The following is a 67,500-nucleotide window of genomic DNA, read 5'->3' on the forward strand; positions in this document are numbered from 1 at the left end:
TTTTAAATTCTTATATTTAAAGACCTGACTCAAACCGTAAAAAAAAAAAAGAAAAAAAAGAAAAGAAAAGCAATATTGCATCTCTTGAATTTGAATAAATACAACTATAATTTGGCAATTGGTTGAAAGCTTCACCTTGATTTGCACCCTCAGGGCTGATGATGAGATGTAAATGTAGCTCATGAGTAATCAAAGACCTCACAATCAAGCCACCTGTCTGTCTGATGATTATGCATGACCTGTTTAAATGATTCGTATATTAATTTGTCACTGTCACAGAATGAGCGCTCCAAATCAGACCACTCAAACCTCTTTAATATTAAATGTGTTGTTTGTTTTTCAAGTGTAGGCCTGTGTAATATTTCACCTCACTTAACTTAAAAAAAAAAGACCCTCGCGTGCAAGTTAATCTGTAGTAGACAGGAAAATTCACTGCCTTGAAAAAGTGATTTTAACATTGTGTTTGAATATGCAGTTAGGGGAGAGCAGGGCCACATATTGGTAATGAGCTTCATGAATGACATGTAGATAGAGACACTTACATTTCAATCCTAAATGGCTAAGTCAGTGTGAAATATCATCTTTGAGAGTTTGGATATAGCAGGTGGCGCTTTTTAATTTCAGGAAAGGAGAACAAGGCTTTATCCCTTTTGAAATGCAACCTGCTGTTTAGCAATGGGGATGAATACGACATCAGCATCTCAGTTTTGTTTACATGTGAGAAATTGCTTCACAGTGTGCCACAAGCTGTTGCCTGGAGACAGCAGTTGGCTCTTCCGTCATCTTGCCGTCTAATCCGTCCGGCGGGGCGCAGGTTTAGAGGGGTCCGTATCAGGACATGAAACACCTCCTGTACTCCTCACATGAAAGCCTCAGGATGGTTTGGCTTTGTGAAGGAATAGCTAAGCCCAAACAACAGCATCTGCAGGTGCTTTGAGAATTTGAAGCAGTGAGAACAAGGCATCCTATAGCATTTTGCTGATCTATGATAATACAGCGTATTTAAATAATAATAATAATAAAAATGGAAAACGTTATACCGCCATCCAGTGGTCAAGTAATAAATCGCACGTCCTGCTGTCTCTGACACACACTAAATTTAAGATTTATGTATTTGGATATTAAAACTACATGCATTTGGATAACACAGTTTAAAAGAAGACAAACTGATAACCTTAATGTTTATGTGCATATTCGTTTTTTATACATGAATGAAAGATTTATGCAATGCTACAAATAAACGGAATGTTTGAAAAATGTATGTTGATTCTAAGCAATTTGAATGCAGTTTGAAAATGTGATAAAATATTTAAATAAAACTTGTTTTTAATTTTATTTTCAATACAGAAATCTTACCTGTTTCTTACCTTGTACCTGTTTCATTTATATGACTGACACATATGCATAACAGTAAGTTTATTAGTTTTTGTTAAAACTATGTAATTCAAATGGGCCAAAAATCAAACACATAATTCTTAAAATACACAACTAATAATTGTATATTTCTTAAAATACACAACTAATATTTGTATATTTATATTTTCAAAAATAAGTCTGTTTTGCTGGTTATCGATGGTGACAGACGCCGACAGATGTAACAGAGTTTTATCTTCATGGTGCCAACAGGAAGGTTTTAACTTTAAGGTCACGGTGACATTGCTGTGTGTCCTGTAACTGCCTCAGCATGTGAATGATTATAACCTAATAGAGTGAATATAGCAGGATATGTGTGTGAGAGATAGAGGGTTTACGGATTAGAGGGGTATTATGGATGGCCTCTAAATGTATGTTTGTATGTGACCTGGCAGCCTCACATATCTGGAGAAGCACAGAGCTGATAAATCTGTCTGCTCTTGAGGTTCATTATACAGATAGTCCAGCAGCTCAATTCAAATGCTGCTACAGTATTTTCTTTATAGACTTAATACAGGTTGAGCTCTAGAAAATAAGGCGCATGCATTCACAACAGAAGTCTACTGAGCAATTAGCCCAGACCAGACAGAAATCACATCCTGGCATTATCTCTTTAAAGTTTTTATCTAATATTTAAAAACTGGTAGGTCTGGTAACTTTATATGCACAAGGATATTAGAAAGCGACTGTTCAAACAGAGAAAAGTCCAAACATAATATGTAGTTACTGTACGTCATAACCGTTTGTGAAATAGAAGTGCACTTCTGCATTTTTCTAAAAATAGTATTGTTATAATATATAATAATAAACAGAGTGTAATGTTTTTGTACATATTTTCAATTAAATTAAAATTTATTATAAATAAAATTTATATTAAATGCAGTTAGTTAAACTTTAAAATGTGGTGCACAACCCACTTAAATAGGACTTAAATACATCTTTATTTGTGCTTTCATAATTACTTCTATTGACTTTGAAATATGGTTAAAGTAGACTGCTGAATGTACTGAGAAGCATTTATATTAAAGTGTTATGTGTTTAAAAATATATATACGTTTACACATTCATAATGCTGAAGTTGCAATTTAGTATTATATTAAGTAATACATATTTAATAATATACTTCAGTTCAAATGACCACGACCATTGCAGCGTCTGAAGAAATGTTACATGCTTAAAAACCCAATGTGGCTTAACTCGAACCAGGAACATTCATTAAAGTTTCAGATCCTTCACAAACTCCATTTGCTTTGCTTTTCGCACATAACAGATTTCAACAACATAGCTTCATTTATTGCACACCTTTATCATTTTGCAAACAGATCTTCACAGTAACAATGCCTAGAGGAAAAGAAAACTGAAGAATTATGACTATTTTTTGCTCCAAAAACATCCTCTTGGATCAACGTATCATATTTACAGATATGTACAGAAACACTGTGAGCATTGGGAACATGTTTGAGTCTGTTTGGCTAATTACTTACTGCCCAAAAAAAAAAAAACTTTGAGTGCAGGACATGGGCTACTAAAAGGTCAGTTTGTGAATAATCCCCAAACATTCAAGTTTCTTGAGCATTGCACAGGCACTGGGGTTAAACAAACACACATGTGGCTCCACACTTTACACAGAGCAGTCAGACTATCAAATCATCTTTACAACGTCTGTGAGGAACCGGGATCACAAATGCAAAACAAGACATAAACCCCCGAGATTGAAAAAACTCTCTTACAAAACAGCAATGTGAGCTTTTATCATACAGCACATGACTGTCTACGCCAAAAGGTCCATTTAGCATTCAACTAAAGCTTGTTTAAAGTGTGATGGCATGAATATGAGTGAATGAACGAGACTGCTAGATCGATAAAAGGCACTCTATTACCTTTTTGGCCACGGTTTACAAAATCCAAAAGAAGCTTAAAACATGTTTAATAGAGAGCAGTGAAATTAAGACTTCTGTTGAAAGGTTTGTACATGCGACTAATGCTGAGAAACTAAACAAAACAGGGAAAAGGAAATGATGTCATATTAGAAAACAATCAATCACCATTACACCATGTCCTAACCAGTTTCCACCGACAAGTAGTTTGCTAATCAGTGCTGGGTTCACAAATTATTCCTAAGACTAATATTTTTCTTAACTGTAACCTAAGCAAAAAGTAAAAACATATTATATTTAAAAACAGAAGGCTGTCGTTGTTTTCATCAGGATTTTACTACAGACAAAACTTGAAGACGATTTGATTTCCTGGGTTGTTTCAAATATTAAGCCTTCAAAATAACTAATAATATCCATAAGAGACAGCACTGATTGATAAACAATGTTCGGTCATGGTTATGTGTGCATGACTTTTTACTGAATTCAAAATACAGTAACAACACATTTTCTATTAGTGATTAATTTTTCTTATGATTTTTCCATGAATGCGGTCCCAGAACGCACACTCATTCTATTCAATTTGGCAAGTCAACATTTCTAAATTGGAAAAATGCAATGGGATGCCACCTCCATCTTAAAAGCATAGTTCACCCAATAAATAAAATCCTGTCATTGAATAATGTTGTTCCAAACCCGTAAACCTTCATTTATCTTTGGAACACAGATTAAAGTATTTGTGATGAAATCCGAAATGTCTTGTCTAGTGGTCAAATTCGGTTTCTGAAACAGTATTCGACTCCTCTGGTCTCGTTGGTTAGGACAAAAACAGTTTTTAACATGAAAGAACTTTGCTTGTTGTTTCCTCTCAGTTCCCCTACACATCCTATTGGTTTGTTTCATTCCCTTGAGGCTTCGGCCTACTCTATAATCAAGCACTGAGATCACTCCACCAGATGAGACCAGAGAAACGTGAAGTACCACCAACATCATTATGAACTCATGTTAGCATAGCATCGGCCCGTCCTTAAGGATCTCATTAAGAGAAGGCAGGTGTATTCAGCATGAGGCCTGAGATGGGAAACACTGACCGCGGACACAGGACGCCTGAAGAACCAATCAGCGTGATTCTCTCGTTTAAACACGTGCTTCACCACTGAATAACCTCAAATGAAGCGCTCTGAATTTCCCTAAGTGAAATAACAAATGTGCCGAATCAACACCAATTCTTGATGGCACGATGTGTAATTTAAACGATGACTTAGTTCAGATGGTAGGAGATGAGGGAAGGATGTGTTTAAGTGTCCTCACACAGTAGTACTGCACTGCAGAACTATCATTAAAGCTTGTTTACGTGGCCTTACGTCAAAGACCTTCATGAACATAGTTAATAACAGTTGTGTTTTTGAATATATAGATCTGAGTACCAAACCCACAAACATATCTGTTCCAACTTTTGGTTTCCAACTCTTCTGTACACTCGCCAACTCGAAATATGCAAATGTAATAAATTATATCAGCAGACTTGTCAAAACAAATCAGGTTGCAACAGAAAAGTATGCACTGCAGCTCCAGTATGAAGAAACATCTTCTTCGTCCCAGAGTTCCTCTGATAGCTGTGTCTCTGTACATCCGCATCTACACATATGATAGGGTGGCTCCTCAGAGGCATTGGTGGTGAGGAATTCACTGAATTCAGAGTGTGACTCGAGCACAAGCCTCAGTTCGGCTCATGGTGGGGAACTGACTGGAGGCCTCACTACCTCCCTCCGTGCGCCTGGTGGTGGTGCGAGGAGTGCTGTCCCTCCAGGTCGTTCTCCACCACTGATAAGAAGCCTTCTTTCTCTACGCAGTCAGCCAGCACCTTGAGCACCAGGCGCAGGCGGCGGTCCATGGCCTCCAAGTGGGGCCAGATGAGTATGGGTGCCAACTGGTCCTGCAGAAGCGATTCCTCCATTAGAGAGCTCAGCTTGAACTCCTCTTTAGCCAACAGCTGTAGCCGCAGGTACGTCGACCTCTTCACTCTGAGAGAGAGAGAACGGTAGGTGTAACTCAGCACCAGCTAATCTGTTTAGCAGACAGAGCTCTATTTAAATACAGATGGGATTGTAAAATCCATTTATAAAAATGGAATTAGAAGAATAACATGGAATGTCACGAAAAAACATGTCCAGAAAAGTGCGAAACACACAAGGCGCAAGTGCAACGGACAACTTGTCTAGCGTATGTTTACATAGAAAAACAGTGTGAAAGTAGTGAAGTGGAATGCAAAACGTGTTTTGTGTGAATGGCCCCCTAGAAGAGTAAAATGAACCACATTCAGAATGTTAGCAACAAAGTGTGTGTACTATGACCAGCTCGCAGAATTATGCAAAATGGGAGGAAGTCAGTGTTTTTTGCAACCATTCATATAGATTGTTCTAGCAAGAAAACATCAGCCACAGGAAATAGATGTAAATGTGCAATAAAGGACACGGCTAGAATAACGGAGCACAGCAGACCGCAGGAAGTGGTTGTGTTGGTGCTATACTGGATTACTGCACTGCACTCACTCTCTCAGTGTGGAGGCTATTTCCTCCATTCAAGAGATGTCTGAAAGTGGAGAAAAACAATCTTACCTGCAGCACTGAGTCAAAGGGACCAAGATGGACATTTCATCATGTGAGTGCTTTCCAAATCTGAGGGGTAAGAGAGAAAAAGAAGTCAAATATCTGATATTTTTAAATGGTTCTCTAGTGCAAATGTGTGCTTAATTGTATTGAATGTGCACTTTTTTAAACTGTACTTGCAAATAATATAGTATTGATAAAATAAAAGACCATTTAAGCCCACTTAAAGAGAGACACTTTCAGGTCTCCGAGCGCTCCTTACACAATGATAAAATATTGGGAAGTTACCCAAGGTGGTGACTTGTTCGGTGGCCAGATTAAAGCTGGATTGGCTACAGGAGCAGGAGACCCCCAAAAGGTCCAAACTAGATGACAGTTTCCGCATGTCTTTGAGACACTTCCCAAAGTCATTTCTGAGACCTCTTCAATGTTTGTGCGCACACCTTACACAAGGTGTGTCCATTTCATGTCTATTTATAACCTCACAGGTGCACGCATTCCAATGATGTCACCGACCAAGGTTATTTAAGTCAATTCTTGGCGTGTTCGACACACATGCTCCACAACCGGTATGACAAAGAATATTCTCATAAGTGTTAATGAAAGGCAGCATCTTGTTCGCACTTTTTCAGGGAACAGGGACAAAATAAGTAATTATGAAATTACATATAAAGATGTGCATGTACTTCAGTCCTACTAAGATAGCTCAAAGAGCACTAAGTTAAGCTAATTTCACTTAATATATATATATATATATATATAATACATTTTCAATTAATTGCAGTTAACATGCAAATAAGTGTCTAATGTTGCATTCAATTCACACTTCAGTATATTCTTTTAAATTATATTATTACCATAATAAGTGCTTTAAGAAAAAAAAAAAAGTATGCTAAAGTGTACTTTGTTTTTACTAGGGTAAAGACACTAAAACTCTCAATAACCATTACCACATACTAGTAGTGTGATATGAAATCTCTATAAACTTTACCAGACATAAAAGTTAGAACATGAAGAACTCGCCAAATTGTACATTCTGGTCTTTATTTAAGATGAAATAATACCCAGGTTTTTTCTTATTTTTATACATTAATCTTGCACTATTACGTTCATATTGGTATGTCAGTTGTTCAGCACATTACTGCTGTGGTTCAGTGGGTCTGAAATATGGTTTTGAAGGCCATATCTTGCAATTTACTGTTATGTTTTATTTATAAGTTATAATAAAATATATTATTTTGGTGACACTTTAGAATAGGGAACACATATTCACTATTGACTAAGCATTTTCCCTGAACAAACTCCTAATTTGCTGCTTGTTAATAGTTAGTAAGGTAGCTGGGGTGGATTATGGTCATGCAGAATAAAGCATTAATATGTGCTTTGTAAGTACTAATAAATGGCCAATACGCTAGTTTTATGCATGCTAACAAGCAACTTATTAATAGCGAGTCATCACAAAAGTCATGACAAAACAAAAACGTCACCAAGAGTACTGACAAATAAAGAGTAGTCCTTTATATAATTTCATGACAGCATCTTGCAACATGTTGGTAACAGTAAAACCCCACCAGAAATTCAGTTCAGTATAAATTTAACACAAACAGAAGAAAATAAATGTACATTTTAGTCTGGCCTTAGATTAATCTGGCATTGAGAGACCTATGATGTTACACAGTGGCCTACTTCAGTCGAACAGAATGTAGATTTAATCAAAATGCTTTATCTGTGTGAGCACCTGTGTGATTTTTACCCACTGTGAGTCCCTCATCAGCACACATATTACACCCCGACACAGGACGCCAGATGAATCTGACCTTACACTCAACATCTACATATTCACATCTCTTAAGATGGTTTCAGTAGCTGTACTGAGTTTTGAGGAGTGAGGTGCGAAGGACAGACTGTCCTTAAATTGGCTTACCCTCTGCCATTGTCCAAATGAATAATGAAAGTCTCATTTCCAAACTTCTCAAAAGTCTCGTAATGGTGGCGATCCATGTTGCCTGTTCGGTGTGAAAACGGAGAGAGGGAGAGTGAAATACAGGAGGATTGATGTTGGATGTTGAACTCTTTTATTCTTTAGTAAAGATAAAAGATAGTCTATGGCTCCTTTAAGTTCAGTTATATTCAACAGGTTCCACATCTGCAGCTGATAATGACTAATCAGTTAACACTTGAATCAGAATCTATATTTATCCACACACAACCAGGGCTGGAGGAGTTGGGCTTTCATGGTGTTCACACAGAAAAGCACCATGAACTGAACAGGGGGGATTCCCCTAGATCAGCCGGGGGTTAAGAGCCCCTCGCTCAAGAGCACACGGCTCACGAACGAATCAACACACTCTCAACCTCAGAGACCACCCACAGTCTCACAACTCAGACTTTATCTATAGCTATTGTGACTTCATTGAAATTGAGACTTTATATTTTAAATAATTGTGACTTTTTATCTCTGCATTTCTCTGTCACATTTATCCCACAATGTGACTTTGTAACTCCCTATTGAGACTTTACATCTCAAAATTGTAACTTTATTTCTCAAAATTGTGACTTATACTTTAAGTTAGTGCCTTTCTTTCTTGCTGTGACATCTTTATCTCACAATGTGACTTTATATACTTTTTTATTCCACAATGTGGCATATATAACTGTACATTTACATAACATTTATGCATATTTTATCCAAAGCGACTTACAGTGCATTCAGTCGACACCTTTTTTTATTTTTACCAGTATGTGTGTTCCCTGTTTATCTCGCAACAAACAGGGAACACTTTATCTCACGATGTCATTGTGTAACTCTTGTAATTCAGATTTTATATAAATAACTGTATTACTTGAAACACAGACTTTATCTCTCCCCGTTGTGACTACAGTACATCGCAGTGTGACTTTCTTACCTCACAATGTGACTTTATATCTCAGTTACTTTTTTCTAATCTTGCAGTATCTTTATTTCTTGCGATTTTACTGTGTATCTCCCAACAGAAACTTCTGTGCAATTTGACCTTTTTTTTTCACTATGTGACTTTTTAATCTAACATTGTGCATGTTTCTTGTAATAGGGATTTTGTATTTCCCATCTGACTTTTACTTTGTAATGTGACTTTATATATAGCACAGTTAATTTTTTATTTATTTCTTGTAATGTGACTGTATGTTTCCCAAATGACTTTCTCACAGTACAACTTTTGTTTCTTTATTTTTTCCTCAGTGTGACTTTATTTCTTCCTTTTGTGACTTATATCTCAAAATTGTAACTTTATTTCTCGAAATTAAAACTTTATATCTCCCAGTGTGATACATTTTGCAATGTGACTTTATATCTGCCAGATGTGTTTATCTTGCAATGTGACTTTATATCTCACAGTGAAAAAAAAAACCTTGCAATGCAACTTTATATGCTTGCAATGCGACCGTATATCTCCCAAATGTGACTTTTTTACATGCAAAACAACAACAACATTGCAATGCAACTTTATATCACTATGTGACTGTACATCTCCTACATTTGACAGTTTTTAATCTAAATTTATTTTTTAACTTCACATTGTGAATTTATATTTCATGATGTGTCTATTTCTTATTTTAACTTGTATATCACAATTAACTATACATTTTTTATACCAAGGCAAAAATGGGCTCATAGTTATTTGGCCATATTAAGCAATGTGACTGGCTGGCTAATGCACAGAATGCATAGGTTTTTATCAGTTGGAAAAATACTTATTGGAGTAAAAAATCATTTTCTCCCCAGTTTCCCCTACTTATAAACACGTTTTTAAACACGTTCAACACTTACCCATTAGAAAGTCAAAGATAGTCATGTCCATGATGTCCAGAAGCCGTGTGCCTCGGTCATATGGAGGAGTCTTTTTGACTTTATCACAATAATCCGGATCCACTTCCCACCTTACAACAGAGAAAACAACTCAGAAATGCTCTTCACCTTTAAATTTGAGCCGCATTTTGCCCCTTCTCAAATAACACCCTACTAGCATACAACAGCAATCTCAAACAAGATGGCCCATTGTCTTACTGCACAGATATGATTTCTCTGAAAGCAAGTGAGAAGCGCAGGAGTCTTTTTTTGCTGATAAAGTCAGACTGTAGTTTATTGAAGATATGGGGTGGTGCATGGAGACCTGAGATAAAGTGGAGAAAAAGAGCTTACTCAGCTTTCTTGCGTTTGTGGTAGGAGCGGCGCCAGGGGTTCCTCCAGGTCTTGCGCTTCGCTAGTGCCATGTCAGGAAGAAATGCAGCCAGGGAGCCCTCGATCTGGTCGGGCTTCCCACACAGGGCATGCTCTGTGGAGCAGTAGTAGGAGCACTCGCCGTAGAAACAGATGTTGTTAGCTGCAGGACAAGAAGAAAGGGTCTCAGGGAAGAGAAAACTGCTCTTGGGGGTTTTAAAATAGACCACCAGTGAGACAAAGAGAAAGGAAAAGTCCCTCCGGAGTAACATGGGGTTAAGTATCTTCAAGTACACAATGGTAATAGCTCATTGATTGGCTATTACAGGGTTTTAACCTACAACCTTTCAAGTTTTATTTAATGTGAAGCAGCTGTTTTCCACTGATGCATCAATTTGTAATGAATAAATAATCATATTTTTTTTGTATGCGTCCAAGTTTCAAATAAATAATAATAAATGCTTTCAGATAATTTAATACTAATTAAATAAAAGGGCACTTAAATGTACTTTTATTATTTATAATAACATACAGTTTTTAATATACTCCCAATACTTTTAAAAAGTACACTTTGTAAAATGTCAAATTGCAAGTTTTATTTAAAGTACATTTTAAATCATTATGTTTAATAATCTTTTGCCTTGCTACGCTTATTTTGATGTTGACTGACATACTAAAGCACATGTTAAGTACTTGGTTATAAATTATTTAAATGCATGCCATACAAGGTTTAACAGAAATAAAATTAAAGTATATTTTAGTTTATGATAAGTGCTTGTCAGTACATTCAGGAGTACACATTAACCATATTTCAATGCACGATTGGAGTGATTATGAAAATACAAACAAAGATGTACTTAAGTCCTACTTAAAAGCAGCTAATTGCATTTAACATAAATTTAATATGTAATATAATATATATTCAGTTAAGTGTAAATAGCATGCAATTAAATGTCCGAAAGCAGTCTTATTTTTCAGTAATAGCTGCACAAATGTATCTGTGAGGCAGGAAAAACAGTTGACACATATACGATTATACCGGCAAGCCCTGGCCGTCCACCACCATGATGCTAAACACATTTCAAAGCAACAACATGCTAACTATGACAATCTTTGTGCAGCAGTCTTGTTTATAGAGTTAATACCGATTGTAGAATATGTTTTTGAAATAGGTGACTTCTCCAGATGTGTCTTTATGTGATGAAGGATGTCAGTGATCTAAAATGCTCGGATTCACCAAGGGCTCATTAAACGCTGCTGTTTAGCCAATGATGAATCATTGTGTATAACGCCTTTTTCAAATGTTTCCTGACACTGCTCCCTGGGGGAAGCGGCGCCCTTTCACTCGTCTCCACAAAAACACATTTGTCACGAAAAGTGGAGGCAGAATGCTAATGATAGTCCTGCAGGGAAAGAACATGGCCAATCTGTGTGCCTCATCTGAACACTTACATCATTTAAACGTTGGTAAATTTAGTAGCCAAACTTGTGTGTTGTTGCATGCTTGTTACTCCCCAATTACAAGCTGTAATTAGCCTAGCATCTTGGCTGGGTGTCGTAAGCCGGTATATGGCACACTTTTTGTGCTAATATTTGTCGCAGCCAAAAATTGGTTAGTTTGACAGTATTTTATGGCATTTTTAAGCTGTTAGAAAAGGAATAAGCAGTCAAAAATGCATATAGCAAGATGCTAACATGCTGTATGTCAACTATGCAACAAATGCTAACACTTTTCACAGGTAAGTTTGTCATGAAACTGAATGACTGTCTTGATTCACAGAAATGTGGATTTCCCATTGTTCGAACTCTATATGTGTGAGAAGCCAACAGTCAGGAGGGGGGAAGCATGGCCTGATGGGATAGAAGAAAAGGCCACGTGGAAGCCGCTCATACCTGGGGATACGAAGAATGTCCGCCAGAGCTTTTTGTCACGGGTCACGTCTCGTATCTCCCGTGTCATGTTCACCAGCCGGCCGGCCACCGGGGGAACTCTCCGGAAATCCAGGATTCTGTGATACACAAACAAGCCACATTGTCAAATGATTTATTTGAAATGCATTATCAGATACAACACCTGTGGTGTTTCTTCATGCAGATGATGCACAGTTCACAGACTGCTTTATGAGAACCGTGACACCGGATACTCAGTCTCCTGCTGCATTCAATAATGAAGAAGCAAAGAAAAAGAGTACAGAAAATCCATAGAATAAAGCCATTTTTAAATTGGCCTGGTAATGATTTTTTCTTGAGGTGCTACTGCTAAGCAACTGAGCCCACTATGTACTCAGTTGCTTTATGACACCTCCGTGATTGCTCTTTATTAAACTTTTATTGGCATTCTAGCATCTAGCCACACACCACAGGATATAAACGGCCTTTCTTGTGTACTTGTGTCGGGCAAAATCTGAATTTGTCTCCTTTTCAATTATGATTGATTTCTATGAGCGATTTTTTTTTTTTATTAAACTGGCTACACACCTCACAAGAAGTTTTCAAGAATTGGAACTATATAAATTCAAAACATGAATGCCAGTAAAACCCACAAACTTGTGCCGCGTTTCCACCGAAATTACCCGGAACATTTGTACCAGGAACTTTTTTCCCCCCAGACCTGTTGCTTTCTGCGTTTCCACCACGGTGTAAAGTACCGGGAAGATTAGGCAAATAGTCTGTTGACGTAGGTCTGCGTGCATTTCTCAATACTATAGTATGCTGATTTTGGATGTGCATCCTCGGTATTTCAGACTTTGTGCATTCGACTCGGGAGTGTGATGTCTGCGACAACGCAAATCCGGTAAATCTGCAAACAGCAGCGTACTTGATAACATCACTCAGCTCGCCTTGGCTACTGGAATTTCCCTCTCTGTTAGATTTACCTGTTAGATTTACCCAAAACGAATTATATTTTATGTTTAACCACTAAAGAGACATCAAAGCCAGTGGCACATATCAGAAGGTCTAGCCGAGGTGAGGCTGCTCTCGGTGGATACATAAGCACTGAGCTCCCGCTGATCGCGTGGAGCTCACAGTCTCCGAGATCAGCGAAACACATTTTTAAATAAACCACAGATTTGAGTTTTAAACAACTACATTCTCGCCTGAAATAGTTTTAAAATTACATTTCATGACACAATAACAGTAATATTTTGTAATTGATCCGAATAAATGGTGGTTGAACCCAAACAATGCTGCGTGAACTCAACCAATCAGGATGTTTAGCGCCCAAGTCCCACCCCCGAAAGTTCCGGAACTTTGAAAAAGTACCATCTCGCCAGCAGGGACTTTCTGAGGGGCATTTTTTTACCCGGAACTTTATTTAGTTCCTTGTTGCTGCGGTGGAAACACAAAGAGTACCGGGCCAAAGTCCCTAGTTCCTCGGGAAAGTTCCTGCCTAAATTTGATACATGCAATGGCTATCCACTATGACGTAGGCATTTTTATATTCATGTAGCCTACACAATAATAATCTTTTACATTTTACATTACTTTTATTGTGTCATATTTAAAGATTTTGTGTGCGGCTGCGTGTCCCTCTGTAATAAGCAAAGTGAACATGGCATTGTGGACCGGCCCAGAGGTGCATTTTCTATTAATGTGCTCTTTAACAAAAAATAAAATATTGCGCCATTGACTTTAGACCAGGTTTGAGTTGGTCTATGGTGCAGGCTATTTTTGGTTGCAAGAAATAGCAATGCGCCAACAGTTCGCCTGAACACACCTCAGTTTAAGACCTGCAAGCCCATGAGCGCACAAATGGGCACAAATGCATTTGCTTTTTAAACAACTGGAACTGCGTCGGGCTGAAAGTAGCAAACACACTCACGGCAGGTGAATGATAAAGACCATGGTCTTTATACTGTATTTAATTAAATTAGATTTGAATAAAAAGATATACATTCTGTTTTTCCTTAACTGATTATAGAGATATATGTTTAACACACATCCACACAGAATTTGTCATACAGCACCACAAGTGAAATTTACTTGAAATATAAACATATAATATTTATTATTATCTTATCATGGTAAATTTACTAATATTAATTTAATTAGTACTAAACATAAATGTCTGCAGGCATGTCAACCAATGATTATTAATAAAGTACTCCATATGTTGTGTGTATAATAATATATTATTAGGTAACTGATACTGAAAAATGTAACATATTATTAAAAACTACACTAAGAACAGTTTGCATATTTCCCATATTTTCCATCATTCCACTTCAGTTGAACTTCCATAAATTTAATGTGGAATTAAAATGAAAATCTGCATCCTGTTTGTAATTTCAATTCAAACAGAGAAATTGAATTTAAACTTAAAAGGCTTTCTGAATTTAAATCAGATTGATGCACACAGCCATGTTGGAGGATTTGTAAATCTCTCAGTCTCTGTCTGTGTGTGCACTGGGCCGTCACGGAGAAGATCCCACATCGTGTGGTGCGAGCGCTTTCAACATTAAACCTCAATAGACTCATAGGTTCCTGGGCCCTGAGAGACAGAAACCCAAACCTTTGAGATGAAATCACTCGAGGGTCGCAAGTTGCCGAGTCACTCTGGATGCAGGTGACAAAGAGCCCAGTGTGGATACACCGCATTCCAGGAACATCCTGTCGGACGTTTGTGGAAATAAAGTACAATACAATCACGAGGAAGCTAGCATTGGAAGAGTTTTCCATAAAGAGGATCATACTGTAGCAACACAACGTTTCTTGTAAAATTCAGTATTTTTCACATGCTCTCACACTAATAGAATATCAATATACCATTTCACTAGCAAACATCCTCTCAGCGTTATCACTCAGCTGACAATAAATTGGCATATCATACCATGCTTTTTCCTCCCCTAAATAAAACACATCATAGATATGACAGGCGTCTCAAATGAGAGCAACAACATTCAGGAGGAAATTGAGTGGATCTCACAAGCTCAATTAGCTCTCTGACTCCACAAAGCCTTTCTCTGTGGGGCTTCTTGTTAAAGTCAGCAGGGAGCTTCTTCTGACTGCACTCACACGCACCTTGTTACTTTCTGAGTAACTGTAAGGTGTATCGACTCTGTCGCACTAAGTGCTTTTCAGGCCGTTGTCCAAAAGTCTTGAGTGACATGCGCAGAGCGGTGAGAATATAATAAGAGTTGGTTTGGCTTTCTGATATCACAATGGCGCGAACGCTCTCGTGCGTAAATGTGTAATGTGGAGATGTGTGTATGTGTGGTTATGGTTTCTTTTTCCCAGCCAACGTCCATTCCAGAGCAGTATCAGAGCACTACAGGTGTTTCAGTGAAAGAACTAGCAGGAATCCAAGCTGAAGGTCTCTGTAAGGGGAATTTCCTCTTGAAGACTACTGGGGTGGCTGAATGCGGTTTGGATGAGCTTCATGCAGGCTACCAGACTTGTTCAATTTACAGCAAAAAACTGTATTTTATAATAATGGACCTTTCTTAGAAACTTTTCTATCTGTTGTTGGTGCATTAAAATAAACTAAACTAAAATAAAATATTAATATAAAATAAAATAAAATATAAAACAGACTAGAAAATAGAAAATAAATAATATTAACAGTTTACAAACAAGGTTCCATTTTTCAGGTTTTGTTCCAGCATCACTTGCTTTGAAGTGTTACCATTATTATTATTATTATTATTATTATTATTATTATTATTATTATTATTATTATTATTATTATTATTATTATATTATAAAATGTAACAATATATCATTTACTTTTATTTTAACTAAAAAACATAATTAATTTAAATTAAATTGATGCATTTAGCGGATGCTTTTATTCAAAGCGACTTACAGTGCATCCAGGTTAACATTTCTTTACCTAAAGTGTTCCCTGGGAATCGAACCCACAACCTTGCACTGTTAACGCAATGCTCTACCACAGGAACATTTATTAGGTTATTTTCAATCCATAACCAGGAGCCTGTTTTTGCTGACAAATAACAACAATTCTAAGAGTAATGGGGAAATAAATAATAGAAAATACTATTTAAAGTTCATACAATAATGATGACATTCTCAAACACACTACCACTCTAATATTGTCTCTTCCAACCTTATCATTACTGTCAGACACCTTAAAACCAAATCCCATACCTGTCAAATCGAAACACCTCCAAACATGTCAAATGAAGATAAAGGCCGAGTAAACACAAAGTAATCACAGTGGGATGCTAAGCATAAACTCTTGGCAATGCTTAAGGTCACAGGATCGCATTGCTATTCAGATGGTACCAGTCTATCTCTGAAATAGTCAAAGATAAAGAAAATAAGGAATACAACCAACAAAAACTGGAAAGATCTTGCCCGAAACTCTCACACTGGCCACTGGGCTGCCCTACAAAGCCCTGCAGATAACTCTTTCGTTCTCTCTACGTTTCGCTCTTACCTGTCCAGATGAAATGCAGAGATCTCTGCGTTGTGTCGCTCAAAGTCAGAGAAGTAGAAGAAGTCTGGCGGTGTCTCCTGTTCCCTGGTTTGTCTGGAGGACGAAGTAGAAAAAACAAAACAAGACTGATGTTAGCTAGTGCTTGTTAGACAGTGAACAGAGGTACAGTTAGCACACGAAGTACAGCAGAAATGTTTGACACCTAACATTGTCAGAATGCAATAAAAGAGGATTGCTTATGCTTTAATATAAATGTATGTTTTATAATAGACAGTATGTGAAACACTATTTAACATTACAGATTTCAAAGAGTAGTATGCAACATCATATAGCATTACTGTACATATTCAACAGGAATTAAATGCACACTGTTTGCTTTTTTTTTTTTTTTTTTTTTTTTTTTACTATTCCAACTTTCATTAGTGTAGTCAAATCAGAAGTATGAAATATTTATGTATGTATACAATATGTTTAAAATCATAGTTGGCATTGCTTCTAGGTCATTAACCACCTTACCACCACCATAGCACCATACAACGCTTGCTACAGGATTTATGAATTATACAGTAATGCTATATATATCTGCATATATTCTGTCTGAATAAGACAGCTGGGTGACCTAGTACTGTACATTTCCCATAATATGCAATATACTGTGGATACTGTATCCCACCGTGCAGCTTTTTCTTGACTAATTGTTTGGTCAGAAAATATGAACATTTATACACAAAACCTGAGTTTATTGCATTCATATTTCATGTTTTGTCATTTCAATCATCCTTTATTACATATTACAAATGCAAATGCTTTTTTTTTGTCTTGACAATAAAGAGAGTTTAGCCTGCAACAAAAGATAAAAGGCCGCAGCAGTCTTTTATGTCAGGTAGCGCTATGCTAGCTTCAGTTAGCTGTATTTACAAGCAGTCATCCTGACACTAGCAGACAGACAAACAGACAACATGGATGTCTGCCGAGTGGGTCGCTTGGCTGGTTCAGAAACTAAAGGAATGTGTGTGTGTGTGTGTGTGTTTAGAGAACAGATTTTGGCAGGAAACAAACTGCAGGTGCATGTTCTCTCCACGTACCTATGCTTTCAGCTGGAGAGATCACAGACAGGCGCAGGACAAAAAGCCATAGAATCCAGACAGACATAGTCTAAACCACTGACCTTAACTCTCAAATCAGTCTCAGACAGCGCATGGTATCTTTTACACGGTGCTTTCCTGAAACAACTGTAAGATCCGTTCCTGGAAGCGTTATGGGAATGAGGTCAGAAAATGGCAAATGAGAGCTATGCTAGGCTAATGTTAGCTCAAAACAAACACAGAAGAAAATTATATTGCTCAACGGTTGCTCATAACTGAATGGGGTTTCATTTAAGTATCAACTTTGTGTCTGCCAGCACCGATGTTTCTCCTCTGGAGAAGTTAAAATTAATCGACACTAATTAATTGTTGACAGAGAACAACACTATAAAATGAATGTGGATATCACAACACAGATCATTTGGTATTTAAAGAATCTGAAGAGAAATATTAAGCCATCGTTGAGATCTCGTGTAAAAAGATTACTTGTGTTTTTACGAAAGAGAATAATCCATCTTAGTTTTTCTCATTGCTGTAGGAGCACCAACTGACTTATTAGAGAGATCTCATTCACATTTTTTCTTTTCTAAAACTTAACTCTAAGTGCTGCTTATATCTTCTTCCCTTGCCACTGTCAAAACACCAACGGAAAACACTTTTTGTGACTTCATATATTTTCATTTGAGGGACAAAGCAAGCTTTTTGCATTGAAATCCTCATCCACCATTATGATCCACTCAATTTCCTGGATCAAAAGGGAACTAATGGATTTTTATTTGCCAGATGAGGCCTAAAATGTACTGCTGATTCAGGCGACCTCTCTGGAGAGTGAATGGGGGGTAAAGCTTTTGGCCAAGAATGAAATGAGTCACTCAGCAAGTGACTGAAGTGTCGTGTACAACCACCTGGACCAAAGAGTGGGGTTTTATTCAGCCAGCAGGTGTCCATAAGAAGAATTGACTACTTAAAGTATGACTACTTAATGAGAGTAATCAAATAAGCAATTCTTCTGCAAAGCAATAAACTGTAGTTCATTATCCCAGTTTACTCAAAAATGAAAATGATGTCAGAATTTACTCGCTCTTGTGTTGTTGCAAACCTCTCAGACTAGGGGGACAATAAAAGCCCCCTTCTGAAAAAGTAGTGTGCTTAATTTTATTAAAAGTGCACTGTAGTGTACTAATATATATATATATATATATATATATATATATATATATATATATATATATATATATATATATATATATATATACTACCATATAATATAATATTAATGTAATAAAATGCCACTTAAGCACACATAAAAATGAGATACTTTCATGACTGTTTATTGCACACTTAAGTATACAGTAAGTGCTTTTTGTAATAATGTAAAATTAAAAATTTTAAAGTACATTTTACATCATTGTTTTAATAGTCTTGTTGTACTTCAAAGTACACATACTTTGATGTTAACTGACATACTTCAGTGCATGTAAATACTATAATTACATACTATAAAATGGCAATGTAAAATATATACGTTACTATAATTTTAATACTATACTAAATATAATTCAATATTTTAATAATTAATATTGTATTATTACAAATATATTTAAGTGCATAACATACAAGTTTAGCTAAAGACGTGATTAAAGTATATTTTAGTTTTAGTGTTGAAAATGCTTGTTAGTACATTCAGAAGTACACTTTAACCAATTATAAATTACATATAAAATTTATTTATATCCTTTCTAAGTCTACTTATATAAGCACTCCTAAGTTCAGCTAATTACATTTAATATACATTTGAACTATAAACTCATTTTCATTCAATTGTAAAAAACAAACAATTAAGTGTCTGAAAACATTTTTCAGAGATCTTATTTTTCAGTTTTTAGTCTTAATAGTATAATTTTTAACCATATTCATTAGCAATAACAGTCAAGAGAGAACAAGAAATGACTGGAAGATGGAAGTAAGGAAAATAAAACAGGGCTGATTTCCATCACCGCGGCACGTGTCAGAGCAAGTGCATTACGGCACGACTCTGAAATGTATATTAATGTATATTTATGCATATCATGCAAATGCCGCAGATGATAATATAATAGACAGTGACTTAATTTCCTAATTAAAGTGCAAAATAGTGGAAAAGCAATGTTTTTTGTTTTTCATTATGTCTTCGCATCCCCCATAACGAAACCCAAGCGACATTTCTCCAAATGCTCTTGACACAGTACATCTCCGTCACCTTACGCTGCAGCTAAAAAACGCTCCGAGCACTTTAATGGATGCACCGTTGCATTCAAGAGCATTCTGGACTGTGATTGGCAGGACGGCTGCCACGGTCACCCTGACCCTGTGTGTAGCCTCCAGTTTGACATGTGACAGCTCATGGCTCTAGGGGCTGGTGGGTGTATCGCTCAGCGGTTGAGCCATATTAATGTGCTTTTTCTGCTGAAGAGTGGGCAGATCAATTATGGTGATATAAATCTCATTGCCAATGAAAGCAGAAGACAGCCTGCGTATTTGTTGTTTGCCAAGCGGCAGCGATATATGTGTCACTCAAAACGGATACACGAGTCTCCATCCACACAGGTAAATATCTAAAAGGCAGTAACTGTTTTAGGACACCCGACCAACAGGGACTTTAATGGGATAGCATTCTTTGCAGCTATAACAGCTTACACTCTTCTGAAAAGGCTCTTCATAGGATTTTGGAATGTTTCTGTGGGAACATAGCATTGTCTTGATAAACCGAAGCATTAAGATTTTCCCTCACTGAAAGTAAGGGTCCTATCCCAACCGCTGAAAAACAGCTCCTTGTCATTATCCCTCTTCCACCAAACTTTACAGTTGGCAAATACAGTTGGTTTATAAACCTGTGGCAATGGGTCTGACTAAAACGTTTGTGTTCAGTAATCAAGAGGTGTGTCCCGATACATCCACATAGTGTATATTTTAGTGCACAAAATCCATTACTTTCAGTAAGAATCCATGCAATGGATTCTTAAATTTGTCAAAGAGCGAAAGATTCCCCCATGCAGATTTCTCAACGGGTTCAAGTTAGTCATGCAAACTGACTGTCCAACGGAAAGCTGACTGGTTTACACTGACTTCTGTGTGAGTTCTGCTTTGTACATCACTACACAATTGAAAATAGACAACGGAGCTTTTGTGTCATCAAAATCTCGCACCTTAACCCACCAACAAGTTGTTTTGTCTAATTTACTATAAGGATGTACATTTTGGAGTTTGACAGGGCTGCCGTTACGTTTCTATTTTTATTGTGTGGAAAAAATCATACTGAGCATTCTTCAAAATATCTTATTTTATGGTCTACAGAAGACAGCAAGTCAGATACAATTTTAGATTTGTGTAATGCACTAGTAAATTAGATTAATTAAGGCCTTAGACATATTTTTCATGGTGAGTTCTTGTTAACTAACGAAGCTAACTAATGTTAACAAATGGAAGATTATTGTAAAGTGGTATCGGATTTTTACTTTTGGGTGAACTAAACCTTTAAGAAGAAGAAAAAAAAAATACATTGAGCAATTAATCCTCTTTAGAAAGTCCTTTGAGATTTGATGGGCCGATGTGGGAGAGATGGACAGAATGGACAAACAAAAACCATTCAAACAGAATATGCTGAACTGGCTCTATGCGTAATTGCTTTTGCGATGTAAACTAAATACTAATAAAATCTCTGGTCTGGAAACAAGCCTTTTAAGAAAACAATAAGGAATATGGCATGGAAGTCATAAACAATATTGACTTTAAACTAAATTATATTTTTACTGTGCCACTAAGGTGACTGAGACAGCCAAACTGTAATTTAAGAAAATGCAGTAAATGCATGCACCTTTTTAGTTTTTGGACAGGATTGCATGCGAGATCTGAATATCACAACATCAGCAAACAGAGATGCTAACATATTCAACATGCAGAGTGACATTTTCTCGTCTCCTACTCTAAAACTGTTTTTTTTTTTTAAATGGTTTCACCACTTTTCAGAAAGACATATTTCGCAAAAGAGTTGACACAAATTACTTTGATAATTTTTACATTTAGATATCTCTTCATGATGAAAGAACATCATGTTATGTATGCATTTACAAGATTCTTTGGCATTTGTGGTGGAATGACTGAATGAACGGTGCTTTTTAAAGTCAGTCTAATGTTAGATTAAACCTCAATATGAAAACATTCACAACCATGCTTCCAAAATGTGACAGACTTCTGAGTGAAAATAAAGTAAAAATGTACAACAGGACTCAATGTTTTCCAGTGGAATTGATTGGATTGTGAAAGGGGTCTCTATGACAGGTGATTGGAGAAGAGATACCGATTTCATCTTAAAAGAAAAGCTATTACATTTTGATTAAATATTATAAAAACATTTTTCTTTCTTTAGAATAACATACACTGATAATCATGAATAGGGCTATGAATGTATATCAAAAAAAGTTAAAAAAGATCATGTGTAAGCATTCTAGACATCACAAAATATGCGATTCATAAAATAATATGTCACTTATGTATAACAGTAATTTATATAAACCTCACAAGGAAGTCCCACCGAAGTTAGCAGTATGTGCACATCTGAAAATAATAATGGCATATCATCAAAAAATAGTGACAGCTGTCAGTCCGCTAAATCAGCAACTCATGACAGCACATCCAGATGGTTTTATCCCACCACAGATGTCCCAAACCATGCATTGAGAGTGCCAGAGCTTAAACACACCAACTTTCTTCCACTCGTTCTCGTTTTTCCTCTCCTGCAGTGTCCTCTCAGTGTTTCCCACAGGTATTAACAAGTCAGTGACATCTGCTCAAACGCAGTGACCCGTGGTGCTGTCAGTGCTGGAGGGGCCGAGGGGAACACCTCAAAACTGTAACCAACACCTGAAACCTTTAAGCAGGTCATGAATTCACTCAAACACACAGAAATGAGCTCCTGAGCTCGGCCCACCTGCGCAGAACATCTCTGAATCCTGCAGGCAGATACAGAGGAGGGATCTATCATTCGGACATAATCCCAGATATGGTTACTGCTCCGATGACAGGACTGATTGTTAGAGCCCACATGTGGACTGTGCTGTTTGACCCCAGCTCACCATCTTTCACGTTGAGAGAAATAATAAAAGCATGAAGGAAACCTAAGTAAAGGTATTGATCAAAACACAAGAGAACTAACAGTAAAAATAAGGAATTAAAGATGAGATCAGCTTGGGGATCTAGACAGGTAAGTAACACAAAGAACATTCTACAATTATCCTGAGAGATCAAACATTTCAGAAACTAAAAGTTTCTGAAAACAAAACAAAAATAAAAACAGAAACTCTATAGAATAAGAACTTCATTTGTGCAAAAGGCCTAAAAATTTAAGGACAAAATATTAGTGTCTTCAGAAGGCTTACCCAGGGCTTACATAAGCCAGCGCAAAGCATATTATACAGTTTTATCTGCTTATGAGGTTCTCAACCTAATTCAGACTAACACATCTTTTAAAATGTTAGTGTTTTATTCTCTCCCTGTTTTATATTTTGTGTGCTCGTTGCTGTTACATAAAACCAGTTTATTTTCTGAATGAATTATGCATAACTAATGTTTTTGTGACTTTAACACAGATGCCATTAAAATATTAAATTAAATCATTAAATAAAATATATATTCACTACCATTCAAATATATTTCAGCAAGGACACACATTTTTTAAAAGTGAATTTATAATGTTACAAAATATATATATATATATATATATATACATTTTAAATAAAATAATTCTTATGAACTTATTCTTATTCTCTGTTCATGACTGTTTTCATCATTGATAATAAGCAAATCAGCACATCAGAATGATATCTGAAGGATCATGACGCCGAATGGCTGAGTAATAGAAAATACAACTTTGCCATCAAATTACATTTTAATAAATAAATTACAGTTATTTTAAAATTGTAACATATTATACTGCATTTCTAAACAAATAAATAAAGCCTTAGTGAGCATAAGAGACCCCAAAGATTTATATAGTTTATATTTAAGATGTATAAATATATTATTGGATTTTAAAATTAAATAATGCTTTTTAATTTATTTATAAATATGATTTTAGAGCTATTTGAACCTAGTTATGTACACAGCTAAGGTTTTTTTGTTCTCCTTGGAAAGAAAATTTAAACGAAAAACGAATGTAAATGAGTTAGATATGCCATATGTTTGGATAACTGGATGGGATGCGTTAGAAAATCAATTAAACTTGACACATTTAATGAATGCACGTGTAATTAATGCAGCATTGATTTTTAGGTTCTAATTCAACTCTGAGATGCAATTAAGATTTTGGAAACATGTGCAAGGCTCCGACTTTAAAGTGTGATTAATAACTAGTGAAGAGGTTACTGCTGATTGAAACCTGCCATATCTGATGTCAGACATGCAAACAGAAGGAGCGGATGTTTCTACTGACAGTTTTGTCGCAAACGCTTTGCTTCACAACTTTAACGTACGTTAAGAGACATACAATAATTAGAATCGCTGCAAATTACTCCAGTAATTATATTCCAGGGTTAAGAGAATTAAGGGTCATTGTAATTTTTAATTAGAATTGCCCTAGGGCGCCCTGGGAAGATTATAGTACATTGATTTAATTTCACTCATTCTTGCCGTGCTAAAGCTTTTTCTTACCAAATATAATTGACATGTTCCCCACTCTGTAGCTTCCTGGTGGGTGGAGATTCAAGCTTGTGTCAGTGTTTACTGCATGTTGCAATTCCCACCCAGCATGCCTTGAGGTGTACCTTCAACACATTGACCAATGTTCGCCTTTCGACGCTGACTTGAATCTTTTGTGTTCTCGCTAAGCCTGCCGTCACTTTAGGACCCAAACCGATGGGTCTACAAGGATCTTTGTAAACAAAGCAATCCAACTAGTTGCTGCCCTGCTGTAAACTGGAGCGGCCCCAGACGTCCCAGCATCCTCTCTGACCCCTGTGTCTGTCTGAAAGGAGCGTGAAGCCTGGACATATGTCAGTATGCTGTTTTTCTGCTAGTGTGCCACTGTGAGAGCACATATGGATGTCATGCTTCTCAAGGTCTCTTTAATTAACAAAGGGGAGAGAGGATACTTGCTGAGAATCCAAAGGGAAAAAAACTAAATGAATGAGGCGACAGAGCCAGACTCCTGCTCAGCACTTGAAGACCCCTGAGGCTCAAAGTGCTAATTGCAATTCACAAACAGACTCAAAAATACCCCGAAGAACAGACTGGTCATATTGTATTCCACACATAGCTTTCTTTTATCTTTGCTTCAATATTCTTAGAATGTTCAAGTCAGTGTTCCTCGCACCAAATTTAGACAGAATTAAACAATCTGTGTTACTTTACCTTTAAGGATTCTATATGCAAATAACCTTTGTTATGATTGGCTAACTTCCCCATAACAGTATAGCTAATCAGTGGTGTTTTACCAAAGGTTTGTTAACCAACTAAGGCCACAAGTTTTGTTGTTATCTGTTGTGACCACAATCAGTGTCTCCTAAATGTGTAAAAGCATAAGGGAACCCCTGGAGTATTATCTAAGTGCTATAAACTAAGCTAAAAATGCCATTTTCGTTACAGCAGCATTTCGGAGAAATGTGCTGACTGGATTACTGGATTAACCCCGTATACAATATATAGTAATCTCAATATGATTAATTAGCAGAAGTTAGTACTCTACCATCTGCGCATGACGTCAGTAATGACCATGTTAGTACAGTTTTGGGAAACTGCTGCAACTAGTTAATTTCTCCAGCAATGCATCATACCATGATAGCTAAGCAGCGAGTTATGCTATTGAATGGGGAATGCACCCCATGAAAGGCCAAATTGTTGAATCCCAAATGTGATGAGACACACCTTAAATTAATAATGCCGCGTTACCATTAAATACACTGTGCGACTCTTCTTGAGAGACCAGTTTCTTCTCCCTGCATGCACAATGGGAGTGGGTAGGGAATCCTGTTAGATGGAAAAGCCACAAGGCTTCACAATTTGACATTTGAAAAACTTTGTAAGAGAAATAATTCAACTAGCTCTGTCCTGTGAGACTTGATGAATGATTGCGTCAACTTTTTCAACTTTTCCAAACTTGAGCACGTTCCTTTACTCTGTTTAGATGGTTTGCTGGAGAATATCAAACCCTTTGAAAGCTTTTTTGTAGCTCAGAGGTTCCCATTCGCTACCACAGACTCTCTCTCTGAGGAAATATTGTACCATCTCTTCTGCAGGGACCGTTCCATAATTCATAATTCTCGTCTTGAAATGGATTTCTTGGAAGGCAATGGTGGCAAAGTCAGTTTTTTTTTTGGCAGCAAATGGAGGAATGAGAGGAAGCCAAGGTGGGCTTCAATGAGCTACCGACTGTTTATCAGAGATCAGAGAGGGATCAAATTAAAGTTGATTATATTCATTGTTTAGTGACATTTTATGAAAGCCGAGATTAGTGCCAGCCCTTAGTGTTGCTGCTGGACACAGCATGGTTTACACAAACACTTGCAACACACTCTTGAGGAGCATTATTGGTCTGTGGGGCTGATATAGTCAAATTACCTGCTGTTTCATTTCTATTGCACCCCAGATCTGCATTTTTACAGTTTTCTCCAGTGAAATGTTAAATCGAGAAATGCTTTCACAGTGAGTTCAGTGAGTTGAACTTAATACAGGTTTGAAATGATATGGAGCTTAATTAATAATAACAGATTTTTACTTTTGGGGAAACTAAGGATGTGTTAATATATATATATATATATATATATATATATATATATATATATATATATATATATATATATATATATATATATATATATATATATATATATATATATTAGGGCTGCTAATTTAATGCGTTAATTAGATTAATTAATTATGTGGAAAAATAACGCGTTAAAATGATTAATGCTTTTAAAGCACTTGCCCCGCCCCAGGCTTATGTGGATCATCTTCCCTTTCATTCAGTCGATTTATGACTAATATGAGGCAGGACAACAACTTACTTCGTGATGGAGCCTAGAGAATATCCCTAAAATTCAAGATATGGGGCTAAATGCCCTGTTTTAAATTGTGTCTCATATCTACATCACATATTAAGAAATATCACAGTAGCTGTAGGCTAAGTGCAATATCACGAGTCAAACAAGCCTAATGAGTCAATGAAGCATTCATAAAGAACCCTTTACTTCACTCCTAAATGAATCAGCCATTTGAACGAATCAAACAAATCAATAAATGATTCGATGACTTCATCATAAAGACATTTACCACAACCTACTGGCAGTTATAGTTTGTAATTTAGAGTATAATTTCATTAAATAAATAATTTAATATTTTCATAGTAATGATAATACAATTAAGTTATAGTTCACCCAACCAAAAATGACAATTCTGTCATCATTTACTCCAAAAGAGTATATGTAATAAATTTGATCAAACAAAATATTTCTTGCTTAACCTACTTTTTGTAATAATCTCTGTTTGATGCTTTGCAAAACAATGACTTTAAAATATCTGTTCAGAGTAATTTCTCCATATTTGATATGCGATTAATAAGATTAATTAATCACCACATTATGTAATTAATTAGATAAAAAATTTGAATCGCTTACCAGCCCTATACTACGGAGCCCCGCACATGAAAGGCAAGAAAATATAAATAAATTGTGTGCATGATTTACTAATTCATTCCCTCAATGTACTAAAATGTGCACACGATTACTATTGCGCTCCCTCGATTTGCTATTGCGTTCCTTCGATTTGCTAAATTGTGTGCACAATTTATAAATCGAGGGAACACAATAGTAATCGTGTGCAAGTTTTAGTACATCGAGGAACGAATAAGTAGATTGCACGTGCTCCGTACTATACATACGTACATATATATACATATATATATACTTATATAAATAATGCAGATTAAACTACCTTCAATAAAAACAGAAACTAAGGGAAAATGCATTACATTTTCAGTTTTATTAACATTGCAGCCATCCAAAGTTTTATATTAACTTAACTTAACAGAACTTAAACTTTTTTTTTTCCTGCTGTACATCTGTTATCGCCCCACACTCCCACAATGGAGCCCTATCAACTGAGCGGCACAGCAAGTAAATAACAAACGGCGCTGAAAAGTTGATGGATGTGTATTGTCAGTCATGGAGGGAACGGCGGTCCACCGGAGATAACACACAAGCGAGCCATTACAGGAAGACCAGATAATGAAAGCACAATCACAGTTTAAGAGTGCCATGGGCTGGTCATTTTTCCTCATTCCTAAGCTCTTTGTGCGCAAAGCCCAGATTTACTGGAATAATCCAGAAGAATTCCCCTCCCGAGAGCCACAGTCAAAGGCCTCAATCCTTCATGGCTTCTGAGAGCACACAGAAGGATGGATGAGGTGTTAGAGGAGGAGAGGGCAGGCGGGGAGATGCTTTGAGTTTTAGCTTTACTTCCCGGGCTAACAGCCAGCTTTGGTATTAAAATCTGAGTGCCTGTCCCTGCCCAACTAAAGCCGAGAGAGGTGGCGAGCAATGATCAGGAGCATTAATGATGACAAGCCCAACCACTTCCAGCTTCTTAACTCTGATAGCCATCTTAAGCACTTTTCCTATGTCTTTCCCAGCACACAAAATCAACTGTTTATCAAGCCCCTATCCCTGCGCCGTCTTGTATATCGAGTTGTGGTCTTTTAGCATGCAGCGTACACCAGATCCAGGGATAGATGGCAATCCGTGTTGCTGCGTCTGGCAAAAAATTGCAGGATCTACAAGAGGCTCATCTGAGCACTCGACAGCCGCTGAGAATGAGTATAAAAACACCCTGTTCTTACACCTGAGGGCTGACTTTACATTCTAATCTCACAAGTATTTTTGGTTAAATGAGAAAACACCACAGAACAAATGGAGCCACGCTTCCATCAGGCTTCCAATTTAAATGTGTCGTTATAGTCGTGAGCACGCAATTCTCAGGAGCTGACCGAGCAGCTCTAAAAAGACATGTCTCAAACGGTCTCGCCGCTGTATGTATTGGGCTACCGTTCTAACTGCAAAGTACACAGATGTTAAAGATAGAAATCTGCCTGCCAGGCTCATAGTGACAGAATGGACATAAAAGGAACAGAGGACAAGAAAAGGAGAGGAAAAATAACCATAACGACTTCATAAATGTCACTGGCCTCATTGTGCACAATTAATCAGCGCATGTTGATCTTAAGAAAAAAATGTTTCTCATAATCTTTCATCAAAATGTAATCACGTTCTCTGCCTCAGAAACAACCGTTTGCTGATGTAACCAAGGTTGCGCTGGGAAAAACAATACCTAAGGGATAATGCACAATCAGCAATGAACATTAGTTTCTGATGAATTTTCTGCTTCTTTCAGAAATACACCACTTTATTGCATCACACATGCGGTTTCATGTTATCTAATACTACAGTAGTGCAGGAAGGTTTAAAGCAATAAATACAGCTGCAAAAAGCTGGACACTGCACTGCCAAGCTAACTGGTTTGTAGCTGGTCAAACTAGTGACCAGCTTGGGCAAACTAATGGCAATTTTAGAACAGCTAATAATAACTGGCTTGGAACAATTAATTACGATTTTAGACCAGTTACTGACCAACTAATGACCAGCTTGAACTAGCCAACTGACAAACGTAGAGCAACAAAAAACAGCTTGGATCAACTAATGACCATTTTATACCAGATAATGACCAATCTGGAACAATTAATAACCATTTTAGACCAGCCAATGACCTTCTTAGACCAGCTAGTGACTAGCTTGAACTAGCTAATGACAATCTTAGAGCAGCAAAAAACAGCTTAGGACTAATTAAAAGCCATTTTAAACCAGCCAATGACCAACTTAATAACCATTTTTCACCAATTAACAACCATTTTTGAAAGCTATTGACCATCCAAGATCAGCTAATGACCATCTCAAACCATTTTATATCAGCTAATCATCAGCTAGAAACCAGAAACCATGTTCGAAATCACAGTAATCTGAACCCAAGTATCTGAATTTTGCATTAGTTGCTCCTTGAGTTGGGAAGAGGCCAATATTAACTGGAAATCATCTGAATCTCATTTGGGCTTTTGAGTCACAAGGTGTGCTCTGGCTTTGCCATCTCCTCTCTAAAGGTATCCTCTCAGACAAACTCCTCTTAACATTTGACTCCTAACATTTGACTAATGAATCTCAGCAGACTTGTTCTTTTCCTATATACACGGCGCTGAAGGCTTTTGGAAACGCTTTATATTTTGAACCAAGTTTCAGGTGTTAAAAAGACTTTCGGGAGTTTTTAACGACATGAAGTCGAAAACAGAGTCTGACAGCTGCTGAAGTCTGATCAGCAAATCTAGCGAGAATGAGAAAGACAAACTGCGACACAAAGAAAGAAACGGTGCGAGAGGGAGAGAAGGAAAGAGATATGGAGAAAACATCTTCTGCCAACTCTCCAACTGTGTTACACAAACTGGATGTGCCACAGAAACGACCACAATAACAGTGCGGCTTTTCACAGGTTTTAATTTTGGGCTCTTTCCACAGAGTTCAACAACAACAACAAAAACCTAAGATTACAATCCCCCACGGCAAATGTCACTGTCTCAATTAAAACAGCCTGCTGCTCATTAAAACCTCATTTACTGGTGGCACATGATTCATAATAGAATTACTGTTGATTTAGTATCTTTTACTTAGCTGTCAGATGAATGGTTACATTTAGATTTTATTTTTGAATGCAGATGTTTCTTGTTGTGTATCATTTTGTCTTCCAAAATTCAAAAGGGATCAGTTTCAGACACTGAAAAACTAAAGTGCTTGCCACTTATGGCACAATGTATATATATTATTGTGAAATAAATATCAGTCTAGTAAGCCCTATCACTACTGATTATTAATTTTTCCAATGATATCGGAAAACATTCTGAGATTTGAACCTTTTGAGGAGGCCCTTTCTTTTTATTCCTCTAGTACAGGAAGTGAGCCCATCATCTTCTCTGTACAGTTTCTAAAACTGCATCTACTTCATAAATAGAACAAATGCACAAACATCATTTAGTGGATTGTGGTCTTAGTGGAATGCGAGCGGATGTTGGTGGCTTTTTCAGGATAAATGGTTTTTAGAAAAAGACGACTTGTTTTTCCCTTTCGTTTGCTGAGAACTGTTCACTGCTGGAACTGATTTCAAAGATTCCTTCAGGCCCTTCAGGGTATCAGAGTTTTACTTCTACATTGAGGTCCCTGGAAGGTATTTTCAAACACAAGTAACACACTCAGGCCTCTCAATGGGGTTTGCTTGATTCCAGGAAAACTGCTATTAGGACTGAGCAATATATTAAATATTCACACTTATGAACGCTTTGGGTGTGAATTTGGCAATGATTTTATAAAGCTTTTTATTTGGCCATTAGGTTTTGTAAAGACTTGAAAGTATGAGAGCATTAAAGGGCTAGTTCACCCGAGAATGAAAATGCGTCCATCTTCTACTCACACTTGAAGCATCCTAGGTGTATGTAACTTTCTTCTTTCAGAATAATCCGATCGAAGTTATATTCAAAGTTGTCCTTGCTCTTCCAAGCCTTTCAATGGGGTAAGCGGGTGTTTGTTGTTAACAGTTCAAAAGATGTGAAATAAAGCGCATCTGTAATAAACCGTCCCTCACACGGCTCTGGGGAGTGAATAAAGGCCCCCTATAGCGAATGCATATGTTTTTATAAGATAAATATACAGATTTCAAATGTAATAAACACTTTTTTTTCTCACTTCTGCGGACTGTTGGGAACCGGAAGACGTGCAGGTGGGAGATGGAAGACGTATGCGTCGCGTGTACGCCTCTGGGAAATGTAGGAGCAAAGGAAACAAGTTTTCCCTAATTTAGCAAAGAAAATCAGTCTCCTCTTGGGTAATTAGGAAATTTTCCAACGTTTTTCTTAAAAATTCATCTTCCGGTTCCCAACAGTCAGCAGAAGTGAAAAAAAAGAGTTCATTATGCTTAAAATCTGGATATTTATCTTACAAAAACGCATGGATTCGCAACGGGGGGCTTTATTCACCCCAGGAGCCGTGTGAGGGACGTGTTATTACAGATGCACACACTTTATTTGACATCTTCTGAATTGTTGACACCAAACACCCACTTACCCCATTGAAAGTCTTAGAAGAGCAAGGACAATTTTAAATATAATTTCGATCAGATTATTCTGAAAGAGGAAAGTCACATACACCTAGGATGCTTCGAGGGTGAGTAGAAGATGGACGAATTTTCATTCTCGGGTGGACTAGTCCTTTAAAACAGATGTTTTAATAGTTTCTAAATAAAACTTAAGCTGTGTTAGTGTTTAATTCATGAATCATTCTAAACTTTCCATTTTAATTAACTGATTCAAATAACTGAGCATTAAAATGTTTCTGAAATACTGCTCTTTATTACTTTATAGTATTATTATGCTGGTGGATATCGTTCATCTAATGAAAAATGTTGAAAGCATGCCTTAGATTTTTGTTCTAACATAATATGAATCTGCTGGAAACAATGGCTTGTTTAGTTAAATCACTTCCCTAAAGAAATACATGTTTTCTTTAAGAACAAAAACATACAGATTGAAATATATAATGAGGCTGTGAAATATAGAGAAATATTATTTAAGCTTATTTAACCAGCACTAATTGCTTCTCTGCAGATTCATAAGCAGGGTTAAAAAGCCAAGCTGGAGAATTACATACATTCAGCTTTGACCAAGTGATACATGACCTGATGATCCAAGATCTGACTTTATCCTGGCTAGAGTAAGCCATAAGAAAGGGTTTGTGTGGAGATAACAATTTCTACACTCCTTCATGCTTGAAAAAAATGCATAATGTATTTGGAGCATAGTGTAATAATATAGTGCGACTTTGAGAAGTCTTGGCCTCTCTTTACCTCTTCTTCTTCATTGCTCTTAGCCCCACACTTAATTGAGGGATGGTATTCCTTCATTAAGTAAAGCATTGTCATTTTACTTGGAGGTTCAACAGTGGTTAGAGATATTCAAATACTTTTTCTTCTTGTAAATGGAGATAAGAAGTTAAATCTACTGCCATGGCACTGTTTTAATGATCACAAAGTGCGAGAATCAATAAAAATTTTCTAAAGCGCTGAAATTTTCCTTGGTTGGTTAAAATGTATTCATCCATAACATTTAGCATAATTGAAAAAGCCACACATCTATACTAATCTACCATTAGCATGAGCGGAAACACAAGTTACATTTTTTTAGCACCTATGCACAATTAATTACACAAACAGGTTGTTATAATTGCAGACATTAAATCTCCCTGCACAATTAGGAGGCAATTACTGATGGAAATTTGAATAAAGCATGTACGTTACAATGTGAAGTGCCTTAACCTGAGTGGGTCTTAAAGATGTTCTGTCTCTTCTGTGAGATATTTCTGGCAACACATTACTGTGCTTTGTCCCTAACCTTATTGTTTAGAGTCTCGCTCCTGAGGCTAAATGTGCAGGTTATCGCATATTTCTGCACATCCCAGAATATTTGGGTCTGACGTGCTGTCAGGGAAGCGTAATCTTTTCTTTCCATTAATATGTCTGGAGATAATCTCAAACTTAAAGCTGGGCGATCTGGGCAAACTGTTTGTGTGCGGCAGTGGTCCGTGAGGGGCTGTCACATTTACTTTCGGTTTTGTGTTTGTTTATTGTATAAATAAGATGTTTGAATATTCACTGGTTCTCGCCTCTTTCTCGCCTCGTTCTTCTTTCCTTGACACTGAACTGAACTGTGTTACATTGGTGCCGAAACCCCGGAAGAAGGAGGGGCATGCTTCAGACAGCCCTCACTGCTGAGGGGAATCCGCGTTGCAATTGAGGATGGTGTAGCAGAGGCTGCTGGACGCTCAAGACGGTGGGCTGGAGTAAGTTGCTGGAGGCAGACAAATTTTCTGCCTGGCCACCTGGGTTGTGAAGGGGCGGTTGCCATCTATGAGGGAGCAGAGGAGGATGGAGCCTGTTGGCATCAGCCGTGATGCGGAGGAGCAGGGAACGGGGGACTCCTGTCGGCTACCAGAAAGAGCCGCTCACCAGGGAGCGGAGCAATGTTGAGGCTGTACAGCCCTGTCACGAGGCATTGCAAAGTTCACCCATCTGTTAGATGACCGAGCGGCTATGTGTCTGAAAACTGAATCAAGTTTTTTTTTCCTATCTCCTCTCTCTCATCTCTGTCTCTCCTCAACCTTTCATCTCATTTTCTCTTGCCTCGTCAGTCATTAACCCCAGGTGCTGTGCCCACCATGATCAGCTCCCCTCCGGAGACGGGGGCTGGTCAGTAGAGTACGGTCTCATGGGTACATTTGAATGATAAATTTGAATGATGAGGAAAAGTTCATTTATTTCAGTAATTCAACTCAAATTGTGAAACTCATGTATTAAATATATTAAATTTTTTCAATTGAATATTTTTTGAAAATATTTCAATTTATATTCGATTTTGGCTCAAATTTAACAAAACCCCACCTATTCAAGATCTCAACAAATAAGAATTTGATATCATGCCAATCAGCTAATCAACTCAAAACACCTGCAAAGGTTTCCTGAGCCTTCAGAATGGTCTCTGAGAATCATTGACACCCTTCACAAGGAGTGCAAATCACAAAAATCCCAATAAGCTGGCTGTTCACAGAGTGCTGTATCCAAGCATGTTAACAGAACATTTTTTGGTAGAAAAAGATGCACAACCAACTGAGAGAACCGCAGCCTTATGATGATTGTCAAGAAAACTGGATTCAAGAATTTTAGAGAACTTCATTTCAGAGAATCTATGGGCTATTTTCAGGAGGAAGATGAGAAACAAGAGACAAAACAATGCAGATGAGTTGAAGGCCACTGTCAAAGAAACCTGGGCTTCCAGACCACCTCAGCAGTGTCACAAACTGATCACCTCCATGCAACACTGAATTGAGGCAGTAATTAAAGCAAAAGGAGCCCCTACCAAGTACTGAGTACATGTGCAGTAAATTGACATACTTTCCAGAAGGCCAACAATTAACTAAATGTTTTTTTTAATTGGTTTTATGAAGTATTATAATTTGTCAAGATCGAGAAATGTGAGCTAAAATCATCACAATTAAAGAACCAAAGACTTAAACTACTTCAGTCCGTGTGCATTGAATTTAACACGAGTTGCACAATTTGAGTTGAATTACTGAAAAAAAGTAACTTTTCCTCGACATTCTAATTTATTGAGAAGCAACAGAAGGGAATGGCATATATCTAGAAATCTTATATAAAAAAGGTAGGCATTCTGGAAATAGTTTTGAACGATGTGGAAAAGGTGATACCGGTTGTTCATATGGAAATAAAACACAAGATGAAAACATTAGACAGAACATGTCCTGGCACTGAAAAAAGCAAGATGGAAAGAAATTTCAGTTGAGGAATGTTTTGGATGCACAAGATGATTAGAACAGTGAATTTGACTGCCGTCTGCTGTGATGAGAGAGGATGGACAGATCAATCTTAAAGCAGCTATACTACACAATGGACCATCTGCTTTCTCAGACATAATTTATGATGGGCAGATCACAGATGGATCAGAGTGGATGCTATAATGATTTGACAAATATGCTCACAACTTTTCAAAAATCTCTTTTTAATGTTTTGGAAACATTTTTCAAATGCAATTTGATGACTGGGATGAGATTGGAAAGTCTCATAAGTCCACACTGCTGTTTCAGTGCTTCAGTAGTTACTCTTACCTCATTGTATGCAGGGGTGAGATTGCTGAGGTTTTTTATTGTTCAAGTTCTGTGATTAACTCTGACACACATTTCCCTTTGTCACATACAATTCAGGAGATCTGAGGGCAGAGAGTGGAGACAGAAGTGAAGATATGAGACAGAAAAAGAGCTGAAGAGAGAGTTAAAGAGAGAAGGGGAAAGAGACTGGGAGGAAGAGAGACAGGAAGGTAGCTAGACTGGAGACTGGACACAGAGGAAGATGACAAGCAGACAGGTAAAGAGAGAGACATGTACAGAGAAAGGGATGGAGGGAAAGAAAGAAAAGAAACACTGACAGGTAAAGACAATAAGAATGTTAGGGAGAGACAGGTAGAGAGTGAGGAAGAGAGAGATGAGTAGATTGAAAGTAAAGAAAGACAGTTATAGGAAGAGAAACGAGTAAAAAGAGTGGATAGTTAGAGTAGAATGGGAAGGTACGAGACAGGTAGACAGCAAGAGAAGGAGAAAGAGAGACATAGATTGGAAGAAGTGAAAGGGAGAGGAATAAAATAAAGATAGCCAGAGTAGGAAGGTAAGAGACAGGTAGATAGGACAAAAGACAAGTAAAAAGACATGCAGACAAAGAGGTATAGAGAGACAGGCAGACTATAAGGAGTAGAAGAGACAGTAAAAAAAGAGAGATATGGGTAGAGTAGGAAGGTAAGAGAGAAAGAAAGACAAGTAGAAGAGAGACAGGTAGAGAGAGAAGGGAGAGACATTTTGAGAGGCAAGAACAGAGATAGACTGGAAGCAGAGAAAAGGACAGATAGTGGGAGAAAATGGAAAAAAAAGAATAGAGAGAGAGGAAGCAGGGTAAATAGAGAGGGAGAGGAAGAGAGGTAAAGAGGAAGAAAGACAGCTTGAGAGAGACCAGTTGTGAGAGGGACAAAGAGATAAGCAGATTGAGATGGTGGGAAAAAAAAACTAGAGATGCAGGAAGAGAAAGAGATAGGTAGAGTTGTGGAGAGGAAGGATACAGACAGGCAAAAATAGGTAGAAAAAAAGAAGCAGGAAAAAAGAGTGGGAGGGGATGGTGAGTCCGACAGGTAAAAAATGAGAGAGATATATTAAGGTGTGGGGACATATGAATAAAGATGGAGTGAAACAGATAGAAAGGGAGAAATTAAGGCAGGTGGAGAGATGGAGACAGAAGATGTAGAGATAGAGTAGAGATAGACAAGTGGATATGGAGAGAGGCAGGAAAACAGGGTAACTGTGAGACAGACGGGGTTAGAGGGAAAGAGGAACCGAGACAGCATTCAGTGAGCGTATGCTCATGAGAGAGAGAGAGAGAGAGAGAGATAGAGGGCTGTTATCTGAGCGTGCTTTGACTGCCTGCCATCTTACAGATGGAATCACAAAGTAGTGAACGAGAGCTGAGGGGGTAGGCAGAGGGTCACGTTCTCTGAGCAGCCCAAACTGAAACTAAAAAACAATGCTGAGATTGTGAAACAGGAACTGCTGGACTTTACAGCAGACGTGGTTCCCACCATTATATGCAGCATGAAGCATGACTGAAGGGAGAGGTGCAGATGAATCTGAACAAAAACTATGAAATAACACCATCTCACAACAGCCAGGACAGAGAATTCATAAAATAACCCACCTCCCTTCCCGTCGTGTTGTTAGCTCGAAGCGAGAAGATTAACTTTCATCAATCTCATCTGATTCCCTGGAAGATTTTGAACAAGTTTGTGTTGCATTACAAAAATCAGAACTAACAAGTTGATCCCTGATGTGCCCAGAAAAGCCTCAGTGAATTACTAATTTCTTGGCAGCAAGGCAAAAACTCTAACGGGACAGTCATCTGAGAAATCTGACTCTGTGTTGTTTGATAGCACAACTCCTGTTAGTTGGCTCCCTCTTGCATAACAAAATACTATCAGTTAGATAAATGCACTTTGGTTGTTCTCAAGGAAGATGATGTGGAACTGAAAGAACAAGGGCCAGTGCTCACAGAATTCAGAGCTAACATCAGATTTCTCCTTCGTCATTGCTAAGCTGAGTCACCAAACTATGGAGTGCAGCAGGACTGACCATGTTTACAATGGACTTCCAGAAGTATTTTTCTCTGTTTTTAACCCATCCAAAGTGCACACACACAGAGCTGTGAACACACATACACACACTTTGAACACACACCCGGAGCAGTGGGCAGCCATTTACTTGAACTCACAACCTTTCGATAGCGAGTCCAACTCTCTAACCATTAGGCCACGACTTCCCAAGAAGATGACAAACGCAACTTTGAAGAGGCAACGCACAACTCTTTAAGTATTGTGCATTAGTGACTGATTCTACCCGCTGAATTTTTTTTTTAGTGCCATCATCCTTGTTAGCACACCTGCCTCTCACACTGGTTGATGCTGGTTTAAATTCCACCTGTTGCAGGGTGAGTAGGATGGGTGAATGTGATGAAGGCTAGCCAGAAAAGGCTTTGCAGGTAAAACTCACTCCCTTGGTCTCGAAAGGTGTGCTAGCGACTGACACCCATGCTGGTTGACATTGGTTTGAATCCCAATCCTTACGGCGCAAATAGGACCAATTTCATTGGTGCCGTGACCCGAATGGGAGTGACCATTGAGGAGGTTGAGTGTTATGGAAGTTGGCTATTAAGAGTTGTGCAGGCAAACTTGGAGCCTCCCATGCTGGTTGATGATGGTTTTGTAAAGAAAAAACTTTCCTCTGGTCTCAAATGTGTGCTGTAACTGACGCTAAAGGTTGTGTCCTTTAGCCAACCATGAAGGTTGACTCTGGTTCAAATCCTGCACTGAGTGGTACAAGTAAGATGCAACCAGATAAAACCAAATCTATTGAAACAAAATCTGTGGTAACAAGGGTTCAATGTGCGCCTGTTTAGCACTAGCCCATTCAAAATTGTTTGAGTATTCTGATTAAATAAAAATAGAAAGTAACATGTATTAAAAAACAGACTTTCTTATCAGTGCCTGTTTGTTGCAACTATTACCGACCTTAATAGTTACTATAATGAGCAAAACTATTGTTTATTTAGTAACTAAAGTTAACATGGTATTTTTTATGTTATTTTTGTGCAATGGAAATTTTTCACACCCAATGGGACTTTTAGCCTTAAGATCTCAACACTTTTAATTCAAGACACACTCACACACTCCAAGTCCCCATTCAGCTGAGCAGAGAAACAGACTTCCCTCTGTGCCCAGAACCTGGATCAGTGCAGAAAGCCATGCAGCTGTGTGAGACAGCTGTCAGGAATATGGCAGACAATGCGCTTTGACATGTTGATTCACTGCTTGCTGGCTACGAGCAGCCTGCATCGCTTCAGAAATGCATGCATTAATGGAGGTTTCTTCCAATCTCCTCAGGAGTTCCAACATAAAATATTTATGCTTGAAGGACTTGGAAAACATACAGACATGACTGCTAGCTTGGGTTTAACCATGGACTTTAGTTAGCTAAAATAAACTGTAAAAATGGAGGTAGGAAGAATCTAACACAAACATTTGTCTTCCTTTTAAAGATATAAAAGTGGTGTGGAAAAACCTAACAGTAAAAAACGTTTCATGGAAAAAGCAGGGAGGTTTATAATTAGCCATTAGCAGTTAGCACTCCTAATGGCCCAGTCCATTTCACAAATTTAAGAACCCTTAAAAACAAGCATAACCAGCGTGAACCATACTACTATAAAATGTTTTAGTTGCTTGCAATAAATAAATAAATAAATAGCCAGAACACATATTTATTTTTGAAAGGCCATCAATGGGGGGGGGGGGGGGGGGGAAACAGGGACATTTTTAGAACTTGGTCTTTAGATCAAACAATTTTTCCTTTTCTCACTATGGTTTACCAGCATTTTTATGTTGCATCATCAACAATCTGTTGCAGTCAGATTTGACATTCTCTAATCCCCGAACATTGTGTCTTTCAGCAGGTCCCATGTCTGCCACTCAAATCCAACCCTTCTTCACACACAATGCATAAATGCATCACTTCAGCTCAACTTTCTGCCACGGCTGAGGGCTCAGACGGCGTGCTCTAAACATTACCCCAGTTGTCATATTTCACAGAGTTTGATATGTGAACTGCCGTAACAGGATTTGAACCTAAAATATTCTAAGCCTCTTTCACTATATCAAACTATTTAAACACAAGATCCAATGTAGGGTAGCAAATGTGCTGTTTTTATTTATTTATTTTGAATACACTTATACATTTTTTTTAAAAATTTTTTTAATTATTATTCCTGCCCACACATTCAATCAGCAAATTCACTCCCTTTTCCCCTCCATTTTTCATGACAAAATGCATCTGAAGCTGGGAATAAACCTGAATCTTCCAGTTGGATTTTCTGTCTGCATTCCAAAACAACACAGATAAACCCTGCTTAGGCTGAAAACCCCTGGTGCAGGTTTTTACATGATTTTTGCTTTAGCAAATAATTTCCCATGTCATAAATCAAACTGATGCACATTAAAATTTTAATATACATCCAATCTAACCTTATACAGTACATACCATGGTTTACCCATAGCCCACAGCTAGAAGTGACAATCAGAGAGAGAGAGAGAGAGAGAGAGAGAGAGAGAGAGAGAGAGAGAGAGAGAGAGAGAGAGAGAGAGAGAGAGAGAGAGAGAGAGAGAGAGAGAGAGAGAGTTTATGGGGGTGATGGTATCTTCCTGGTTGAGCTGGATGTAATATTCAATATGACATGAACATATTCTGCATTATAGCGTTGAAAGCACAAAAGCTGTAGCCGAAAATACTTTCTCTGTTGCTGCTGTGAGAGTTCATATCAAAGCAATGCAGCAATTTCAGAACCAACATGAGGGGGGGAATAATTAACATCAAAGGAGTGGAAAACTCAAACTTGGCTCTTAGCTTAAAGATCCACAAGCTATTTTGCGGTGTGAGAGTTTTTGTTCATGTTAAGGCTCATCTAGTCTGGCATTCACTTTAAAGAGCTACTCATAGACCAAACTTTTAGAATGTGAATAAACAAGAGTTGTTTTGAGGGTTCATAACAGTGTCTAACCCACACATGCTAAACGGGACATGTTCCTCAAGCAACATCCTCTATGTTCTTGGAACAATATTCCTATTTACCACTCATTGCCCTTTTAGGGGCTATGATAAGATCCTGGAGTCAGAGACTGAATTATGGATGGATCTGATAATAAACAGAAGAATTCATAAAGTTGCTGGAGATATGCATTTTATACACTTCAAAAATGCTGCAACTCAAAGCACCTTACATTTGCATTCAAGGCATACATTTATCAGTTTACATGTTCCCTCAGAATAAAAATTGCGCAAAGTAAATATTACAAGCCTGAACACTGCAGAATTAGGAATAAATTGATAAACAATTAGCAACAAATGTTTCAGAAAGGTATGCTAAAGTGTTGTCACATGACAAACATTAATTGCAGCATACTGCAATATAGTAGGAGTTGTATGGTTGTAGGCCATTCCAAACACAGATTCTGTACTGATTTCAGTGTACTTAAGTTATATTAAGTACACTGCTTATATTAAGCAGATTCTGGTAAATATAGTAGTATTTGATGCTTACAGAAAATGTGCACACTATGCACAGCAAACATACTGGATACTGGAGAAATAGTATGAGTAGTATGATAGTATGACATTTCGCACCAAGCAAATGTCATTGTTAGGGTTAGCGCTAATGCTAACACTAGTTGACAAGAATGTTGTTACTTTAACAACAAAAGATGTTGATTCAGGAACACATCTTGGGTAAATCATGTTGTGTACACACATGCAAACAATCTCAACATCTCAATCACAGTCTCTCATTGTTGTAACTTGACAGATCAATAGAAAGAATCTCGACTTTCAAGTTTGTAAATCTACCCCAAACAACATTCCTTCCCTTGCGAAAAAGAAGAGTGCTCATTTGTATTAAATTTGCCATTTAAAATCTTAAAAGCATATTTTTAAAAACTCTACTTGCAGTCTTTGTTTTATTTTTTAATACACTTAAGTAGATATTTAAAAGCATTTTAACTCTAATATGTTATTTGATATTAAATTCAAAGTTGATAGATTTCAAATTAAGTATTTATTATATTTAAATACATGAAATACAAGTAATTTCACAAAAATTTAAGCTACAAGCCTTTTTTCATTGATCTGTAAATAACATACAGTTAGGTGTCTGATAGCAATACCTTTAAAGTTTATTATTTCTGTAATAAGCAGTCCTTTTAAAAGTATACTTCTTTGTTTTTTGTCTCAGTGTCTTTTTCTATTGGCACCTCTCTCTCCTTTCTCATTCCATGGCGATCACTAGCACTCAGTGCTGTGGAATAATTAAACCATTCAGTGAGCAGGGCTTTCGTGTAAAATAAAGCTATACCTTCCTCATTTTGATAGGATGAGTGCTTTTCCATGGCACAAATCCCACTGGCTGGTCTCTAAATGAACATGGAGAAGGTAGAGTGAAAGGTTGTACAATGATTTATAGCTGCATTTGCACCTAGATCCCAGTCAGATAACTCAAGTTCAATAAACTCCTCTCACATACACACACGCGTGGTTTCTAAGACTTCAGGAACCGGAGCAGTTACCCCTCCATGCGCCTGCAGATAGATTAGCATCCCGCTCAAAGCAGCAGCACATCAAAAGAAGCTTTGATGCTCAGTGTGGCTGCACAGAGGGGCAGGTGAGGGAAAGGGTGGCCCCGTGCAGTCAACAAGGATTTTGGGAAATACTCTCAGCTTTTAAAGCTGGAGAAATCTGGAGAAATCTTCTCGGAGTGGGAGATAGATGTAGATGCTGGGAAAAGGGGGAAACCTGCAGCTTTATTCGGGATGAAAAGTGTCTACTTGCTCTGGAGGTTCAGTGGTTTGAGTAGGACCATATGGAAGGCTATTCATGTCAATGAAATGATGAACAGACGATCATTCAAGCTAAGAACCTGGTATTTGCTTTATAGCGGTGATCATTCAAAGCACAAACCGAGAAATTAATGCCAAATTGTACCTATTGCAGAATATGATTATTATTTAATTAACACTTCCAAGGTGTAATTGCTCAAAAGTGTGAAACACAGCTCAAGAGAACTCTGTGTGTTCGTCAGTGTAGTCAGACTCTGTCAGTTGTTGTCCTTGTCTAGATTATTATGTTTACTTATTTATTTTATTGCAAACCAAGATTTCCTTGTAAATCATAAAGAAAAGATCAACCTAGTCATGAACTTAACAATAAAGAAATATCAAGATAGAAGTGCATGTGCTACCAAATGTGAAATTATTAAATTAAACCATGCTGGCTGGCAAGTTTAATTTGAAAATTAACTTTATCCAATGGATAAAATGGTCCACTAGTGTGACCAGAACCAAACTATGTGTACAACAACATTTTCAAAAACAACTAGTCAGTGGGTTGTCAAACAGTAAACTGTTCAATTAACAAATTGAAATCAGTATTTGGAATGTACACCCTCTGGCTTTAAAATAGCTTTTGTCCTCGGTACATTTGCATACAGTTTTTAAGGTAGTCTAGGAAATATTTACACAGTTCTTAAAGAGATTGTTCATTCAAAAATTAAAATTCTGTCATTAATGACTCAATTCGTTCTAAAATGTAAGACCTTCGACCTTTCATTCAAAATGTACACAAAATTGTAAATGGCAGAGCCTCAAGCCATCCAAGTTGTAGATGAGTTTGTTTCTTCATTTGCTCACCAAATGGATCCTTTGCAGTGAACGGGTACCATCAGAATTAGTGAATGGTTGCTGTCAGAGTTCAAACAACTGATATAAACATCACAACAATCCACACGACTCCAGTCCAGCAATTCACATATTTTAAAGAGAAAAGCAGCGTGTTTGTAATAAACAAATAAATCATTAAGACACTTTCAATTTAAACCATTGCTTCTGGCCAAAAAGTCCATCCAAAATGGTGCTTGATTTGTGCATATATCTCTTCTGATTCAGACAGGATGACTTTTACACTGTAGAAAAGTGATGCTCTGAAGTTAAAAGCATCCTGATAATGAATCTGTTTATTACAAACACCCAGCTTGTTGTTAACTGTAATGTTTTTATCAGTTGTTTGGACTCTCATTCTGATGGGAGCCATTCACTGCAGAGGATCCACTGGTGAGCAAGTGAAAAGCCATTTTCAACAACTTGTCTTTTTTTGTAAGTACTATTACCTTGATGGCAAAAGGACTGTTTAGAAATGACAAATTTGGTAATGGTACACCAAAGCAAATGATAAAAATAACCATCTTAAACATCTAACTAGCATAAGACAATGCTGTATTGTACACCGCTTCATGACCAAGAAACAATTCATTTTGGCCTAAGCTGGTCATTTATTTTCAGCAGGGAGTGCTATTACAAACATGCATAAGCCACCTTGTATTGTGTGTGAATTGCTCATCTCCTGATTCTACTGTTGGGCAATAACTGTGTGTTTTTATCCACCAACTGTTTGTGTGTACCCACCAAGAAAGACTGAGAAATCACAGTTGGCAATGACAAAGCTTAATCAAAGAAAACAATGACCAATTATCCCCTGGCAATTATCTGATCCCAAAATAATTCAGGTAGCCATGGCAGTATTGTTTCAACACAGGGAATATCGCAGATCCATCCTATTTTATGTGCGGCTGTTACAGCTTCTGCTGTCAAATATCCCCGAGAGCATTTGATATTGTCTTGCAGTTTTTAATTAATGCATAGGCCTGGTGATGTTAATTAAAACCAGAATGATCATTACCCACCAGTAAAGATCATACAGGTGCTTGTGCTGGCGGCCAACAAATGCTGATCACAACTGAGGAGTTACTCTAATGACCATGATCAGGTGCAGTCTTTAGGTGCTTAAATAATTGGGGATTTTTAGGTAAATAATTACTTATTCAATTTATCTTTGCTTTGTTCATAGCATAATAAGGGAGCTTAAAGGGACAGAACACCCCAAAATTTGACAAAATCGTTGAGAAAATGTATTTAGTCACCCTCATGTCATTCCAAACTTGCCATTTCATTATTATTTTTTCTTTCTGTGGAACACAAAATAATTTTGGTAACCAAAAGCATATTTCAAAGAATGTTGTTAACCAAAAGTGTATTTTAAAGGATGTTTGTAAGAAAAAAGAAAAAGAAAAAAAGAACAATGTTGGCGAGTGTATTTCGATTATTGTTGGTAACCAAAAGTGTATTCTGACGAATGCTGGTAACCAAAAGTGTATTTTTAAGAATGTTGGGAATCAAAAATATATTTTGAAGAAGTTTGGTAAACAAACAGTTTTGAGACCCAATGACTTCCATAGTAATTTTCTCCATACTGTGGACATCAATGGGACCCAAAACCGTTTGGTTACCAACATTCTTCAAAATATCTCATTTTTTGTTCCACAGAAGACACAAAGTCATACAGGTTTGGAGTGAAATGAGGGTGAGTAAATTATGGTAGAATATTAATTTTGGGGTAAACTATTCCTTTAAGGCCTAGAAGAAAATTGATGAGTTAGACTTATTTGTGCATTCTTTCTTGACCCCATTCTATTTATAACATACTTTTATATGTTTTACATGCAGAAAGAATGCATACATACACTAATCTTGGTCGACATCCAACAGCAGAACAACATGTTTTTGTTGAAACACAAAAGGCTTTGTCCACACCACTTGAATCAACAATGTATGCTGAGGAAATTCTTAAAAACAGGTTCTCCTTTGGGTTTGAAGTGATGAAAAATGAAAGACTATCACTTACTTCATTGGTTTGAACAGGGCTTGTCCGTAGTTCTGGAATGACATGATGAGCTTCAGCTGAGTGCCACCTGACTTCATTGCTGTGAAGGAAACATAAATACTTTAACAACAGCCAACCAGTTTTCTAAAAACAAGACAATATGAACACCCACCCACACAAACTAACACAATCTTCTCTTCCAGTATTCATGCTAAATAGCTTTTGCTCCAACTCACACAAGCATGTATAAGCCATGATGTTTTGCAGTCTTGTAAACAGCAGTGGTGATTTCTTAGTGCATTTTGTCAGACCGTCAACAAATCTCATGAATACATGGCAAATCCCATGAGCAGCTATGCAACCATCTGCTGTTCATGAGAGTCAAACAGTTAAATGGTTGAAATATCAGTATTGAGTTTTGGCGCACATTTGTAAGTTACAGAATATGACCATCTCAGGGTACTTCAAATGAAGGGTCAATGACGTGACTATAATAATACTGAATAGTAGATACAGTACAATAGTATAACATTTAATTAAAATGTTGGATTGAAATATTTTAATTCATCAAGATATATATTTTTATTATATATCTATATATATATATATATTGTTTCTTGAGGACTGTCTGAGTACCACATCTTCATAAGTATGGACAAAGTCCTCGCAGTGACCTAAGAAGGGCAGGTATTAAACAGCCTCTGATATCCCTTCAAAGGAAGGTAAACAGACTTTCGTAAGAATGGACATATGGGCGTTTCATCACAAATTAAGTCCTTCGCAAGTGTGCACAAGCAGTTTGTGTGCGCATAGGCCTTTGGCAGCTTAAATTAGTCACAACAAATCATATTTACTACAAAGCGAATAATCCCCCAAATTACACCATACTGTCTACAGTGAAGTGCTGTTTCTCATGGCTTTCCCAGCAAGGGCTGTGTCAGTGCATGCCTCGCAATTTCCTTTTAAGTGCCAGATCCAGAAAGTCTAGTTCTGGAAGTCTTAAAACTATGACTGAAGTCAGGAAACTGACCTTAGATCCGCAGACAACATTTTTATTTGTCGGGTTGATGAATGAGATTGGACAGCAAAGATGGCTGATACGGCTTTACGTTGAGTAATCCAAAAATTCTGTACCATATTTCCCCAGAGGGAACCTGTGCTATTCTGCAGCAGTTATGTCTTATTAAACTCATTAGTTGAGCAGAGACACGTCAGTTGGAACAAAGCCATAATGTTGTAGCTCTTAGTGTTATTATCTGGTGTCTCTGGGTCTACACATACACAAATAAGTATTGTTTAACTGCACATCTTATGATTTGCTTCAATCCCTGGAGAACTGCTCTATTTATTTGATTAAATTCGTCCTATTTTTGCTAAATGTTTCCTGCAAAACTATTTTAGAGTCATTTTTAAAGCACTGCAATCACAACAGAGTAATTTACCAAGTGCTAAATTTATAACCTTAATTAATGAATCCTAATATGTTTAAAATAATCTCAAGCAAAGTGCTATTTGTTTCAGAGGCTGCATTGCACTACACTGTAAAAAGTGAACAAAGGCAATTCTTACTGTACCACAGAGGGTGAAGAGTGATTTTTTTTTTAAATGTGAAATATCTCATCCTGCTTAACATGCAGAAAACTAAAATTAAGCCATTGGTAACTTTATGAAAAGTGAATATATTTCAGTGTACTAAATTACAACTTTATCATTAAAAATGTGTAATTACAAATATATATTTTAATACGGCAGTACACTTTAACCATATTTCAAAGACAACAGATGTAATTATGAAATTATATAAAAAGTCCTACTTAAGTTGGTCAAAGAAACACATAAGTTCATCTAATTGCTTTAAAATATAATACGTTATTTAAATTGCAAATCACATGCAATTAAGTGTTCAAAAACAATCATTTTGCACCTAAGTATGTTCTTTTAAACTTTATTATTTCTGTTACAAGTACTCTTTTTAAAAGCTAAAGTGTACTTCTTTTCACAAAGTTGGTGACACTAGTGGCGCAGAAATTACTTTAACCCCAAAAAGCACATTTTGTCATTAATTACTCACCCTCATCTCGTTCCAAACCCATAAGAATTGTTGAATAAGGTCATTATTGTTGTGTTCTTTGTGCACAAAAATTATTCTCATAGTTTTATTAAATTACAGTTAAACCACTGATGTCACATGGACTATTTTAATGATTTCTTTACTACATTTCTGAGTCTTGACTATGGTATTTCCCTTGATGTCTATGCAGGGTCAGAAAGCTCTCGGATTTCATCAAAAATATTATAATTTTTGCTCCGAAGGTGATGGTCTTACAGGTATGAGGGTGAGTAATTATTGACAGAATATTTATTTTTAGGTGAACCATCCCTTTAATAATCTATTTTCAATAACCCTTCAAATGACTTTATTTGCTGTCAGGTTTATTAAATACTATTTTTAATTCAAATAAATCCAGTTACCACATGAAGAACAGAGCATGTGAGGTTTGCAGTTATAGTTTCTGAAACCAGAGACTGTTTTATAAGAGCATCACAATACAGACATCTCTAACTGCACAGGACTGGAAAAACTAAGTCACATAAGATCTTAAGGTGGACTTTCACAGTCTAATGGACGAAAAGTAGTTGTCAATCACACTCTCTCTTGGGAATAAAAGGATGTGTGTGTGTGCCGCTTCTGCCATCATTCTGCCTACAGAAATAGGTCCTGATGTTCACTAGCCATGTCAAGTGCCTGAAAGCATGCACACATAAACATGTCTATACAGATCATTCTGTACACCTCACGAGCTTCTAAATAAAATACTTCCAAATGGCAGTTTCCAGAACAACTGACAAAATAGGCTCTGAAACTCTTAAAATTCAAGTCACATTTTTTCAATTTCTCAGCAAATGAAGATGGAAAGAAGGTGCTTAACTTTCAGAAATATAAATTACATGAGCAGCTGTATTTTATGAGAAATATGGGACATTTACCAATCCATGTATGATTTTTATTCCCCCCTAGATTCTCTAAATCCTAAATTTTCTACACGCAATTGGTAACGGGGTTGGAGATTTAGCCAAGTCATATATAAGTAGGGCCTAACTAGTTTGGGTCAAAATTTAGCTTTTATAGTTCACAGATAAATTGAATTCATTTGTTTAACCTCTCAAAATTTGTATACACTTTTAACTTTTGAAGTGTTTTTAAAATAACCTATTTTCAAGCCGTATTAATCTCATGTTAGATTATAATTGATGTAACATATAACTACTACTACAAAAAAGTGGGATTTGTGCATCTAATGCTTTTAAAAGGTAATGGGATAAATGGCAAATATTCTCCCCCATTCCTCATTCACATGCACATACATCCAGTAAAGCCCATCTAGCCTCCAAAATTCATTGTACAGTAACTCCACACCACAATTACATTTTGCACACCATTGACCTATTTGGCTCATGGCATTTCTAGAATGGCTCTTAACCACTGGACAATAATTGCTTTTGGGATGGCAGCACAGGGCCTAGAGTCTTCCATTAAACAGGAGCAGGTCCTGGACCCGAACTCACCTACACTGGTGATATTCTGGGAGACCAGGTCCTTCAGCAAGGCACCGATGATGTGGCTGTGTCTGGGGTAGAGCTCGTATCGGTTAATCTCGATGTGGAAGCGGAGCCAGTTGGGATATGACTCAGCATTGGCCTCCCCTGCTGGACTGTACTCCTCTTCCTCCATGTTCCCCTCGTTATGCCTGCCGGTCAGGAACGGTGGAGGACATTAGTCACTAATAACACACATGCTGCATGACAACAGGAAACCACCAGGGTGAATGTATTATTATAATTTTTTATTTTATTTTATTTTTATTAGAAAAAAGCGTCAAACTTTGAAGAAATCTTGATACATTTACATTTCATTTACTTTAATATAATACAATATTACAACTTATACAGTTGTTAGACAAATTATAATATCAAAAACACATTCAAGTTAAAATGATAATCATGTACTTTAAATGCGCATTTTAAATCAGCAATTTAAATAAATATACTTCATAAATCAAGACAAAAGATGATTAAAACAATTATTTACAATGCACTTTAAAGTAAAACTTTTAATTTGGCATTATTACAAAGTGCACCTTTTAAAACTCTCTTTTTAAGTACAATTAAGTAACCTTTTTTTTAATAATATGCTTCAAAATTCAGCTCCATTTGAGTTAAAATTACTCTATATCTATCTAAAGAGCAGAATTGTATTTCATTTATTTAAATTGTTTTACCTTTTATGGTTACACTTTATTTCGATAGTCCACTTTAAACATTCTACTGACTATAAGTAACTTTGTAACTACAAGTCAACTACATATCAACTAAATCTCAGAAATTTGCAACTACATTTCTACTATCTCTCAGAGTAGACTGTTAGGGGTAGGTTCAGGGTTAGTGTTAGGGGTAGGTTTAGGGTTAGTATAAGTTGAAAAAAAGTTGACAAAGAAAGTGTTAGAAGATATTAAGCAGACAGTCTACTAATACTCTACTAATTGCTAGTTGAATGTAGTTGTAAAGTTACTTACTGCTTGTAGAATGTCTAAAGTGGACTATCAAAATAAAGTGTTACCCATTTTATTTATTTAAATTGTATTAAAATAGACGCAATTAATCCATCGCTGAATTAATTTATGTAGTACACTTTGATAACTGTGCAAAACATTGAAATGAAGGTGAGCATGAATGTGTCTAATGCCATGCACAGAAAATAGCGTGGTGACAGTGGAATGACTGAATACATCAGCTGTACTTCATTTTCCCGAGGCCCCTGACCGCACAACAACACACATGCATGAGTTCAGTCTATTAAAACATTGTGTCCCATGAATAAATGAAAAGGAATATTAAACAGTAATCTGACAGCATCTGGATGACAAGCTTGTTACATGCCTTTTCTGTGATAAACAAAGCACTGTTAAAAAGGCATTTAAACACAATTCATGTTTAGCTCATCTGGATCTGGATCCAGATCCGTCAGGCATGGTTAAAAGGCATGTTTAGTTAATTCAGGCATGGCTAAAGGCAGTGAGAATAAGCTATCCCTGGAGCACGGGTGAAGAACAAAAAGAGAGGACACAGGAGCGAACAAAGGACACAACACCGACAAAAACCCCTTCAGCTTAATGCATGTGACAGCTCTGAAGAAAATAACACATCACACATAGATTACTCCTAGCAACAAAGCTCTTAACACTCACAATGAGTCAGTATGAACTGGTAATTATAAAAAGCACCCAAGCCACAGTATCATGTCTTTCCATGACATATGCACCCTTTTTATCTCTAGATTTAAAAATGTCAAATTATTGCTTTTAATCTCTATTCCCATTGAGAATATGACTTTATTATGATTATTACTTACTCAGAATGAGTAAATAATGACCCCTGGGTGTGACGTGAAACATTTTTTTCCCCCTTAGATCTGTTTCTAGATTGTGCAGTGTTTAATTTCCTTGTTTCTTTGGGATAAACACATTTTTCATCACTCATCTCAGTTACTGTATAGCCACACACTTAGGGTTCTTGACTATAAAAACTATACCGGGGCATGTTGTCACAATCGGTGACACCACAAATATGGTCTACTAGCCTATCTAAAGTGAAAAAAAGTAATTCTTCACAGAAAACTTTTCAGCTAAATTTAAACAGGAAGCCCTAAAATGTAAAATAATTCATTAAAAAGCACAAACTATCCCAATTATCTTATTATGACATTTGGCAACTAGGTGTTTAAAAACAACATAAAAAAGCCACTGCAGTATAAAACCCACATTTACATTTTTGACTATAAGCGATAACAACTAGAACCAGTCCCTATTCATATTTTAATTATGCAAATAATTGGGATATTAAAATCATTTCACATGCATAACAATATTTATTTACGCCTTTAAAAGTAGTACTTTCCATTCTTCTTTTCCTGCTGCTTTAGGATAAAATATGAGCAATCACCTTCAATGCTCTTTTGAAGGAAGACACATTTTGTCACATTAGTTTTTTTTAATGCTGGGAATATTTCTCAGCACAGATTTATTTTTTCAAACTTATTTGCTTATACTCTAGACCTTGTCAACACATAAAACCTTGTGAACCAGTTAGCATGGCATTCTGTCACACTATATGGTTGTCACAATGGGCAGGTTAGGCTACTGATTAAAAAAAACATCTTTGTTTGAAATATGAAATCTTCTCCAAAGTAGCCTAATATAAGTCATGTTCAAAATCATATAGCACCCTGTCCATTTTAATTATGCACATACCCGGGACTTCAATGCTCATTTTTAAACATACAGACAGTATGTGATTTAGCACACGCCAGGTTTAAAGTAGCACTTGCCATTCTTGTTGTCCGGCAGCTTTGGGGTAGAATCTGACATCACTGTTGAGGTTGAACAAGCTGTCGTCTTCAGAGAGATGAGGCAGCTCGGTCTTATAGAGGGGGTGCTCATAGAGCGCCTTCAGTCTGGAGGAACCATGGACAGCTCTCTGCTTCGGTCCTCTCACTGGATCTCTCATCAGACCTCTCTTCTCCGAGCCCAGCTGCAGCTGCCTCACTCTCTTTTCAGACTCGGCTCTCTCCGTCACCTTTTCCCGTGAGTGCGAAGTGAGGTTGGAGTTGGGTTCATTGCTGAAATCCTGCAGTAGTCTCAAAGAGTGTTTATTAGGCCAGCCCGGTTCGGCGACGGCGGCGGCTCTTGGGCGCTGTTTGGCCCAGGACCGAGGCTCCTCGCCCGGTGTGTGAGCGCAGGAGCAGCCGCCTCCACCTCCAGCGCTGGAGCTCGAGCCCGCCGCGCGCTTCTCCAGCTTGGGTAACAGGTCTATCACGATGTGCATGGTGCAGGCGACGAGAAACACCATTAAAATCAACACGCGAAATTTACGGAAGAGGATCATAATTATACCTAAAGCACTTGGCTCAATACGATACAGGCTATAATAAAGAGATTCAGGGGCGCATGTGGTGTCCTGTAATCCTCGCTATGCTGGGAGATTCATGTTAAAATAGGTGCGAAAATCTTCTTTTGGATCCTGCTGTTTCCAGTTGTATCAAGAAAGATTTCTGTTCGGCATAGTTGCGAGTGGCATGTTTGATTTTTAGGTGAGGATCAGATGTCCTGTCGCAGCTTTACAGGTTCATGATAAAACGCATCTGTCCCGGTAAATAATGGCAAAAAACACTGTGACTTCTCAAGAAGCGCACGGATGTCGGATCGGCAGTCCCATGTGTGGATATCTTCAGTTTGTGAAGAGAGAGATAAAGTGCATTAGTTCTTCAGGAGGAGCAGCCAGTGACAGGTGTAGATGTATCAGTGCCCTGTGTGTTAAATATTGGGATCCTGCCTCTCCTCGTCACAGCATTCAGATTGGCTGAGTGCATGAGACTCAAGGAAGAGCGACTCAAAGATATTCGGCTTGGAGTGCCACTACAGTTCCCTCATGTGAAGACAGAGGGCGCTGATGCGCATTAGACTGACCTCACTTGTGATAGGTGGCGGTAACACTATTCTCATTAATGCAAAACTATTATATAAGTCTTAATACATCAGTAGATATTGTATGAATTTTAAGGGAAATGTATGAATCAAAGGTTCTTGGTTTTTTTAATGTATATCTGTTAAAGAAAACAGTTCAAACTGAAATCATGTCATTTGCATATAAAATAAAAAAAAGTTTTGGAGAGACACAAGGATGAGTGAATAATGTTTATGTTATTCATGGAATTTTTCAGTGTCTGATGTTATGGGTTTGATTGGTCATTAACTAGCATGTAAGAGCTCTCCATAAACGCTGAGACTTCTGGTTAGGAAATTAGGATTCAAATCAGTTTAAAGTACTTTATTTGCCAAACTGACAGTTGAACAGTTTTTAAAAGATTAGCCTCACAAGAAGAGGATGGAAAACCAAAGCAATTGTCAGTATGGTGCAGAAATGTAAACATTTTAATCAAAACAATGGCAGGATTTTATCATCACCATAACAGTATGCCACACTATTTGATTAAGAGTTATGAATTTGATATGGCGGTCTGCCATGGTTTACGTCTGGGGCATGTGTTTTGATGAGAAAGCATTTATCTTCTTTGCTTTGTCTTAAGGATTATTACTGACTCAAATCAAGTGGATGAAAAATGATGTCTCAAAATGAATTAAAGTTTAACATAGAGACCTGGGGGTGATGTGAGAGAATGTTCTGTTTTTATTCGATCTGATTTAAATGTTCAATTTAGAATAATAATAACAATGGGGAGGAAAAATCTATGCAATTATGCAGAAACAATAGGTGATTGTTCTTGAACATCACTTTTTGAGTTCCCGGAAGTGTTTTACAAAAATATTAAAATCAAGAAAGTAATTTTACGCAACCTCATTATGGAAATTTCTGATTGAGTTACAGTATCCACGTCATACCCGCTAAAATTACAACAAAACTGGTGCGCGCACACATAGAACTCAGTCTTATATGTATTATAAGTCCTGCTATATGTGTTGGCATACTTAACCTTCTTCTTCTGCCAAAACATCCCTTTTTCCTTTATCTGTGGTGCAGGACCTAGCAGCTGTTGCTAAAATATTTCAGACCTGAAGTATTTGATGAAATAACAGCCAAAATAGTTTTGTAGAAAAACCTGTGTGGGTGTTTATTCAGCTACTTTATAAAAAACAGTTAAACATAACTTTTTGTTATGAAGGTCACATAAAAAAAGCATATTTATATATTGTAGGGGATAAATGATTATGGTTTCAGAAAATCTATCAAAATTGGATGTGCTCTGTTGTAAACAGAACACCAACTCATAGTAATATCCGATACAATACTGAGTGGGAAAATATGAAAAGTTTCACATATTACATAAGGAGTGTTGTATGTATGTGTAATTGTTTTGCATGTATTCTCGGTTGACACTCTGTCATGCCAGTGCAGTCTGAGCTCATCTTGGAGGAGAAAACTCCTACATTTCCTATATATAGAACACATTTATGAATACAGCATAAGAATAAAACAAATCAGGGTTATATGTAGGCCGGGAACCCTTTGTTCAATTGCTAAATGACTTAAATGAACGTTTCCATATTTTGCACTGTCCTCCTTAATGTAAGCCAATTTCAGCTGCTTTTCAAGATATGACAAAGGATCTGGAGCAGTACAGATGTTATCCTTTCTGCTTCTATCCTTCGCTCTTACGCTCATCTGACTTGATCCGGGAAATCTGAGAGCTTGTAAGAACACGCCATTGTGTTTACTATGAATCAGACAATAGAGTGCTTCATTAATAGCTGGCCAAAGGGACTGTAACAAAAGGAGAGCACCTTTTGTCCTTCTCATCTTTTGACATCATCCCCTCATCATAACCTGCATATTATTACATTTTCCATGTAAATGGACTTGTGATATTGTCCATGTTGTGAAGTTTTCAGTTGGTGAGTCACAACCAAAAATTGGGCCAGAGGTCCATTCTATCCATCAAACAACAACAAAAACAATGCTTCATGTAAATAATAAAATGCATCTAATCATATTAATATCATTAGGATAGAAAAGGAATAGTTCATCCAAAAATGAAAATAGACTGGAAATACACTCGCCATCTGAGATTCAGTTTTTGAAGTTTAGCATTACGTCACTTGCTGACCAATGGATCCTCTGCAGTGAATGGGTGCCGTCAGAATTAGAATAATTAGAGTAACAATAACTTTTATTGGTTTGAGGTCAAAACAGTTTCTAAACAAATATGTCATTTGTATTTTGATGTGAGACAACATCAGGGACTTTTTCCCTGGATGAGTCATTATTATGGATTATGAACTTATATTTTTGCCATGAATGGATGGTTTAAAATTGAAATGCTACATTAAATTACACTTAAATGTTAAAAGACAGCTTTTTATGTTACAAGATGTTAATCAATAGACCGGAGTGGTGTGGATTACTTGTGGATTATTGTGATGTTTTTGTCGGCTATTGGACTCTCATTCTGACGGCACCCATTAACTGCAGAGCATCTACTGATGAACAAGTGAAAACTCAGTACTTTCAGTATTAATATATTTCAGCGTTGCATTTAAAGAACATTTATGATTTATGATAAACAATTTTAGTACTTTTCCACAGTAAAACCTGGGTCCTAAAGTGCGATAAGATGATGACAAACACTGCTTAAAAACACAAAGGTGCTACCTTCTTTGTGACTGAGCCGGGGAAAAAAATGATGATATTAATTCCAGTGTCTCGCAACAGTTTGAAGGCAAACAAAGTGTCAGCATTTCACAAGTCAAACTGATTAACATTCCTTTTTGTCAAGATTATTCATGTCAGCACAAGATGGATTTTTTAAATGCAGGCTAAAATACAGTGCAAGGGGGTGGACCGGCCTAAATAAAGCATTGTAATCATCCTAGCTGTTACAACCAGACTTCATTAACTCTCAAACAGGTCTGTGAAAATCGCAAACACGCATTTCCTTGAAGCCTCCGACGAGGAACATGAAGCATTTTTTTGTAAACCCAGAATGCTGTTGAACCAGTTGAGCTTGTTGGCAGAATTGACCATTTTTATTTTATATAAACTCATCGATATCTTTTATATTCTGGGTTTGGAACGAAGAATCTGGTCCCTGATGTGCCCAAAAGAGCAATGTAAAGTCTTCCGTAACTACATTATTGACACAAAGCAGTATTAAAAGAGGTACAGCATCATTCACTTAGATTCATATACCTACACATAAAAGTGGTTTACACAACTTAAAATCCTGCGAAGAAAATAAAACTAGATTTCTAAAGAAATAACTAGAAAATGTGAGTAGTGCTTGCCTACGTAAACAAGCCACTGCCACTATGCTGGAGCGCTGTGGGTGGTTGTCAGAGCGCTGTAGTAATGTGGTTTCTAGCATGTCGCTATGTTAGGATTGCTAGAACGTTCCGGGTGGTTGCTAGGGCAGAGCTACAAGATCAATAAGAAGATCTGAGTGGATTTAGCGTATTGCTAGCATGATGTAGATGGTTGCTTGTGCAATCATTTGTGGATGCTAAGGTATTCTTGGTAGTTTCTTACCAGCAAAAGTAAACAAAAATAAAAAAAGTTTATGTTTATAATATTCTCTTCTCTTCATATGGCTAGAATCCCCTCTTCAGTGTAAGGTACGGTCACAAAGTTTCATCAGTTCTTTCGGTAGCACTTTATTTTACAGTCCTGTTCCTCATGTACATACTATGTACTTATTATAGTAATTACAATAACTATGTAATAACTAGGTACTAACCCTGAACCTACCCCTAAACCTAACCCTAACCCATGTAGTTACCTTGTATTACCAGAACTTTCTTAGATAAATACACTGTAAGTACACTATAAGTACATGGAAGTACACGTACTGTAAAATAAAGTGCAACCGTTATTTCAGTAGGAATCTACGCGATCTGCGATACTTGTTTTGCCCAGATTTTGCTCAATTTACAGTTTGGAGGAGTGAATGCTATTTGCTAAAAATCAGCCCTTATGTTACAAAAAATATATGGGAATATACTTTATACAAAATCTAATGCGGTATATTAAATTTTTGAGCTTATGCTGTTTTAAACTAGCTGTATTTTAAAATGTGAAACACGTATATTGTGAATGATTGTTAATCGTAAGAAATATATATTTCTATGAGTGTACAGACTGTGTGAGTAAATAAATGTTCAATATATTTCTACACATGCAATACCATATCTCATCACATCTACAGCTATATATTGTCTAGTACTGAATATAAAATGACATAAGTTGTGGCAATTTCTTATGTATTGCTCAAAATATTGTAATATTTACAAAATATATTAGTCTGTATATTTTCTAGCGTAATAAACCATTGCATCATTTAATATATTGATCATTCATATATTAGGAACTACATTTTCTTTGTGAAAGTGTAATGTATCATGGGCACAGAAACTGATTTTCTAGCTTCAGACTATGATTACGTCCAGTCGGAGGGTATCAAACATGTTTAGCATGTTTTTTTCATTTGCCATACATCTCTTAGCAATGAGGCGCATGTTTCCGTGTTTCCGAGTTTTTTTGTGTTCGGAACGACTTGAAAGTCGTGTGTGATCTTCCCTCATTTATTGTATAATTCCCAGTTTTTCTCTGTAAACATTTACAAAGTCAACAAGTGTATAATGTCTAGTGTTTTTGTGTAGTGTATTCCAGCTTTTGGAAAGCGACTGAACCTAATTCTTACTTTGATGCCCACATACTATGATTCAGCACTATAAAGACTACCTGAGTCACTGAGTGGTGTGTGTTTACACTCATTCCAGTGGAAAGATGTGTTATTAATGATGGTTTACACAGCGGGTCTGTTCAACAATTAGTAATCTAGCCTTTAATATCATGGTAAAAACCCAATCCAGAATGCATAATTCCCACTTTGGTGGGAATTTCCCACTTTTTCAGAAAAGCTCTCAGTATCTCAGTTTTTATAGTCTCTCGCAGGGTTTCGGTGCATCGGTCTGACTCACATCCAGACTGTTTAGATGCATGTCCCTGAGTAAATTGCAGCATTGTGAGATGGATAATTGACTTTCTCTCATGTTTTTGTGGCCTTTTCTCTGTCACACAGAGCATTATGTTCCTTCTTCTGAGACTTTGACATGATGATCCGCAGTGTTCCCAGCCGTATGTGTCCTCGATATGAGCTGTCTGACAACTTGATCAACACCAGGGTTTATATTATAGCTAATCCTTGGATGTTTAAAAAAAAAAAAAAAAAAAAGAACAGAGTGGTCCACCATTAAATTAATTAATTTCTGCATTGCATGACAAGTGAGCCTGAGGAAAGTTTTAGACAATAAAGTCTCTGCTGTTTGTCTATGGCAGTCATGGTCCGAAATGTAGAAATCTTATATATATATATTTAATACAGCTTATTATGCATTCTACAAGCATGCATAATAACATTTACTTTATTTTATTTTTGAATTTTATAATCTTCTGGTAAATCTCAATATGCTTGCTATTGGGAACTTTGTCTATGCATGTAGATTACAGTTTTGTATAATAAGGTTCATTTTTATTTTATTTTGCTGGTAAATCATCTCATTATGCTTTCTGTTGTCAGCTCTGTACATGTAAATATACTATTCTGATAAATCTGCTCAAAATACTTGCCATTGGCAGGTTTGGGAATAAAAATGTTGGACCCTGGTGACAACGACAAATCGGACAGGAAGGAGCAGGTACAGTGTACACGAAAAACCAGAAATCGCTTAAGCAGCCGCAAGATCACATTACATTCCAGGCAGAATCTGGCTGCTCGTTTCCAGTTATCTCACAAGAACAAAGAATGAAACAAAGGAAAGAAAGGAATGGAAGAGGTTCATAACTGGCATGATCTCAAGGGCTCTGCTTTCATTTTGGACTGACAAATGTCTCTTTGAGCTGGCATTTATTTGTCTCTCTGTAAACGATGATCTCGACTTTAGTTTCAGCCTGAGGCAGATGAATTCTTTACATTATTGATAACTGCAGTGGCTGACCTTTTACATGCACACAGACACCATCCGCAGAGCTTTATTCATTTATAACCGGCCCAATACATTCACCATTGGTTGAAATTGAAATAAAAAGTAAAAAAAAAAAAAAAAAAAAAAAAAAAAAAAACATCTATTCAGCATTATAACTGTGATGAAAATGTGTTTGTATCATTGATCATATGATTTAAATCTAAGGGTCCTCATGCAGGCTTGATTATGAATTTCCATGCAAACAGTGCTTAATATAGCATATAAATAACACAATCACCATACCATCAGGGATGACCTTGACTTCCGAACACATGCATACACTGAACGTGCAGCAATGAAGAGCCACAGGGTGTCATTTCTCATCTATAGAGCTAGTTTGACTCATGCCTTGCCAGTCTAATATCACTTCATCCAAGCATCGACTTAGAGGAGTCCGGCTTTAATCCACCATTCATCTTCCCTACACTCATCACAATAATGGAGCATTTGAAAAGGATGCCCTTGATAAGACTCATATCGAACATATGACAGCACTCTCATTTGATTAGTCTTCATCAGTCACCTGTCATTTTTTTACGTTTTGTCATAATATTATTTATAATATTTTATTTATTTCAATGCATATATAATGCATTTTTTTTATTAAATTAATTTACCATTAAATTTAAATTAGCATTTAATGATTAAATCATTACATGTTCTCCTCAAGGTCCTGTACGAGTCAAACACACAACAGCAGTTACAAGGTCTACAAAAGTCACTTTTTTGTTTCAGTGTTAGTTGGTTTTGTTTTTGTATGATAGCATTTGGTTTGTTTGATGTGTTTCTTTTATTTTTCTTTTCTTTGTTAATGATCTGTAGGTTTATCTCTACGCCAGCCCTACTAGTCGCTGTTGTCTTTGGATATCAGTGTCTGATCAGGACAAGTGTGTGACATGGGCCGGCTGATAGTGTTGCTGATAAGGTTCAAAATGTTCCTTTTCAAATACCAGCAGGCTGTCACTGGAGATTTCAGGCTGTTCAGATCTGACACACTGAGGAGGGTTAAACTAAAAGAGCTTAAAGAACAAGTGCTTACTGGTTGGTACTGGTCTTAATCCAATTGATTGGATCATGAGAGCAAAGTACTATTATAGAGAAAGAATCACATACTACAGAAAAAAAAGAAAAGAAAAAAAGATTTTGACTTTGATCACTCCAAATCAAACAAATGGCACAGTGACATGTCACTGCATTGTGTACAGATGCATGGTGTTCAAAAAATAACTACATGCAAGAGTGTTTTCTATTATCTCCCTACCTAAATAAAAAGAAAATCTCCAACACAGTGTAATGCCATTTAGAAAAACAAGCTGCTCGCGGTCATATTACTGCTGTCTGTCCGGTCTTAAACTGGTTCAAGTGTGCTGATTCAGTCGTGAAATGAGGCGATGTGTCCTCCCAGTGTACTTTAGCTAAAGCCTGGGATAAAGAAAAGCATAGAAATCCCCTCGGTTGAGGTTAAATCCTGTCATTTGAACCTTTCTCAGATTTCCAGCAGAACATCTGCGGTGCAAAGGGGAAAGCAAAAGACTTTTCTCTACCAAAGGATTACATTATATTGAGCAGGCAGGTGGCTGTAGAGAATGTAATACTGCAGTGTTCATACCAAAAAACAACAACAACAACAAAATAAATACATAAAATATATATATATTTTTTTTTGCTTTTTTTTTTTTTTTTTTGCATTTTCACATTACATGTAATGCTTAGAAATTGCCACCATGAGGGTGCTATATGGACTTTGCTAATAGGGAGGCTGCTTTATAGAATATTATCACAGTAAAGCCTGACACATTAAATAAAAGTAAGAAAATAAATAAATAAATAAATAAATATTAATAATGGAACAGTTTATTGAACATTTGAACATCTGTTGAGTATCGTTTTCTATACATTAGACTTTTATGACCCATATAGAATCATATAAGAGAATATGAAGCACATTTGTTTGGACCAAACAAATGTACTTCATATGCAATTTGGTGCAGATGCTGATATTTCTATGGCCAAAAATCTTCCAATAATATCAGCGTAATGATATTTGTATGCTTAGCTCTATATTCAAATCTCTGTCGTTTTAATTGTGGAAGGCAAAAACATATAATGCAATGTGATAAAGATTGACAGATGAACGAATAAACATTCTGCAAAAGCCTGTTTAATACTCACATTTTTGAACGATGATTTTTCTAAAGAAATGTGTATGGATAACCAAGTAAACCTAAGATGCTTCAGTCAGTTTACATATGGAAGTATTAATAACAATATAAAAGTTATTCTTACGTTTACTTAAAAAAAGAAAAAAGCCTGAAGGTAGACAGTTTTAACTCAATCTTACAACAGAAGGCATGGAGTAGGTTGTGTACAACAGGTTTTCAGGGTTAAAACAGCCCATCCAATCCTTTATGACCTCCTCAAAGTTCATGACATGTTTGATTGAAGGACAGGATGACCCTAACCGTCTCAGTTTGACCTTCAGTCGGTCAACATTTGCTCTGATTAAAAGTATCATGATTATGCATACAGAGATCCAGGCAGTGAGGACCATTTAATGTGGCAATCCTTTGGACAGATATTATACAACCATTAAGCACCAACTTCCTGTCAGACAAAAGTAAGAAGTGTGCGTTGTGAAACTGGCCGGGCTCAGCCACATCTGTCGTGGGCTGCTTCCTGAATTTTTCTTCTTGTGTTTATATATGGGTCGGTGTGGGACAGTCTCACCTCCAGACATTCAGCATCATTGCTCAGACGGAGCATGACTGGAGCGGAAGGGAAGGAGTGATGGTCTGCTGGAAACAGCGGGCTGTGTCTCATGTCTTGCCAGTCAGTGGCATGTTGTGCTTGGCTAGGGTTCTCCCTCCTGCCCTGAATGCCCCATAATTAGACAAGAGCGGATACTCTCTCAGTAGGAAGAGGTTAAGATGGTGTGTGCTTTATGGTTTGTGTGGAATTCGAGGGCTGAGCGGTCACAGGAATTAATTAACAGGAAGTGACCATACCAATATTAGCTAAACGGAAAGGGAAGTCACTGCAAACACGAATTATGATTTATGTATATTATTTTATTAAGTCTCTTATGCACACCAAGGCTGCTTTATTTGATAAAAAATAGTGAAAACAGTAATATTGCTAAATATTATTACAATTTAAAATATTTTCTGGTGTAAAATATTTAAAAATGTAATTTTTCTTGTAATGCAAAGCTACATTTTCAGCATCATTACTCCAGTCATCAGCATGACATGATCCTTCAGAAATCATTCTAAAATGCTGATTTATTATAAGTTATTATTTGGTGTTTTATTGTTAATGATGATTGTTATTATTGTCAGTGTTGCAAATTTGCTGCTGAATATTTTTGAGGAAACGGTAACATTTTTGTTTTCAACATTGATGACTATAAGAAACATTTTTGAGCATGTTTTCAGCATCTTAAAATTGATCATGTAACCCCGAAGACTGAAAATTTTAGCTTTATCATTACAGAAATACATTTCATTTAATATATTCAAATTGTTGTTTTAAATAGCAATAATATTTCATAAAATTACTCTTTTTACAGTATTTTTGATCAAATAAATGCAATTTTGGTGAGCATAAACAGCAAAAAAGGAAAGAAAAAAGAAAAAAGAAAAGAACAATTCTAAGATGTGTAAATTATGTGGTAAAGCATATATGGCAGCCTTTTAGCTTGTGGATTTTTAAATTCAAGGTTATTATATAAATAAGTTCAGAACAGATAACCAGAACATTCAGCTTTACATTGTGTCCTAATCAGGTGTGACAGGATGAAGAGACATGCAATAAATCCTTTCTCTTCCAGTTAAGTTTTTCTCCTAACCAGCGGTGACAAGCGGCGTGACAAGACGTGTAAGGGCCATTCACAGTGACAGTGCTGATTTAATCAATGCAGGTCACTAGGTCTGTGTTTCTGGTAAGTGCTCATACTCTGTGACGTTTCAGGTGGTGGATCTTGTGAAGTTCACTGTTGTCATTCTCCATCGTGTTGCCGTACTGATCACTGTCACTCATGTTGCCTCAAATGACCAACTGTCATTGAAAATAAATGACTTCCAGCCCTTTTGTTTTGACATTTCGCTGTCATTGTGGACAACCTTGTAGATGATCACTGGCTTTCTTTTCCTGTCATGGTGTGACAAAGTGAAACCTCATTGGTCCAAAGATTTTTCATTATTACTATGAAATATCAAGTCAAATCAAGTCTGTTATATTGTCAATTCTTCCACATGTACAGAACATACATACAGAGAATTTAAATTGTGTTACTCTCAGACCCTTGGTGCACACAGATGAGCAGTAGAGCAGATAGATACAGATTAAATATAAAATACAACTATACAAATAAGGGCATGTAAAAAAATACAAATAAATACAGTTAAATAAAGCAGCACAAGGCACATGGCAGATAGAGTGCAAACCAGTCAAGTAAACAAACAGTGCAGATAAAATGATGGTAGTGCAAAAGAGCTTATTCAGACTGATTTAAAATGACAAAAAGCTCAGAGAACAGTTCTTTATTTAAACTGACTGAAGAGGTTGTCAAATTAAGTAGTGAGCAGACCAGTGCTGCACAAAGTATTCGGTGCAGGTCACAGTTTGTTAGTGGTTGTGGTGTGAGACATTAGCAATCCCCAGACTGGGTTATTTTAAGCATACAATTAAAGACATAACCTTATTTAACACATTTAAAAGTGCTGAGTGTGCACATGTCCAAATCTTATATTTATATTTACTTACATTAACTGTACTTAATAAGAAATAATATGAAAATAAATAATATGAAAAATGCACTTTATATAAAAACTTTTATAAAAAGTTTTAATAACATCAACTTAAAGAAAGAAAGAATAATTACAATATTTTAATAATTATTTTATGTTTTGAAGCTTAATAGTCATGGTCACTATAATGGTTGTTAAAAAAAAAAAAAAGAACACACATGAGTTTGGGACAGTATTACGTATAAATATAAATGATGGGAGATTTTCCAGTTTAGCTTGAAAGGACTGTGATGTGGACAACTAGGCACAATCAAAATGCTGTGATTTTCAGTGCTGCTTTAAACATTAAATAAAGAAAGAAATCCAGTGTGGACTTCAAATGCTTTAAAGATTGATTGGTCACAGCCACCAGAAAGTGTTTAATACAACATATGTTTAACAAATGTGTAATCAAAGACAGGCTGTACACTGTAAAAAATGATTTGTTGACACAACTTGACTTGGTCAAGTCATCTTATTGCATTGAATCAGTTAAGTTTAGCCAACATTAGGAGTTAAGTTCACTCAACTTATATGTATTTGTTGAAATAACTTGCAGTAAATTGGGCCAACGTACTGTATCAATTAATAAGCATTTAGATTTTTTTGTTAAGTCAACTTAAAAACGTATTGTTTGAACTTAATTTTTCATGTTTTCACAACCATTAACCAAGTCTAATTGACATAAAATAGTAATTTTTCATCAACATCACAACTTAACATTTTGAGTTTACTAGACTTCATTGCTTGCTTTGACAAGAAGTTCTAGATATCTACCTGGAACCAGATTTTTAAATGAAATCAACACAGCTGCAAAATTGAATCTCTCAGCATTTATTTTTTTAAACAGATGCACTGCACCCAAAAACTATTAGCTTGCAAAGATATGAAAACATCACAAGAAAAACCCTCACATATATTCAGCTCACACAAGCATGTGCAAACTTCTTCATGCACAGACCCATTCTTAGAGAATAGTACAAATAACTCTCCTTGTCACTATCAGATATTTTCATTGCAGGAACAGGAGTACATGAAGAATTCACTATAAGCTGTTTAACAACTTCAAATAAAATTCTTCAATTCCCAATCAAACGTCAAGCAGGACAAGGAAACAAGAAAACAGTCTGTTTCAAAAGCAATTCAAGAATACCAATGTTACACTTAAAACAATGAAATCTAAAATAACAATGGTCTTAATATTTAAAACAGTTTAAGTGCTAATAGTAGCAAGAAGGAGAAAATAGTTTCTTATCTCAGCAACTTGCTCTTCAAAGAGTGAACTCTTGCGGTGCATGAGTCTGATCCAACTCCAATGAACAGGCGCTGTATCACTTCAAAAGTGAATTTTAATTCCTTAGGTTATCGAGGTTTAATGCATACACCAGGCCCATCAGGTTCAGAAAAGCATTAGGTATGTCACTCAGGTGACGCATCACCACTTCTTCCTCAATCACCAGGGCAACGTCATTGTAGAATTCTGGGAGAGGCTCCATCACATTTTCCACAACCACTAGGATTCCGATCACCACACCCTTGATCACATCCTCTTCACGGTCACTGGGCTTTGCAGAATGAAAACAAAATTAAGGTACTATTACTTAAAACCAATTTCACAAACAATTTAAAGTCCCCACACCCCTGAAAATTAAGAGATCTAAATTTTCCCTTGTTTAGCCTTAAAGGTTTCAGCTTACCTCACATATCTTCATGAATTTAGAAGGAGTCTCTCGCATATACCACGGCAAGCCAAGCAATGCTGCAGTCCTCATTCTTTGGTTTGTTGTCTGTAAAATATAGAATGGTTAAAGTACCTGCTTTATTGGTTCAATCCTTTGTTTTTCTTTTCATTTATCCATTCACCCCCTCCCTGTCTTGAAAAATAAAAACATTAATTTCAAATATGTACACTTGTATACTTTTGTTGTAAATAAATCACCAGTGATGTGGAACAACAACTGTTGTTTGTTACCTTTTTGTTCAGCACCAAAATAATATTTAATAGTGGATGTAACCAGCTCATGTCACTTAACCAAGAGTGTCTAAGGCTGCTTTCACACTGGGATCGTTTGTTGCGGTCTTATGGACTCCGAGCCCGATTGTTTCCGGCGAACTGGATTCTATCAAACCCTGGTGCGTTATTACGTCATCACAAACGTGCATGACGCATGATAGAAAACGGAACGTGGGTCAATATATATATTTTTTTTATTAATTCAGTGCTATTATGCGCAGCTGAGTGAACAACACAGGTTTACTGTGTGTGTGATGCATAAGGTGGTTTTCCGCTGCTTGCAAACAAACTCTTTTGAGGAGATAGTGGATTTCCAAATTTGTTGTCCTGATTCCACACGCTATGCACGAACACACTGAAGTCTAACTCTCGCTCGTATCCAAGGTAAATCATCAACACTATCATCCCTTACATGTATTATATGTAACTAAATACATCATAATAAGCTTTAAACGCATGCGCAGGTCACATTACTTCCTGAACAAGTGCACACCCGAGTCCGTGTTGCTTTCCTCCAGGTAGTCTTGGCTACCTGGAGGAAGTGGTCTTTGTTCGGTTGCACTCGAACCGTGCCGCGGTTCGGGTGAATGTGAAGGCAACACGGACTCGGGTGCGCACTTGTTCAGGAAGTAATGTGACCTGCGCATGCGTTTAAAGCTTATTATGATACATTTAGTTACATATAATACATGTAAGGGATGATAGTAATATCATATTAAAAAAATATATATATATATATTGACCCACGTTCTGTTTTCTATCATGCGTCATGCACGTTTGTGATGACGTAATAAGCTGCGGGGGTCGCCGGAAACAATCGCGCTCGGGCTAGGACCGCAGCAAACAAGCCCAGTGTGAAAGCAGCCTAATTCCGCTCCTGGAGGGTTAGATGGTTGGTTTAACTCCAACCTGATTCAACACACCTGCCTGGAGGTTTGTAGTGATCCTGAACAACTTGATTAAGGCTGGTTCACACGGCAGGATAATTAGGCCGATTTTAGCCCCGATTCACCCCTTCCGACAATCTTAGGATGCTCCGATTATCGTAAAATAATCTGATAAAATATTCCTGCCGTGTGTGGTGTGTTAAGACTGCTCTCCTCTGCTCGGAAGAATGTCGGGACCGCTCCGATCTCAAATCGGGGATATCCAACATGTTGGATTTATTTGGCCCGATTTCTTCTCGTGTGTGGTGTCCCCCGAGGACAAACAATCACGCAGCCTGTGGACTGTGGCATGTAGCCAATCAGAAAGCGAGGTGACGAGGCAAGTGAGGGAGTACCGGGAAACAAAATCAAAACAGCCGGCGTATATAATATAACAAATATAACAAATACAAGTAAAGTCGATGGGCATACATCCACAACTGCAGTCCACCAGAGTACATGGAAACGAATATATGAACGTTTATTTCAACGGTTATTAATCTGTGTAGTACGTAACAACATTTCTATGAGATAAAACAACAACTTATCTCCATATTATGATATAGCAAGTATAGTCCATGCTCGCGTTGTCTCCACCTCTTTGACCATCGCCTTTTCTTGTTTTTCTTATGTTTTTTTTCCCGTTAAAAACAAAGCACAAACTATGGCCACTGCATCCTCTTCGTCCGCCATGATTGTTTACTCTAAAGTCACGTTTGATCTCGAGGGATTTTGCGAGATTTCCCGTCTGACCTGGGAATGCTCGGGAGTCAAATCGGTTCGTGTGTGATGTGTTGATATTGCCGTGTGGCTGCACACCACACACTGAACGACCAAAACTGTAGACCCGTGATTTTTTATCGCCGTGTGTGGGGTCTCTCAGGTTTGGAAAATCGGCCGACAATTTTAAAATCGTCCCGTGTGAACCAGCTTTTAGCTGGTTCAGGTGTGTTTAATTTGGGTTGAAGCTAAATCTGCAGGATGTTAACTCCCCAGGAGCAGGATTGGACACCCCTGCCTTAAATTCATTGGGTCTCATTCATGAAACACGAGCAGAACAAATTTTTGTGTAAATCGT

General features: G+C 37.0%; 1 protein-coding gene across 1 annotated transcript; it reads right to left on the reverse strand.

Moving 5' to 3' along the window:
• Positions 1-2,612: 2,612 nt before the first annotated feature.
• LOC113052355 (extracellular serine/threonine protein kinase FAM20C) lies at positions 2,613-52,651 on the reverse strand. Its single transcript, XM_026216818.1, has 10 exons — positions 51,489-52,651; positions 48,671-48,852; positions 45,125-45,203; positions 16,495-16,587; positions 11,988-12,103; positions 10,077-10,257; positions 9,705-9,814; positions 7,821-7,902; positions 5,906-5,965; positions 2,613-5,311 (listed from the first exon to the last, which is right to left on the reverse strand). The coding sequence occupies exons 1-10, from the start codon at positions 52,043-52,045 to the stop codon at positions 5,047-5,049; spliced, it is 1,725 nt and encodes a 574-aa protein (XP_026072603.1). The 5' UTR covers positions 52,046-52,651; the 3' UTR covers positions 2,613-5,046.
• Between the last annotated feature and the right edge of the window lie 14,849 nt (positions 52,652-67,500).

This window comes from Carassius auratus, chromosome 3 (assembly GCF_003368295.1).
Source record: "Carassius auratus strain Wakin chromosome 3, ASM336829v1, whole genome shotgun sequence".
NCBI classification, from domain to species: Eukaryota; Metazoa; Chordata; class Actinopteri; order Cypriniformes; family Cyprinidae; genus Carassius; species Carassius auratus.

What these genes read in the sequence shown, in the direction of transcription:
- LOC113052355 (XM_026216818.1), bottom strand. Translation starts at nt 52,045, where the DNA reads ATGATCCTCTTCCGTAAATTTCGCGTGTTGATTTTAATGGTGTTTCTC. An exon ending in GACATTCTTCGTATCCCCAG is followed by an intron (nt 10,258 to 11,987) that starts GTATGAGCGGCT and finishes CTTGTCCTGCAG; the next exon opens with CTAACAACATCTGTTTCTAC. An exon ending in CCTTTGACTCAGTGCTGCAG is followed by an intron (nt 5,312 to 5,905) that starts GTAAGATTGTTT and finishes TCTCTCTCTCAG; the next exon opens with AGTGAAGAGGTCGACGTACC.